Consider the following 60,948-nt stretch of genomic DNA (forward strand, 5'->3'; position numbering starts at 1 on the left):
GGTTTGCTGGGCAGTCAGGCTGGGGTGGCTGCTCCTGCTGCAGCTCCCAGGGTGCCCCGTGGGGAGCACAGGATGAGAGAGGAGCATTCCCATGGGCAGTAGCATTCCCTGCAGCCTCCACTGTGGCCCAGGAGGATGGTGATGTCAGGGGAGTCTGGGGATGATGTCAGGGGAGTTTGGGAAAGTGTGATGAGATCGTTTCCAGTCAAGATGCCCTCATCCCTGCAGGCAATTACAATTACAATTACAATTTGCTTTAAGAAGGTGGTAGCCACTGGTAGAAAACCACCTGATCCGCTTACACAGCCCTGTGGGGTAGGTAGCCCCATTACCTCCAGCTCTATGGGTAGCCCTCATTGCCTCCCATCCCTTTCCCTAATTCCATGGCATGCCAACAGCTTATGTCCCTCTCCATTATATATTTCTGTGCCCAGGCCCGTGTTCCTATACCCTATACCCGCATCACTGTCCCCTGCCCATTGTTTCTGTCCCAGCCCCAAGTCCCTCTCCCCCAACCTATGTCCGTGTCTGCAGCCCCATGTTCCTGTCCCTCAGCGCCATATCTCTGTTCCCAGCATATATCCTTGTCCCCAGCACCATGTCCCTGTCCCAAGCCCTGTGACTCCATTCCTGGCCCATATCTCAATTCCAGGGACATGTTCCTGCCCCCAGCCCTGTGACCCCATTACCAGCCCGTATCCCAGTTCCAGCACCACATTCCTGCCCTCAGCGCCTTGTTCCCGGCCTCAGACCGTGTCTTTGCCCCAGACGGTGTCTCCGTGCCCTGTGCCCCCGTTCCCGGCTCTGTTCCAGCCCCATGCCCGCGTCCCCAGCGCCGTGTCCCTGTCCCCAGCCCTGTGCCCCAGTTCCCAGCCCATATCTAGGGTTCCAGCCCGGTGTCCCTTTCCTGCAGCTTCCCATCTCCATTCCCGCCCGTGTCGCTGTCCCCCCGTGCCCCGGTCAGCGCCGGGTCCATCCCGGGGGGAACGGGGAGGGGAGAATTGTCTCTCGGGGCGGACGGGGCGTGGCGCGGCCACCGATGATTGACGTGCCAGATGCCCAATGGCTGCGCGGAAGGCGGTCCCGGTGGGCGGGGCGGGTGACGTCAGGGCCGCCGGTGCGCGGCGGGGCGGCCGGAGGCGCGCGCCCCACGGCAGCCGCGGCGGCGGCGGCGGCGATGGCCCGGCGGGGCGGCGGGGGCGGCGGGCAGCGCCTCCCGCTGCCGCTGCTGCTCCTGCCGCTCCTGCTCCTGCCGCCGCCCGCCGCCGGTGAGCGCCGCCGGGAGACCGGGGCGGGGGGCGCGGGTGTGGGGCGGCGGGGCGGGCACGGGACGGGGCGCGGGAGCGCACGCCGAGGGTGCCGGCGCGGCGGGCCTCGGCGGTACCGCGGGGGACGCGTGTGCGGCGGGTGGGAGAGGCGGCGGAGCGGAGAGCGGGGCTCCCTCAGTGCGGCGGGACGCGAGGGATGAGCTCGGGATGGGTGCGAGGCGCGGGAGCCGTGGGGTGTGGGGTGCGCGCAGTGGGGCGGGGGGCGGCTGCGGACGGAACGCGGGGCTGTGTGCGCTGGGCAGGAGCTGTGGGGCGCGGGGTGCGTGCGGCGGGACGCAGGACATGAACTTGGAATGGGTGTGAGGTACGGGAGCCGTGGGATGTGGGGTGTGCGCGCAGTGCGGGGGTGGGATTGGAGCGCCGGGATGTGCGCGGTGGGCAGGGGGATGCAGGCACGGGGCGCAGGGTCCGTGCGGCGGAGCACAGGACAGCGCGCCGTGGGGCAGCGGGATGAGCGGGTAGTGGGCGTGAGGCAGACGGGCAATGGGATGTGGGGTGTGCATGCAGACGGACAATGGGATGTGGGGTGTGCATGCAGACGGGCAATGGGATGTGGGGCGGGATCAGGTGGGAATGGAGCACGGGGGTGTGCGCGGTGGGCAGGAGGGCTGGAGGTGTGAGTCACGGGGCAGAGGGATGAGCTTGGGATGGGTGTGAAGTACACGAACAATGGGATGCGGGGTGTGCGTGCGGTGGGGCAGGGAGTGGGTGAGATGGGGTGGGCAGAAGGGCTGCAGGTGTGGGGTGCGGGGCGCCATGTGGTGGGGGTCAGGGGATGCGCTTGGAATGTGTAGCTTGGGATGAGCTACACGAGCAATGGGATGTGAGGTTTGCATGCAGTGGGGCAGGGTGTGGGTGAGAATGGAGCACAAGGGTGCAGCTGGGGGGGGATGGCGTCCTGGGATGTGGGGTGCACCTGTGATGGGACACGGTGAGTGTGGCACAAGGGATGGGGCAGCGTGCAGTGGGGTTTGGGGCAGATATGCTGCAGAGTACAGAGGTGTCCCCAGCTGGTGTGGGGTGTCATGGGACACACGGAACACCCACACTGGGTCACGAGGTGGGTGTGATGGGCAGAGATGCGTGTGCAGGGAGCTGTTTGCATAATGGGACACAGGGATGCCTGTGCACAGGGTACTGGATGTCTGTGGAATGGGATGCATGGATGTGCCTGCAGTGGGGCACAGTGTACCCATGCAGTGGGGCATGGAGACTTGCCTTGGAGATGAGCAGTGGCGTGCAGAGTTGTGCGTGCGAGGAGGACGCAGGCAGTGCACAGGCAGTGGAACGCCCTGGGACGGAGGCGTGTGCGTGGGTAGTGAGTGGGCCCGGGGGGTTGCAGATGCAGGGCAGGAGGCTGTGTGCGCGCAGGGGGCAGCGGAGATGGACAGCCTGCAGAAGCGGGGGTGTGTGTCCAGCGGGGCGTCAGGATCTGCGGGGGATACATCAGCGACAGTATGAGACCAGGAGCAGACTGTGGGGCAGGGAGCTGGCTTAGTGACCGACATGCGGAAGGATACTTGGGTGCTTCGAGGGGGCATCCCCCGGGAAGGAGGGAAGCTGGCCGGGGCTGCCGGTGCCCGGTGCCGCGGCGGGGCGGCAGCGGGGCGGCAGCGGGAGCTGCGCGCGGTGCTGACCGCCGGCGCGGAGCTGTCCGCGGTGCTGACCGCCGGCCGCGACCCGAGGCTGTAGCAGCGGGGCTGGGGTCCTGCGGCTCTGGCCGCTGGCGGCCTGAAGCAGAGGGGCTTTGGCTTTTCTCCTTCCATCCACTGCGCTTCCATGGATAGTAATCCCGGTCCATCCTCCAGCACCTTTCCCCTGCTCTGGCTGCATTGCCATGCCACCTCAGACTGACCCTTTCCGGCAACCACATCCCTCACCTTGCCCTGGGTGAGAGAGTGTAGGGGGGCTGTGCTGGCACTGGGTAGCTCGGGGTCCTTCCCCCAGTTACCCTTCTGGAGTTGTGTTCAAGACCCTCCCTGGGGTCCCCTGCCAGGTCATTGTCCCCACGTGGGGCTGTGGAGTGACCAGGTGGTTCCTGGTGGAGAAATTGGGATCGGATGCTCTTGCATTGAGGAGACAGGTGTTTCATGCCTGGCTTGTGCCGGCTGGGAGTGAAGGGGAGGGGGAGCTGCCTTTGTTCCAGACAAGGGAGCAGATGCATGTCAGTGTACAGCCTGCTGGGGCTGCACACACACAGCACAAACACACGTGCATACAAGCACATGCGCACACTCCCAGCCAAGAACATGTAGTGCAAAGCAGACCCTCTTCTCAGCTATCCCACTTCATGCTGGACAAGTCCTCCTGGGCACAGACCTGTTCCCAGCCCACCCTCTACTGGCCTCCCCCTTTCCAGTAGCTTGTGAAGAGGGGTATCTCATTCTTGCTGTGTCTCTAGAGAAAAATGGATGGGTCTCCCAGGCTGGCACTGGTGTAGCGTGGTAATGGTAGGTGAAGTTATGGCTCCTGTCTCGAGTCCTGCTCTCCCTTGTGACAAAGAAATGGCTGTCTCACTGCTGCTGGGGCTCCTGGAAATCCTTCAAAATCGACCTGTCAGGCAGCTTGTCAGGGGGCCCCCACCTGTGCCGTGGGCTTGCAGGAAGCGTCTTTCAGACATGGGGCTGTGCACAGGCACACACCCCCTTGGGCGTGGGCTTGCACGCCTCCACTCTGCCGTGCACGCAGACAGCACCCACGTGTGCATATGTGCACACATATGTGCACCGTTCCTCCTCCACAAACCATGGGAGAGCTGGGAGGCAGCGCAGGAAGTGCTCTGCCTGCTCCTTCTTGTGGCTTAAGGATGAAACTCTGCACTTTATAATGGGCTTGGTGCTGAGCCTCCCCAGCAGGCAGATGAGGGGGAAGGTGTGTTCCTGTGGGACCTAACCTGCTAGGGCATAGCTGAAGCCATGAAGAATGTCCCTTTGCTATTACAGGTAAAATGCAGGGAGCAGAGCATGAGCAGCCAGGACCGTGGGTTCCTCAGGCTACTGCATATCAGTGCCTGCAGTTCAGTGAACTGGACTTGGGGCTGTGCTTGAAGCAGGAATGATGCAGACTGTGCCAGGGCTGGGTGACACAGCTGGGGACAGCTGACATCAGCCCTGGGCATTCACTGAAATGGCACTGTCCCAGCCCCTCCTGCCTCCAGGCTGCTGGATGCTTGTGACACAATCAGAGCCTGGGTGGTGGGCCTGCTCTGGGGGGGCGCTCCACAACCCCCTCCCCAACCCTTTGCCCCACTGAGAGCTGCTTGGGTGTCCTTTGCAGACGGGCTCTTTGTGACCGACTACTTCACCCGCACACCACGCAAGCTCAGCCCCTTCCGCTCCTTTGCCAGCATCGAGCTCTTCCACTTCCACATTCCCGAGGACACAGTCATCGCCGTCTGGAACCTCATCACCTTCAAGGAGCAAGGTGGCACCTTTGGGGATCAATGCCCAGACCGCAGCATCACCGTGTGAGTAAGCAGCCTAGCCTGCCTGTATCCTTCCTGCCTGCCTCTGCTGCTCCTGCCTGGATTTGCCCCTCAGCCCCCTCAGCTTTGCCTGCTCTTGCCTGCTTCTTTGCTTGCACAAGCATGTGTACCTATAGAGTCAAAGAATCATAGAACCATAGAATCCTTTGGGTTAGAAAGGACGTTAAAGATCATCTCGTTCCAACCTGCTACCATGGGACGTGTTCCACTAGAGCAGGTTGCCAGCTGAGTACCATGAAGCTGCTCGCTCAACCCCCCCTGCTCCCCCAGTGGGGAGGAGAACATCATGGAAAAAAAGTAAAACTCGTGGGTTGAGATAAAAACAGTTAACTAATCAAAATAAATATGCCAATATCACTAATTATAAAACAGCTACAAAAATAATAATAATAACAACAGTAACAAAAAAGAGAGAGAGAAATAAAACCCGAGAAAGATGAGTGATTCATCACACAATTGCTCACCACATGCTGACTGATGCCCAACCTGCCCCCCAGCAGTGGTTGGTGGCTCCATGCCAACTCTCCCAAGTTTATACACTGGGCAGGAGCTCTCTATGGAACAGAATATGTTCTGTATGGTATGAAACATTACTTTGGTCAGTTTGGGTCAGCTCTCCAGGCCATGCTCCCTTCTAACGTCTTGTGCACCCGCTCTCTGGCAGAGCATGAGACACTGAAAAGGGCTTTAGGGTAAGAGCTGCTGAGCAACAACTGAAACGTCAGTGTGTTATCAACATTGTTCTCATACTAAATCCAAAACACAGCACTGTACCAGCCACTCAGAAGAAAATGAACCCTATCCCAGCCAAAACCCAGACAACGTGTATGCTCTCTCCCCATGATTCATCTTCCCAGGACCAATGCAGGCTCCACTCTTCTGTGCCTGTCTCAGATGAACTGTTTTGCTTGAACACCCACTCAGGAAGGCTCAGTCTCCAGAAAGGTCCCAGCTTCCCAGATGTCTTTAAGCACACAGGAAGACACCCACATGTAGGACACACTGGCCAGCCTACAGCCTGCTGACTGCCGTCTCTCCTGCAGGTATTTCCGCTCAGGGGCTCCCTCCGTCATTAACCCGCTGCACACGCACTTCCCCAGGGACACGGCTGTCCCTGGCTCCTTTGCACTGACCCTCACCTGGACCCTGCCCAACCGCACCACAGGCGTCTTCAATGTCACCAGCCCACTGCCTGGGGACTGGTTCCTGGCTGCCCACCTGCCCAAGGATGAGGGCAAGATCTCCGTTAAGGTGAAGGGCCTGGAAGGATCATGGTGGGGCAGGGCTGGGGTCTGACTGCTCTGCGCTGGCAGTGCCCAGGGCAGGTGTCCCAAGTGGGGGCAGTGCCCTGTGCCCCCTGCCCTGTGCTGACTCTGCTCTGCTGCAGGGGCTCTACGAGGAGTGCCAGTATCTCTTCCAGCCACAGCTCATCGTGCAGCGCCTGGTGAACATCGCGGTGCTGTACCCCGGTCATGTCACCGAGCAGAGCATGGCCCCCCACAACCGCTCCTGCCTCTACAAGTGAGTGTGAGAAGGTCACCTATGGAGGGGGCATTCTCAGGGTGGGGAGATGGGGGTGTCCCATCCCTCTGGCTTCCCTCCCCAGCCCTGTTAGTCCGTAGTGATGGGCACAGCCTGGCACTGCTGTCCCGCAGGGTCTTTGTGCCCAGCTACACATCACGAGTGCTCGTGGAGGTGCTGCGGTGCCGTGGGGCCGAGGGCTGCCCACTCTCTCTGCGTGTGCGGGCCAAGGCTCCTCCCCTGCACAACTCCACAACCCTGGACTGCCGGGAACACACTCCCTGCCAGCTGGCACAGGACCTGCCCTTCTGGCAGCACTGGTACTACGTGCTGGTGGAGAAACACCCTGGGGTGCTGGGCACCGTCTCCTTCCAGGTCACCGTGCAGCTCACAGGTGAGGTTGCATGTGGAGGTGTGGGTGGAGGCATGGTCTTGACTCTGCTTTGGTGTGGGGGCTAAAGGATGCCCTCAGGATCTGTTGCAGCTGGGCACAGGGTTATACCTAGCTCTGCTGGGCTGGATTGCACATGGAGATGAATGGTGGCCAAGAAGGAAAGGTGGGAACTGAGAGTGGGCTGGGGCTGTGTGGTGCCCAGGCTGATGGCTCTGTCCCTCCAGACTGTTCCCGACCCAGCCTGGCCCGGCCGCCCTTCCTGCCCTCCAGCGCCTCCATGAACATGCCCCACTCCTTCGGCTCAGCGGGCGGGCTGGCGCTGGGGGACAGCCCGCCACCCACCAGCCCCAACGACACCAAGCACCCGCTCCCCATCCCTGTCACCTTGCACACCGAGGAGCGGTGCTGGCCCGTCCGGCCCACACTGCGCAACGAGCTGGACACCTTCTCTGTCCACTTCTACATCTTCTTCGGGCCCAACGTGTCAGTGCCGCCCGACCGCCCCGCTGTCTTCGTCATCAACCTCCTGCCAGTGCTGGACAGTGGTGGGGTGCTCAACCTGGAGCTGCGGCTCAACGTGGTGAGGTGGCCACATACACCCTGGGGGGTCAGGGTGGCTTGGGATGGGGGGAAGGATGGGAGATGGATGATGTCAAGGCTGCAGCAGGGCAGAGAACAATATTTGGGGTCACAGGCAATGGTTGTGAAGTTTTTGGGTGATGGAGAATGAATTAGGGTGCTCCAAGGCCCACGTTTGGGGTGTTCTTGGGTGAAGGGCAGTGGGTTAGGGCACTGCTAGTTGGTGTGCTGTGATCCAAGTGCTGTCATAGCAGGGGACAGCACTGGCACTGGTTTAAGGCCATCTCCTTTGCCGTCAGAGCTCCTTGTGTGGTGAGAATGTGACAGTGTTTGGGTGTCTGAACCATGGAGTCCCACTGACATCTGGTGACAACACCTCGGTCACCTGTGAGACAGGTAGGCTGGGCTCTGCATGTCCATCCTGCCATGTCCATGGGGTCACAACCTCTGTGTCTGGTACGAGGCTGGCTGGGGGGAGGCTGCAGAGGCCATGGGGGCATGTGGCCCTGGAGCCTGGCACAGGGTACCCTGTCGCTGCTCCAGCTCTGTCCAGGGCAGAGGGCTGCACCTTGCTCTGCTCACCCCGAGCTCTTCTGGCCCACAGAGTCTCTGGCAGGCTTCCTGCTCTCCGTTAATGCCACAGCCAGCCTCAGCCGCCTGCGGATCCCCTACCCACAGACCGGCAGCTGGTACCTGAGCCTGCGCTCGCTCTGTGCCACGGAGCACGGGTAAGAGCCCCAGAGCAGCACATCCCCTCCCTGTGCCCGAGGGGGGTGTCCTCACTGTGACCCGTGCGTGCCGTGGGTCTGTGGGTGCGCCTGTGCCCTGCGCTGCTGTCTCTGCTCATTGCGTGCACGTGGCTTTGCGGGCCGTGTGTCACCGCGTGTCACCGCGTGTTACCGCGTGTGACCATGCGAGTGCTGCGTGGGCACGGATGGCTCCGGCTCGCGTCTGCCTGGCCATCTGCGGGTCCCCGCGGCTCTTCCCTCTGTCTCGCGGTTAGGAAGCGCCTGTCAGCCCGCGAACGCCGGGCATCTGTCAGCGCCTCTCTCTCCGCCCCCATCCGCGGCACGGCCCATCTGTACCCGTGCCTGGGAGGGGACCGGGCTGTCGCTGGGAGGACAGGGCTCTGCTCTGCCAGTGGGGGACCATCTCTGGTCAGGCTGGGGGTCTGCTCAGCATCTCCAGGGACTGCTGTGACTCTGTTCCTGGTCTCTGTGTCTGCCTGCAGCCTTGTGGAAGAGTGAGGCTGGCGTGTGTGTGTTTCTGTACGTGCAAGTATGCACAAGTGCGGATGGTGCTGCATGCATGTTTGGGTGCATATGTGCAGCCTGCTCTGTGTGCATGTTCTGGTTTGCACAAGCAGTCAGGGCTTTGCTGAAGCAGTCAGGGCTGTGTGTGTTCTGCACACACACACGTGCAGATTAGACTGTGTGAGGACGCAGTCAGTGGACAGCAGACCCACGTGCAGCTGGCACTGTGTGCATACCTGTGCTGTTGGGGTGCCTATGTGTGCCCAGCCAGCAGCTGGTACATGCTGTCAGCCTGTGGGGCTGCCTGTGCTCGGGGTGTGCTGGAGCTGAGGAGTGCTGGCAGTGCCCAGAGTCTGGTGCAGGGGCAGCCCAGGGCAGTGGGGTTGGTGTGCCTGCTCTGACTCTGCTGCGTTTCTAGTTCATGCTGAGTTGCCAGCCACAGCCAGTCCTTCCCTGATGGGCTCACACATGGCCATTGGGGGTGGGGTGTAGTGTTTGCACAGCAAAAGCCAAATGAAATAGGAACCAGCTGAGTGTGCTGCTAAAGGCAGAAGGGCTTTAAGCATGGCCACGTTCCTCCTGCTCACTCAGGCTGGCACAAACAATTGAAGCACTCAGGATCCTTGGGGACCAGTTCTCAGCTACCCACGCAGCACCAAAGAATCTCATTCTCAAGCTTGCCCAGTCCCTCGATCTACCATCACCTGCCAAGTCTGGGTGAGACAGGTGGCTCTGGTAGAGGCAGGAGCTCTTCAAGGGCACAGGGTGAGGGCTGACCCCTTTCTCCCACCCCGCAGGTTTGAGCCGTGCACCAACGTGACAGCTGAGGTGTACCTGCGTGCCTACCTCTCACCCTGCATCAACGACTGTGGCATCTACGGCCAGTGCAAGCTGCTGCGCACCAACAACTACCTGTACGCTGCCTGCGAGTGCAAGGCTGGTGAGAGCTGAGCCCGGCACCCACAGACCCTGCGTTCTTCCCTTCCCTTCCCTTCCCTTCCCTTCCCTTCCCTTCCCTTCCCTTCCCTTCCCTTCCCTTCCCTTCCCTTCCCTTCCCTTCCCTTCCCTTCCCTTCCCTTCCCTTCCCTTCCCTTCCCTTCCCTTCCCTTCCCTTCCCTTCCCTTCCCTTCCCTTCCCTTCCCTTCCCTTCCCTTCCCTTCCCCTGGGATGCCACCTGTGTCCCAGTAGTCCATTCGTGCCAGCTCTCTGCAGGGTGCTGGAAAGGGGGTTCCCTGCTCACCCCCCCGACCCTGCAAGTACTGCAGTGGTGATGGCAGCTCTCTCTCCCTGGTCACAGGCTGGAACGGCTGGGGCTGCACGGACAATGCTGAGGCTTTCTCCTACGGCTTCCAGCTCCTCTCCACGCTGCTGCTGTGCCTCAGCAATGTCATGTTTGTGCCTCCTGTGGCCATTGCTGTCCGCAGCCACTACCTCCTAGAAGCTGCTGTCTACATCTTCACCATGTTCTTCTCCACTGTGAGTGTGTGTGGGGCAGCTGAGGGGCTGGGGCTGTGCAGGGCAGCTCTCACAGCCTTTCCCTGCTACCCCAGTTTTACCATGCCTGCGACCAGCCGGGCATTGTGGTGTTCTGCATCATGGAGTATGATGTGCTGCAGTTTTGTGACTTCTTGGGCTCTCTCATGTCTGTCTGGGTCACTGTCATCGCCATGGCCCGGCTCCAGCCCATAGTCAAGCAGGCAAGTGTGGGGAGGGAGCATGCAGGGCAGGCGTGGGAGAGATTTATCCTGATGGGTGCCCCACTGCCCCACAGGTGCTGTACCTGCTGGGGGCCATGCTCCTGTCCATGGCTCTGCAGATGGACCGTCATGGGCTCTGGAACCTTCTGGGGCCCAGCCTTTTCGCTTTGGGGATAATGGCCGTCGCCTGGGTAAGATGATGTCCTTTATGTTCCCATCCTGGCTGCACTCAGCATATCCCCTCTGCTGCTCTCACCCTTCCCCATGAACCCTGGCTCCTGAGGGGTGTGTCACCATGGCACAGAGGCCGTGCTTGTCCCTGCTGTGTGTCCTGTTCCAGCCTGTCCTCTCCCCACCACAGACGGCTCGCACCATCCGTCGCCGCCACTGCTACCCTCCCACCTGGAAGCGCTGGGCTTTCTACCTGTGCCCGGGCGCACTGATCGCGGCGGCGGCTGTGCTGCTCTACGCCTTCGTGGAGACAGAGGAGAACTACTTCTACATCCACAGCATCTGGCACCTGCTCATCGCCGGCAGCGTCGGCTTCCTGCTGCCGCCCCGTGCCAAGCCCAGCCGGCGCCTGGGGCCCCTGCCCCGGCGCAAGGGCTGTGGGTACCAGCTCTGCATCAACGAGCAGGAGGAGCTGGGCCTCGTCGACCCCGCTGTGGCCTCCATCAACAGTATTTGTACCAGCTGATGGCACCAGCTCAGACTCCTCTGTCCTGGAGAGCAGCTCTGTGGGGCTCGGCACCCACTCTCTTTGCTGGCCACCCCTCTCTGGGGTGCCAGGACTCCTCTGGACAGGCACACAGCCACCTGTGCCAACCTGTTCTTCCAATTACAGCCTGATTGAACTTGTCTCCAGGGGTTGCTGTGGCTCAGTCTGGGGCAGAGCTGTGGGGTCTCAAGGCTGAGCTAGGTCACATTCCTCTCTTTGCCAGGCCATGGAGTTACTGAGGGGATATGGTTCGGTGTGGAGGGGAGGAATGGCAGCAGTCTCTGGCTCTCAGTCAGAGCTGCCACTTTGTGGTGGCTGCTCTAGAGCTGATGCAGGCTCCAACGGAGCAAAGTGGCTGGCAGCAGGTGGGGAGCAGAGACTGTAGTGTTTTGGCTCCTGCCATGACAGGTTGCAAGGCTGGGATGTCGTTGTTGGGGCACTGTCCCCTCACAGATGGCTGTAATGCCTGACCTGGGAGCAGCTGTGCTGTACCAGGGCATCCAGGATCCTCTCCAAGCCTGCAGGACTGTGGTGAGCCCATAGCTGTAGGGGGGGTAGGTGCCACTGGGTGCTGCTGCTCCCTGCCATGGAAGTGCAGAGCTCTGAGAGGCCTCTGCCTTCAAAGGCCCATCCCCAGGAGCCCACAGCCTGTTAGTGTCACCCCAATGCCTGGGACAGCCTGCCTCAGCACCCCACACATCACTGTCACCCGGACCAGTGACCCCGTGTCCCTGCTGTTGCCCCCAGCACTGCCTCTGCTGCCTCTGGGCTCCAGTGGGAGGGCTCTGCGTGGGCTGCACCCTGTGACCTGGCTGGGACAGCCCTTTCTCAGCCCCTGCTCCTTGTCTGGCTCACAGGCAGACCTGCGGGCTCAGCACCCACTGCAGCCGGTGGTGACCGTGGTGTGGTGACACACTCTTGGGCTGTGTGTGCACCCCAAGACAGGGGGATTTCACTCTGCATCAGCAGCTCAGAGGGGTCCAGGGAGGACAGGGAAAGTTTCACTGACACTTCTCAGCCCTCTGGGGACTTCCCCAATCTCCTGAGAATTTCTCAGCCCTGCAGGGGTCTTCACGGTGGAATCCTGAGGCAAAGCTTGCATCCTCCCAGCCACATCCTGGCTGAGCAGAGCCCACCCGCCAGCAGCCCCCCTCCCTGTACCCCTGGGGACAGAGCCCGGCACAGGGAGATTTACTGGATGCTTAACAGGATTAGCAACTGCAGGCAGGCAGGCAGCTATGTAATAGGATTGCAATCTAATTGAAACTGCTTCTTGGGAGCTGGGCCCCAGCTGGCCAGAGCAGGGTGGGCTTGGGGGTTTGTGGGGACTGTGGGGATGGGATTGGCAGAGCAGGAGGAGGGATGAGCTGGTGAGGACCATGGCAGTGCCGGTGAGTTCAGGGGTTTGCTGCCTCTGTCTCTGGGCCTTGGTGGGGGCTGTGCCCATGGGGAGCCAGCCTGGTGTGGAAGTAAGCTGGGCAGCCTGGGCAGGAACCCCAGTCTTTATACAAGGATTGGAGAACCTCCATCTGCCACTTTCCTTCCCCCTGAGCTCACCCTCCAGCCCTCTCTCTGCCATACAGAATGTCCTGTCTGGCCAGGTGACAGATTAAGGATTAATTTTTTAATTAAGTCCAATTGCAACCCCACTGGCAGTAGCAGCCCCCAGAGGATGAGGAGCTCAGCTTTAGCTTTCACATCAGCAAGAGGTGGAGTGGAACGCACACTGGGCACAAGCTTATCCTACACCAGTGCACCCCAGTTTCATGAGGTGTCAGGGCTGCATGGGGTGCCCTTACCCATCCCTCATCTCCTGTCTCACTGCTGCAGGGCTGAAGTGCAAACCTGCTGCTTGTCAAATTTGTGAAGACTCTACAAGAACAGAGCCAGTGGTGGGATGATCTGTCCCTGTGCAAGAAGCTGCACAGCCCCTGCCTGCCCCACAGCAGACACCACGGGGGTGGCATATATGGGACTGGACCCTTGAGGGGTCCTGGAAGAGGTGGGCAAGGGTTTTGGCCAGGAGAGCTGCCCAGGGGAGCCTGAAGGAGCCACACACCAGCTCTGCTAGACTCTGCTTTTCTGGGCAGCTGGTGCAGCTCAGAGCTCCCTCTCCTTTTAATTAAACCAGCAACTGCATTTTTCATCTCAAGGACAGGCCACGCATCTGACCGCACTGCCCAGGAGAGAGCTCAGCCAAGCAGCACTGGAGGGAATCCAGGCACTCTCTGCCAGCCCAGCTCGTCCCTGGGGGCCCGTGGGCTGCCTGCTGAGAGCTGGGAATCCCCATCCTCACTTCATCTCCCAGTCCCAGGGTGGGCAGAACCCCATTCCCCTGCCTAGCTCAGGGTGCAGCTCAGTGCAAGTGCAGAACACACAGTACTGTGGGACAGGAAGGGTTTTTCTCCCTGCTCCAAGCATGGAGAAGCAGGTCTCTCCTGTGGGACACCCAGCACAGGGGGTGTGTGGGCCTCTCCCACCTCTCCCTCCCTCCCCCACCACGGGGGACTCCAGTTCCCATCACTCACCTCCCCTTTGTGGCAAGGTCAGGAGCACCAGTGTGTCCATCCCTCTGGGTCTAATGAGCTTTCCTGTCACGGTTCCCCAAAGCCTCCAGCCCCTGCCCCTTGAGGATGCACTTGGGGTGAAGGCTGGACTCTCCCACCTTCCCCTCCTGCTCAGAGAGTTGGGGTCTCTGTGAGTCCCACCCTCTCAGTGTAAACAGCTTTCCCGATGTTCCATCCCTGCCTCTGCCAGGCACAGCAACCACATAACCATGGCAACAGTATCCCTATAACAGCCAGGTACATCTGACATCCCCATGGCAACCAACTCCCGGAACAGCCGATGAGGAGCTTTGCTTCCTCAGTGCTGGTGAGGGATGGGGGGGATTCGAGCCATTCCAGGTCAGGTGGTGGCAGGGACCTGGGGACAGACACAGCTGGGTAGAGTTTTTGACTCGAGTGTGGGGCAGCATAAGTCTCCATAGCCTCCGTCCTGACAGGTGGGATGCAGTGGGCACATGGGATGCACCAGAAGGCGGCAGCCCCGGGAGCAGTATCCCCCTGATTGCTGCATCCCTGCTCCATTCTGCCTGCGCTGTCAGTGCCATCGGGCCAGCGCTCCCTGCTCCAACTCAAGTTTCTTGGAAACGTCCATCCCAAACAGTGGCGTTGTGCTTCCTGCCACATCCTCCTCCCACGCCAGTCCCCGCTAAAGAGCTGCTCCGCCTGCTGCCCTCACCTTGCCCTCCTCGGGGGCTGCCGGACCCTCCCACGCTGCCCGCCCAGCGCCTCCTGTCCGCGCTCATCTCCCAGCAGCCCTGACGCAGTCTGTCGTTGCAGATGGCAATTGCATGCCATGCAACTTTAATGTGTCAGGCCTGAATTATTGAGCCCTGCAGCAGACTGCGCGCACGCAGGCAGCACCCGGCAGCCCTCCTCCTCCTCCTCCTCCTCCTCCTCCTCCTCCTCTCCCTGCCCCCGTGTGCCTGGCCAGGCAGCAGCGGGAGGGGGCTGGTGGGAGGTCCAAGGGTTTGGGGTCTCTCTGGGTGCACAGGGGTGCTGTGCCCCTTGCTAAGCGCCGTGGCTGGGAGGTGTGGGTGGAAGGGTGGCTGAGGCTGTCACCAGATCGGTCACCTGGGGGTTGGTGAGTCCCCAGGCAGGTGTGTGGGGAGGGACGTGTAACCCTGCTGTCCCTGCCTCAGCATTTTCTCCCTGTGTCCTCATGAAACCCCGGGTCAAGAGGCACAGATCATCCCCTGGAGCTGCGCTGGGAGTGCTCAGCCCTCCTGCTCACTGTGCTGCCAGACCCAGGGAGGCAAAGCCTTTCCGCCCCAGTCAATGTAAATCCCGCGGTGGATACAGACAGAGCTTGCTCCCTGGCCGGACACGGCTGTCACTGTGCTGCTCCGGGGATGATGAAGGGCTCAGAGAATGCCCTGGCTGCTCTCTTATTTTTGCAGTTTGCCTGAAGCACCCTGCAGCCACTCGATGATTTTCTCATCAGAGTAGCAAGGCTTGACTGCCCTCCCCACACAGCCCCATCCATCACCCTCGGCTGGCACCACTGTGCAGCTCACAGGCACTGGCCCTGCCCTGCTCGGTCCCTGGCTGTCCCTCAGCCCTGCAGGCAGTGCCTGCGCCATGGCCAGCCTGGGGGCGCAGCTCTGTGCATGCAAAGGGACCCTGTTTTCTCTGGGGGAGCCCATGCACAGCCTGCTTGCTCACCCCTCCTCCTGCCCCGTGCCCCAGCTCCGGGTCTCATCCTCCCTGCTGCCATCCCCACCCTCCGGAGAGGGGATCAGGGACCCCTCAGAGCTTCACCCCGGTCTGCTGCACACTGGGTGAGGAGCAGCTGGCAGCCAGGCACTCACTAGTGGGAGATACACTGGGAGAAAGCCCAGCTCCAGCGCCGTGGGGCAGCTCTCCAGGGCCCTGTTCCTGGGAAACACCCTGCCATGGGTACCTGTGCCACAGAACCGAGACAGAGCTGAGCATGGCAAAGTCAGCCCAGAGCTGACAAGGGGGTGTTGGGGAGCTCAGGGCACTGAGAGCCAGCATTGTCCCAGCAGCACATCATGTCACAACACCTGGAGGAGTGGGGAAACACAAAAGTGGCAGGGCACACCCAGTTTGGCATCAGGGTAGGGGTGCAGGGGCCATGTGCATGAGGGACAAAGGCTTGGCTGTACCCACAGGGACCAGAGCATTGCAGGGGGAGTGTGTCAAGGGACAAACAGCAGCTGCCATGGTCACATGGCTGGAAGGGAGCAGCAGGCAGGAAAGGGGGACACTGAGACATGGGAAATCAGGAAAAATGTGCTGGTGATGCAAAGCATCAGGATTTTTCAGCTGCTGCTAATTGAGTTTCTTGGAGAGGTTGGTGGGGAAACCTGCGGGGGGGCTGGACTCAGGACTTTATCCCTGGCAATTTAGAAGAGGGCTGTCGAAGACCTGCTCTGTCGAGCGGAAAAACCACTTGAGTCGTGCTTAACTTCATCAAGGGAACTGCATAGAAATCAGGGAGCTTGCTAAGAGAAATTAATAGAGCAGCCAGGGGGGCAGGCTGCCTGCAGACAGCATGAGAACCGCTCAGATCCGCATGCTGGAGACTTTCAGTAAATGAACATGTCCTTTAACAAGATTTGCAAGGCCAGCATGGCCAAGGAGCAGAGTGAGTAAATGGGTGGGAAAGGTCATCCCTCAAGGAAGGGAGCTGTGCCAAAATGAAGAGCACATGAAAGGGGGTAAGGTTACATGAAAAACAAGAGCAAAACAACCCGCAGAGAGCCTTTGAGGAAGATCTTGGCAACAGTTTAAAATTGCAAATAATTTTGCAGTGCTAAATTTCCTAAATTGTTGCCATAGCAATGAGAGTTTGGGGATGTCCGGGGTGCATCAGAGTGCTGCAGCTTAGATTTACCCCTTTGGATGAATCTTGGAGTAGGATCTGTGAGTCCTGACAGCTCTTTCTGTTAGGACAAGGAAGCCAAGTGTTTCTATCCCTGAAGCAGACATCTATGGCCCACAGAGGGGTGATGCTGAAGGAGCAGCCTTGGCACATCCTGGCTGGTGAGCAGAGGAAGGGCTGGGACTGCAAGGACAAAGTCTACGAGTACAAAATGCAGCTGCACTTGCTGTCAACTGGTAGGAAATTAGGGCAGTCGCTCTTGTGAGAAATCAGCCTTGCACCAACAGAAATCAAGCTGTTACACCAAATGCAATCCTGGATAAATTTATCTTAAGAAGCAAGCCTGCAGAGGAAGATAAAATCAAGTTAGCAGAGGCTGAGAACACTGTCCATAGACGAAAAGCCACTGTTCCCTTTATGGCTTGCAGATTAAAGTTTTCCCTTAAAAATCATTTCCCCCCACTCAAACACTACCACTAAAATTTCCCTTGAGCCCCAAGCACTAGGCAATATGTTGTTATGTGTGAACAGAGCTCTCAATGGAGCCTGCATTAGAGAAATCATATTGAAGCTTCCTGTTGGGCTGAGAGAGGTGTCTACAATGGGAGGAATATTACAGATTATTCTTACTTTACATAAATATGCTTCATCACCTCCACAGCTAAAACACAAGGCTCTGCATTTTGAAGAGGAATGTTTTTGGCTAAAATTAAATGGGCTTGGAATAAGTGCAATCCAGAGGCTCCTGGCTCAGCAGGAGGGAGGGAGGTAAGTCCCTGAGGGCTCCGTGTGCCAAGTCCTCCTGAGCAGCTTTGCCCCAGGGCTTGCCTGCAGTCAGCAAATCTCCTGCCAGCACAACTACAAATCCCAGGTGAGCCCATGAGGATTGTTGTTCTAATTAACTAATGAAGCCGTCTCCTGTTGGGAGGATGGATAATCTTAGCTGGAGGTTTCCTCCCCGTGGTGGGGGAGGACTTGGAGCAACACCCACCTCCTCCCATGGGACCTCATAAATGTTTGTACACCGCGGGGCTGTAGGTGCTGCAGGGAGGTGCTCCCAGGCACAGCATCTCCCTGCACCCTGCCCTCAACCTGCCTTCAAAAATCTGACTCTGTCCTCTGTCTCACCCTGCCTTCAACCTGCCTTCAAAAATCCGTCTGACCCCTTCCTCTGTCTGGCAGGTCCAAAAGCAGTTCGGCTGCTCTCATCCCTGAGTTTTAACTTTGGTCTCACAGTTTTCAGGCAAATCACAAGAGAAAAATTAACATTTGAGGAGGGTGAAGTCTGTGCAGGATCTCCCCGAGCTGCAGCCATGCACAGCACAGGAGGATCCACTTCAAAGGGAGGAGCCACTTCATTAAAAAAGAGAACTAGGGCTTTTGATATCAAGATAAACATCCTGATACACATCAAAGCAGCTTCCTCTCCTTGTCCTCAGACACCCTCTCCTGCTTCACTTAAGTTATGGATTTTGGAATTATACCTCTGCCTAATCCATGCTGTGCTGCATCTCATCTGGATGGCTGTTTGGTGGGGGAGATTCTGGGTGCTGTTTTGTGGTGTGTGAGACCTTCAGGTCATGTCCATGAACCTAAACACTTTGTCATTGCCTTCTGTTCCACACACAAAGAACTAAGAGCTGCTGGTGAAAGTGATTCCATTTCCATTGAAAAACATCATGTTTTTAAAAGAAAGTGCTGTAGGGAAGGGGCCAAAGGCCAGCTGGGTTGCCTGAGAACCCAGAGACATCCATCCCTTTGGACACCCACCTTGAATGGATGCAGGCCCATCCTTGGGCACCCAACAGCCTGGGAGAGAGGACTGAGGTGAGGATGCAGGGGTGGTGTGTGCACAGGGTGCTGGGGGAGTCACACCCTGTGGAGAGCCTGGTTCAAGCATGGCTTAAAGAAAGAGGCCATGAAGGTAGACAGCTGATGGGAAAGTAAAAGGCAGCTGTAAAGCAGCAGTTCCCAGGCTTGATTTTGTAAATAACTAGGTTCTCAGGCACCTTTTCTATAAACAGCAGGATTCTCAGACAGTCTTCCCATAACAGTCCTTGGCTGCTCTGGGAACAGATATGAAGGTTTTGAGAACTTTTCATATCACAGTGAGAACACTAATTTTGGTTTCAATAACAACCACGGGTATTGTAAACAAAAGGAAGGGTTAGAGTTTTTCTCTGTAACCTATCGTGAGCTCAGATTTTGCAATATGCATGAAGTTAATTAACACTATTATAAAGGGTGACTGATTTCATCAATAAATCGGAGTCGATGCTGATCAACAACAAGATGGGTCGTCTCCCTTCGCTTTCAACAACGCCCACCTTGCTACACCTCTCCTTCAATATTGGGGGATTACGAGAAGGATTTCATAAGGCTCAAGAGCCTTGTCCAGTTCCTAATGCCAACACCTCGTGCTTTTGCTGTGGCCAGGGCTTTATCAGGGTGGCCATTGGAGCTGGGCTGCAGGTGAGCTGTGGCCAGGAGTTCTGCGTACCCCTCATCAGGTCACCCCAGGCCTTGGGGCACTCTTTGGGACAGGAAAGAAAAGAGAAGTGGCTGATGCAGTGGGGAAGACACAGGACTGAGCATTCAACTATTGGCAGGCAACTACAGACACAGCCCAAAGCTGCTCTCAGGGCAGCCATTTGGGTCACATTGGCTGCGCTCCAGGTTTGTGAGATGGGGCTGGGCTCAAGAGGGCACAGTTCATCACCTCCAGGTTACTGTGTGCTGGCTGGAGCGAGGCACAGGGGCAAAGAGCTTGCTGTCACTGGCAGGTAACAGCTTTATTAATTCAATTCTTCTAGACATGAACATAGGCTCTGGACATGGGGCAGGCCATGCAGGAGGGAGAGGATCAGGAGGGTGGTACAGCTTTGACTTGCTCCAGAATGGGTTAAAAACAAGGAAAAATCCTCCATTAAAAACAAGGAAAAATCCTCCCCCCGTCTCCACTACCCCAGGGATCCATTCTAGCTGCCCTGGCTGTTTTGTTTCAGCTGCCCTGTCCAAGCTGCTGTGTGTGACAGAGGCAGAAGGAGTTGTATGCCCAGGCTGCCCAGCGCAGTATCCTCCAGGCCCCATGGCCTCTAAACAGCAACACTGAAATCCTGTTGAGGCACACTGGTGCTTTCACTTGTGTTTCTAGCCTGGAGAAGATCATGCATGCCCCAGAAGAAGCCCACCCTATTCCCTGTGCTCTCTTGGCTGTCACTCCAGCCCTCAAGTGCAGACACATTGCATGTGCCTGGAGAGGGGGTCTCACCAGGCAGAGCTTGTGATGGAGACCCCCAGGAAAGGCGAGGGCTTCGTCTATCCCAGACCTCTCACACCAGCATCCCCCTGTGCCAGCCCCATACGCCTGCTGGAGCCTGCACTGCGCCCCAGCACTCGGGGCTCGCTGGGGAGAGACTGGGGCGCAGCCCTGCCCCGCTGCCCCGGCGCTGCCCCGAGCCCCGGCCGGAGGGGAGCAGGGCCGCGGGAAGCGGGGGCCACGGGATGTGTGCAGGCGGAGGCTGGAGCACAGGGAGCCGTGGGGCGCCCCAGCCTAGCCCGGCAGGACAGCCCCGCTGCCCACGGCCCGCGAGTGGCGCTGGGGCAACCCCTCGGCACGGGGACACCGCGGCGGCGGCGATGCCGCAGCCCCGCCGGGCCGGGCGGGCTCCGGGCCCTCCGCGGGAGCTCCACCGGGACTGCCCCGCCCCTGACGTCATGGAGCCCCGCCCCCTCTCGGTCACGGCCTTTGCGATTGGGTGGCGTGCCCCGTTGGACCCGCCCACCCTCTCCTTTCTGAGTTTCTATTGGTGGCTGAGCTGTCACTCCAGCCAGGCCACGCCCCTCACAGGCAGGCGGGGACCTGCACCCTGGAGACCGCGATCCCTGCGCTCCCCCCGCGCCGCTGTGCGTCTTCTTGGCACCGCTCAGCACGCCCGGCAACCCTCACTGCAACCCTGCACCGCTCACTGCACCTCACTGTACCCCTGGCACGCTCCTACACCTCTCGCTGCAACCCCGGCACCCCTCACTGCACCCCCGGCACCTCCAGTGCCGCTCACTGCACTTCACTGCAGTCCCCTGGACCCCTCACTGCACCCCCGGCACCTCCAGTGCCGCTCACTGCACTTCACTGCAGTCCCCTGGACCCCTCACTGCACCCCCGGCACCTCCAGTGCCGCTCACTGCACTTCACTGCAGCCCCCTGTGCCGTTCACTGCATCCCTGCACTGTTCACTGCCATCCCCTGCACCCCACACTTGCTCCCCACTGCGCTCTTCAATGCCCCCCTCACTGCAACCTCACTGCACTCCTCAGTGTGTCCCTCTGCACCTCTCACTGCACCCCCAGCACCTCCAGTGCCACTCACTGCACCTCACTGCAGCCCTCTGAGCCTCTCACTGCCCCCCTGCACCATTCACTGCCATCTTCTGCACCCCACACTTTCCCCCCACTGCGCCCTTCAATGCCCCCCTCACTGCAACCTCACTGCACTCCTCAGTGTGTCCCTCTGCACCTCTCACTGCACCCCCAGCACCTCCAGTGCCACTCACTGCACCTCACTGCAGCCCTCTGAGCCTCTCACTGCCCCCCTGCACCATTCACTGCCATCTTCTGCACCCCACACTTTCCCCCCACTGCTCCCTTCAATGTACCCTTCACTGCACCCCTCATTGTACCTCCCTGCACCTTTCACTGCACCCCTGCACCCTCCAGCACCGCTCACTGCAACCCCCTGCGCCTCTCACTGCACCCCTGCACTGTTCGTTGTCATCCCCTGCACCCCACTGTTCCTCCCACAGCCCCCTTCAATGCACCCCTCACTGCACCGCTCATTGTGCCCCCTGCACCTCTCACTGCACCCCACCACTCCGGGGAAATCCCGGTTCCCAGTGTCCCACATCGCTGTGTCCCACTCATACCTCTGCTGCTATCCCCTGCGCCCTGACCTGCAGCTCCCAGGACACCACACATCCCCCAACACCACCCTTCTCAGCTGCCAGCCCCCTCCTGCAGCCCCATCTCAGAGCACCCCTCACACCCTTCACCTCCTGAACGCAGGGGAAGAGCCCACCCCACTGCCCCAGCACCCCAGAGCTGAAGGATTGGTGCTGTAGTGCCTCAGGGCTGGAAGGAGTGGGTGTAGACCCAAGTGAGGAGCATGGCAGAATGGCAGGGAGCAGGCCAGGGTGTTGGGGAGTGTGGTGGGATCACGGGGATCCCAGCAGGCTGACTGGGAGCACGACAGGACAACCAGTGGAATGATGGGGAGCACAGCAAGGTCAGTGTGGAGCATGGACAACCACAGCCCAGCCATCGGAGCTTCCCCAGTGCAAGCAGCAGGGCTCAGGAAGGGAGATCCCACCTTTCTCTCCTCTTTGCCCGCCCTGATAGGTCCCAGGAAGAGAAATCCGGGGCAGAGACGTTTGCAGGCCCCATCACTGTGAGGCCTGGGGCCAGAGCGGCTGGCCAGCAGCCAGGTGGTTTCTGCTCCTGCTTGGGAGCACAGAGGATGTTTTGTATGCAGTGGTGGGAGCACCGTGCCCACCAGGGCTGGCCCTGCTGCCAGCAGCCCCACAGCCCCCAGCTCTCGCCCACTGCATCACGAGGCCTCTGTGCCTCTGTGGCATGCCTTTCTCTCCCACCCAGGGTGCACAGCTGGATGGGATGAGGGACAGTGCCGGGGCGCCACAGGCCTTTCCAGCACTACCTGCCCATGTTTCTCCTCTGCTAGATGATGTCTGGGCTGTGATGTTGTTGCTCACTGCTGCTGTGACACCTGCTGTCCCCCTGCCACTTTGCTGTCGGGCCCTGTGACTGTGCCCCTGGTCCCTATCCACAGCTTGGCCACATGTGGGGTGCTCCAGCCAGCTGCCATGTGCACCTGGAGGATGTGGGGTGCCCTGGCAGGCTCCTGGAAGATGGTGGGGCAGGCAGTGGGCCAGGGTGTGGGGTGGAAAGGGCAGGAGTTCAGGGACACCTAGCTGGGAAGTTACAGGGACGTACTGCAACCTCACCCTGAAAGTCGTGCATGGCATCCAGGCAGTGATGAGCCAATCCATCATCCATACATCCTCAAATTGGAATGACAGCTGCTTCAATATGGACTGCTTGCTCACCTTCCTGCCTGGGCTTGATCTGGCATGGACTGGCCTCTGCACGGTCTCCTCCTCTTCTGGGAGAAGTCGCAGGCCACCTGCCAGCCCTCCAGCACGTGGCATCTGGCATGGCACACCATTTTCATGATGTCTACATCATGATGTACACTTCCTCTTCCTGGATGTGGCAGAGATTCTGAAGGCAGACAGCACCCTGCCCCATCCCCAGGCTGTGCACAAACTGGTGAAGGTGGGGGGTCCAGGTGTGCGTCAGAGGTCCCATCTCCAGGCACACACTATGGTATGTCTGCAGCTACTGCTACCTGATGATGATGATCCATGTGCTGAAGCAGGAGGATCCCTCCTGGAGCAGGAGGGCCTCATCAGAGCGTGTGGCAAGCCCAGGCTGTGAAAGCCCCAGGAAGAAGTCTGCCAAGAACCTGGACACTAAGAGACCGCGGCTTCTGCACACGCTGCCTCCCCAGCACAGCATCACCCACCCCAGCCTCCTTTCCTGCGGAAGGATGCAGCCTGGGCTTCCTGGCCTCCACTCCTGGAACTGGCCCTGCTCTGCTCCACAGGCAGCAGCACATCTCCCAGGAACGTCTGATGCCCACCCCAGGTACTGCTTGCTGTAAAGGGTAAATAAATTACTTCTGCCCCATGCTGTGTGGGCTGGGAGTTTCTGAGTCTGTAAATAGCTGAGTTCCCCTCATGCTCATCTCGAAAGTGAGAAGGGGAACATTCCCCAGAGAGGGGGAAAGAATTGGTCAGTTGCCATCACTGGTAGAAAAGCTATTTTTAATTTTATTAAATGTCTCTCTAGTATAAACTCCAAAAATATCTGGAACCTCTGATATAAAGATATGTGCCATGGCTCTGTAGCAAAGCTGTTGCTCCTGGGGCCAGCAATGGTGGCGCTCAGGGGGGGATGCACCAGGCATCAGGGGACAGCTGAGGCTTCTCTTTGTGATCCGGGGAAGTGTGAGGAGCACCGGGGTGGCAGGGCACTCCAGAGCCACCCTTAAAAAGGGGCACGTGGGGGACACAGTGGCCAAGTGGGCCAGGATGGGTCTGTGTCTGGAGCAGGAGCTGGTGCAGGGTCTCACCCACCTGCACGAGGCTGTAGGAGAGGTTCTCCAGAAGTGCCTGCTGCTGCTGTGATGTGTACAGGATCTGCACCAGCAGTTGCTGGACATTCTGGAGCAAGCCTGTCACGCCAGACCCTGCAGTGAGAGAGCGGTCAGCGGCACCTCACCATGGCTCCGAGAGCTCCCTGTGAGGCTGTCGTGGAGCTGCAGGGAGCACCCACCATGCAGGCTTGTGTCTGATGCATCTTTACCTGCTGCTGGCTGCTCACTTGTGGCTGCTGTCCCGTGGGAGCCCGTGGCTGCAGCAGCCAGTGGCAGCACTCGGTTTCCTCTTCCCATCCCCAGGGACGTCTCACCAGGAAAACCTGTCACGAAAGCCTGGCATGGAGCAAACAGCAAGAGTGATAGAGACACCCAAATTTAGCCTGCCTACGACACAGAGCCCTGGGAAGGCACTGCCTCTGGGAGCCCGTGCCCTTCTCATTGGCAGGACAGGATGGAGCAGTGTCCTGGAGTATGAGGATTCACTCAAAGCTGGAGACACTTACTGGCCTTTCCCTCAGCTCCTTCCTGCTTCAGGTCAGTGTGACATCATGGAAGGAGAGCAGACCCAGCCTGTGAGCTTGTGCCAGGGCACACAAGCATGGTAGCTGGGGCATGGTACTCACCCGGGAGGGAGAGGGAAGAGAGGCAGCAACCGGTGTCTGCAGTGAGAACTATACCAGACCCTGGTTGGGGCTGACCCACTGTGGGGCTGAGGGGGTTTACTGGGCTGAGCAGGGCAAGGAAAGCCTTACGTGGCATGGCAGGGGCTGTGGGTGGCACTCCAGCAATGTGTTCCCCACCAGCTGCTGGGAGAAAGCAGAGAGGAGACATACGGCTTCTGAAGGGACCTGCTGGTGGATCACCACCAGCCCGGGGTCTGCCCGCCTTGCCCCAGCCAGCCCCTCAGCCTGACGTGCCCTAGCCACAGCTCCAGAGCGCCCTGCAGGGCCCCAAAGCACTTCAGAGCGAGGTACAAAAGCAGGAGTCACTCACCCACCACTGCAATGCAGCCACCTCTGGGCTGGAAGGCAGCAGTGGCAGAGCAGTGCACAGCAACCCTAACAACACACTAGGACTGGAAGAGAAGAAGAATCCCACATCCACTTGAAACTGCAGGGGGAATTTGGGCAGACAGAAGGTAGTTACCCAGTGTGGGAAGATGGCCGGGGTGCCCACACAAACCAGACTCAGGGATGTATCCTGCATCACCTCAGGGCCAAATTCCCAGGAGTGCGAGCAGTGAGGGGCCTACAGGTTATACACATGGGTGGACTGAAGGGCAGGGGAGCTGCACAGAGCTCTGGCCCTGAAACACAGCCCAAACTCACCTGAAGCTTTATGATGTTACCAGGCCAGTGAGGAGCCAGGAACTGCTGAAGGGAAGGGAGTCACATGCCCTGCAATGCCACCAACCACGAGACCCCTGCGCAGTATCAGGGCCACTGCCCCTTCCAGACCTCTCGCCTCATGATATCCCCTAGGGAGCCAGCAGCCTTGCCATGCCCTCAGGCTGGTGCTCCCTCCTGCCCTATCCCAGCCATCCCCATCCCCACACGCTCTGGGGCTGGTCTGGAGCCAAAGCCTGCGGAGACGGAAGTCCAAACACACCCATCGTTGACCATCCCTGCTGAAGGACATTTGATGGATCCCCTGGTCATCTCAGCCTCTCATTCCCACCATGCTGGCATGGGCTTGGCTGGAGCCATGGCTGGAGCCATGCAGCTCAGCACAGCAGGGCAGCTCAGTACTTACGGCTCTCTGGTTCGTCCTTGGCACGCTGCAGCATCAGTGACAGCAGCATGCTGGGGGTGTCCCTGCCAACGCCGTGCTCTGCAGGGGTGCAGAAAAGAGCTTCAGTAACTGGAGGAACAGAGGTGTCCACCACTTCGCAGCCAGGACAAGCTGCCTGAGCCCATGGCTACCTGGTGGCTCTGGTGAGGATGGAGAGCGTGTGGCAAGGGCTGACCTGTGCCTTCTGGAGGGCAGCCTCATCACGACTAGCGGAAAAAGAAAGACCATCAACAGACCCTGGGTGTCCACATAACACCAGAGCTCTACCAGCACCCCACGTCCAGCCACGCTGCTGAGCCCACACGCCCGTCCCCGGCACCCACCTGGCATCCACAAGGCACCCACCTGGCATCCTCCGTTCGCCAAACACGGGCTGCCCCGCCGCCTTCCAGATGCTCCTCATGGCTCGGTAGTGCGGCGGCAGCAGGGCCGAGCGCAGTCCTGCCCTGCGGCGCCTCTCCCGCTCCGAGTGGAAAGCCTGCTTGAGCGCCTTCCACTTGGAGCGGCACTGGGCCACGGTGCGCTCGTAGCCGGCGGCCGCCAGCCCCTGGCAGACCTCCCGCCACAGCGCCTCGTTGGGTCGCGACGTGGAGGCCATGAGCAGCGCGGCCTCCCCCGAATCCCCCACCAGCGACAGCAGGCTGTCGACCTCCGCCTGCGTCCAGGGCGGCCCACGGGGCATGCTGCCGGCCCGGGCCGGCGTGCCGGCGATCGCTCGGCCGTGCGCTCCCGGGGGCACGCCGGGAGGATGCCGCGCCGGGGCGGCACGCCGGGAGCCGCGCCGGGCAGCGCCGCACCGGGAGCGGCACCGGGAGCCGCGCCGGGCAGCGCCGCACCGGGAGCGGCACCGGGAGCGGCACCGAGAGCGGCACCGAGAGCGGCACCGGGAGCGGCACCGAGAGCGGCACCGGGAGCGGCACCGGGAGCGGCACCGACCGCCCTTGCGCCGTACCGGGCTCCGCACCGGGAGCTGCCGGGAGCCGCATGGAGCATGTGCAGCCCCGGGAGGAGCCGCTGGGAAACGTAGTCCTGGACGGGACATCCTCCCGCAGCGAAAGGCGCAGCTCGGAGTGGGATCCTTGCGTGCCCGCTGGCTGCCCGGGGTGCGGGGGGGCTCTGCCGCTGTCCCTAACGAGGGCACGGCACGGGGGCCGTCACGGCAGCCCTGGGGGCTGAGGCGGGGGATAGAGCACCCCAACCACCCCCCATTTTCCAGGGCCGAGATGCAGCTGCAGCCACATGCAAAAAAAGGGGCTTGTAAGGAAACACCCCGTGGCCTTGCTCCTTGGAGAGGGGGGCAAGGGGATGTGTCCTGTGTCCCGAGGATACCCAGTCTTCCCTTGCAGTCCCCAGGGCAGATCAGACCGAGAGAGCCGCGCTTGTTCAACCTGGAAAAGAGAAGGTTCTGGGGAGACCTTAAGCAGCTTTCCAGTACCAGAAGGACTAAAGAGAGATGGAGGGAGACTTTTTGCAAGGGTGCGTCGTGATAGGAGAAGGAGGAACGGCTTCAGACTGTCAGAGGGCAGGTTCAGCTTAGATATTCATCACAGAATTTCCTGAGTTGGAAGGGACCCACTGCAATCATCAAAGTCCAACTCTTTGCACAGGACACCCCCAACAATCCCCCTGTGTGCCTGAGAACAGTGTCCAAATACTTCCTGAACTCTGCCAGGCTTGGTGCTGTGATCACTTCTCTGGGGAGCCTGTTCCAGCTCCCAGCCACCCTCCGGGTGAGAAACCTTTCCCTAATATTCAACCTAAACCCTTCCTGACACCTGTCACTGGTCACCGGAGAGAAGAGATCAGTGTCTGCTCCTCTGCTTCCTCTTGTAGACTGTGATGAGGTCTCCCCTCAGTCTCCTTTTCTCCAGGCTTGAAAAAACAAAGTAACCTCAGCTGCTTCCCATATAACTTTTCCTGCCTTAGGAAGAAATTATTGTGAAGATGGTGGGACACTGGCACAGGTTGTCCAGGGAAGCTGTCCATGCCCCATCCCTGGAAGTGTCCAAAGTCAGGTTGGAAGGGGCTCTGAACAACCTGGTCTAGTGGAGGGTGTCCCTGTCCTTGGCAGGAGGCTTGGAAGGACATGACTTTAAGGTCCTTTACAACTCCCTGGCGTGTCTGCCTAGCCCAGCCCGGGCTGCGTGTTTGAGCCAGCAGCCATTCCCTCTGCTGGCTGCCCCCAAGCCGGGAGCGTGCGGTTCCCTCCCGCCGGGATTCCGGGATGCTCCCCTGCACAGGGCTGCCCCTCGCCCCTGATCCCTGGCAGCCCCATGAGCCCCCCGGGTTCTGTGCCAGGTGGTGCCTCTGGGGACCCCACCAGGAAGTGACACTTTCCATTTTGCATCACAGCCGTCTGACAGGCTGGGCTGGGAAAGGGCTGTCGGTGCCCCGAGGGCTGCAGAGCAGGAGAGCGCTGAGGGGATGGACGAGGGTGTCATGTACGCCGACCTGCGCTTTCCCCCCACACCAGGTAACGGCCCCCAACTCTCTCAGTGGGTCCCCTGCCCTCCTGCAGCCCCTTGCCTTCCCCAGAAATGTCCTCCCAGTCCTGCTGCCCCCACTCCCTCTTTGTGGGTGTCCTCTCTCGGACAGCTCCTCTCCCGCCTGCTCTCGGGGTGGGGGGCACGAGGGGCTCGAAGGCAGGGCATGCCCGCTGCACCCCCGTGCCACAGCACAGACGCTTCCCCTCTGCTCTCCCCACCAAGCGTTGCGTGCAGGCAGGTAATTTCAAGGACAATCAAACTGCTGTAAACAGGTTCTTCTCCCCCACTTTTCCCAGGGCTCCCCCAGTGCCTCCTGACACCTGGGATTCACAGACATTTCCTCCCTCAAGGCTCCCCATTGCTCCCTCCAAAATATCTCTCCTCCTCCCCCACCCCGGTCTATGTTAACTCCTTTTCTCAGCCCCTCAGCAGCGAGTGCGCCTGCCCTGGTGCTGGGCAGCCCTCAGCCTGGGTCTCCTCTCCCTGACACTCCTGCTGGCACAGATCATCCTTGTCAGCCTGAGTTTCCAGTGTAAGTACCAGCCATGCAGTGCCCAGATCTCTGCAGAGGGGGCCCTGGGGTCGAGGCTGGCACCACAGCCCTTGTGTCCCAGCAGGATGAGCTGTGGCTTCCCCATGGAGCTAGGTGCTTCTGATTGGGGCTGAGGGCATCATTGTGGGCTCTGGGGCAAGCTGGAGAACTGGTGAGACAAGACACCACCTACGTGGCTGGAAAAGGAAGCTGGGGCGACAGCGTGGGCTTGGGAAAAGCCACTCCATCAGGTGGCAATGAAAGGTGGGAGGGAGGGCACTGATACTGATAGACAGCAGCACTTTCCCCAAAGGCCTGCTATGTGCAGGGCTCCCAGTCACAGCAAAATCTGCAAGGACCTTAGCTTGGTGTAGCTAAATCAGGGCACACCTCACCCACAGCCACGAGGCTGTCCTGTAGGGCAGGACACTGGGTGCTGCTGGCAGCAGCAGCCCAGAGGTGCTAGGACCCAGCTGTGCTCTTCTGCTGCAGATTTAGTGCAACAACAGACAAGCTGCACAGACGGTCTCTGGAGAATAGAGGAGCGCCCCAGCTATGGGAAACAGACACTGGGAGGTAAGAGAGCCTGGTGGGCTCCTGGGTAAGGTTTGGAGAGGGCGTTACTGCTGCTTTCAAGCAACCGAATCTGTCCCTACTCAAGGATGTTTCCCTGAGCTCTCTCCTTACATATTCCTTCACCTTTACTGCCCAATCCTCAGCTTGTGGTGTGCAGCCTGCCCCAGCACTGCTGAACAGGCTGAACTGCTGAGGCCCCTTTAGAAGAGATGACCCCAGACAGCTCAGTGTTACCTGGACACAATACCAGCACCAGCCCATGGATGCCACCAGCATCCCTGTGCCCAATGACATCAGCTTCTGGTGCAGCTGAAACCTTATCTGAGCCCCCAGCACTTTGTAAACTGTGTTTGTATCACTTCCCTAACCTGCAGCTCCCTGCTCAATTCCAGCATGATCCTGTAGCTAGCCCCTCTTCCCAGGGCTCTGGGGCTGGAAAGTTGGAGCTGGGCTCACAAACGAGGGCAAATGCAGAGTGGTGTCCGTGGGGCAGGCATATGAACAGGATGGGTTGGTTGACTGCCCCACTGTCACTCTCCTGGTCCCTGGGGCTGGCGACAGCAGCCCTGGCCAGCTGCCCCACCCCACCTGGGTGTTTCTGGTGTGCAGGGCAGTGCCAGTTTTGCCCGGTTGGCTGGCTCTGGGATGCGGGGCAGTGCTACTACTTCTCCTCTGCCAGGAAGAGCTGGGAGCAGAGCAGAGAGGACTGCTGCTCCAGAGGGGCACAGCTGGTCACCATCCAAGCCAACAGCACCCTGGTGAGTGCACACTGCTGGCTCCCTGTGAGCACTGGGCTGTCCTGGTGGCCACCTCACAGTCCCTCCACAGGCACAGCATTGTCTCAGCTTCCCAGCCTGTGTGCCCAAAGCCTGGCACAGCCTCCAGGCAGGGAGCTGGCAATGCCCACACAGCACAGCCCCATCTCTGACCTGTGGCTGGGCTGGGTGTCCCCTGGAGCTCAGGTGGGTCCTCTCCTGTGCTAGGCGTTCCTGGTGCGCACAGCTAACATGGACGCCTTCCACGTGGGGCTGAAGCAGGATGGCTTCAGGTCTGACTGGAAGTGGCTGGATGGCACCACGCTGGAATGGTGAGGCTATGAGCTTGTTCCCAGCCGGGTGTGCTGAAGGTCCATCAGCAGGGCTCGGGGTGGTGCTGGGGACAGGCATGCAGGGATGTAATCCAGATTTTGGCCACCTCTTTTCTTCCCAGGACTGCATTGGGGCATTTTAGGGAAGGGGTGTTTTTAGGAGGGGCCTGACCCTGGTGCCCACACTCTGCCTGGGTCTGCAGAGGATTCGGCAAGAGCAGGGTCCAAGTTTGGTCAGTGCTCAGCCCTGCTAGGACTGACCTGGGGGTACTTTGTGAGAGATGGGGCTGGGGGCATCAGGGCATGTGGCCTAATTGGGAAGAGGCTGGTGGGAGACTGTGCCCCTTGGCGAGGGTGAACTTTGTTCCCACAGCATCCCTGTGCTGTGTCTGGTCCCTGGCTGTGGGAGCTGCTGATGGGACAGCCTTGGTTCCTCCTGCCCATCCTATCTCAGCCCACTCTCTCCCTTGCAGGATCTTCCCAGTCCAGCGCTACACCAGGTCCTTCCAGGCTTGTGGCAGGGTGTCAGGCTTGGGACTTTTAGGTGGTGCCTGCACAGACGCCCTCAGATGGGTCTGCAAGCAGAGTGCAGCCACCGTGCAGTGGCTCCAGTCCTCGCCTCCTGCCTTCCTCTGGGGAAACACCACCTACAGCTGTGTGAGGCCCTGATGGCCAGGGTGACCCCCAGCCTGTGCCACCACCCCATTCCCTGCCTGACCCCAGGGCGTGGGCATTCCCAGACTCTGCTGCCTCCTGGCACAAACCTCTTTACCCTCCAGAACTCTGCACTTTGCCAATAAACTCTGCCGATAACTGCAGCTGGCTTTGGGGTGTGGGGGTGGGAGGATGGAGGTGCATCCTCCAGCTCCCAGACTCGGTGGCATCACTCACAAGTGAGAAATTGCATCCTGTGGCCAGGAGCCAGCATTGAGCCAGCAGGAATCCAAGCATGCCCATGCCCAAAGGCAGCGTTCAGCAGCAGCTCCCGTTCAGGCTGGCACAGGTCCCATGAAGGCTCTGGCCTTTCTGATCCTGCTGGTTTTCTGGGGCTTTTGCTTCCTGGGTCATGCTGCTGAGAGGTGACCCTCTGCCTCTGCATCCCAAGGAGGACTTGGGCTGGGCAGCACTTGTTTGCTGGTGCCTGCCCAGTCTGAAGAGGTTCCAGCAAACATCCTCACTTTGGGTGATGTGTGAGGGCCTAAAAGGCCTGCTAGGGCTTGATTTGGAGTTGTTTGGTCCTAGAGGCTGTTCTGGTTTTGGTGTAGACCACTGGGTTTTTCCAGCAGCCTGCAGTTCTGGGACAGACCTTGCTGGGACTCTCTCCCAGCACATGCAAAATACCAAACCCCACAGCCAGGGCAGCCTGTCAGCCTGAGCAGCACTGGGAGGTGCATGGGGAAGGGTAGCCCTGTACCCAGGGGCTTGGGCCCTTCACAACACAGAGCATGCTGAGCAGGAGGGAAGTCATTCACTCCCCACCCCCTAAAATGAGAATATATGGAGGAAAAAAAAAGACTTTTTTGCAAATAAAGCAACTACTTCTGCTTTTGTGGATATGAAGATGTGTCTCCACTTAGTATGGTCTTAGCCACACTCTGTCCCTGACCACAGTGAAGAAGGACAGAGGTGGGTTCCTTCCTGGGCTGCTGCTGCTGAGCTGCCTGCATGGCCCAGAGTGGGGCCCACAGTGACCTGCAGTGTGCTGAGGCTCTGCTCCTGTCCCCCTGTGCCCTGCACACACCCCAGTGAGGGTGACATTCACTGCAAGATCCTGCTGCTGGGCTGGTGCTGACCGTGGCCGGGCTGGGTGGAACCCAGCTGTGCTCACTGCCACAGGCATGCCCCAGCACAGGGTGGGCACTGGGTGATGACAGTGGGACTGTGGGGGGTGCCCATTGCCCACGGGCACTCAGCTTGTCACAGGCTTCCCATGGAAGAGTCTCAGATGTCTCATTCCACAAAGCCATTTATTCACAGCGCAGTAACACAGAAACAGCTCAGAATGGTTCCTCTGAGGATGGGTACCCAACAAAGAACACCTGAGCTTTTATCCCCTCAATGTCTGCTTGTGCTCAAGCCTTGCTCCTCTTCCTCTCTTCTCCTGCCCCCTTCTGTGTCCATCCACCTTGCTTTCATCATCCCTCTCCTTCATTATGCAAAAGGTCAGCAGTTCCTGCCTCCTGCAGTGTCTCTCAGTATCCGTGTATCTCTCTGGCACCTCTCATCCTCCTGCCCTTTGCTATCCCCAGGCTGGCAGCTCACAGCCTCTTGCCTCGGGCTCCCACCTGAGCTCAATCTCTGCTTTTCCATCTGCATCTCTGCCTGTGCCTTGCAGGCCCAGCTGCCTGGAGCAGAGGTGTTCCTCAACAAGGGACGTCTGTACCAGCCTTCCACTGGGGGAGGCTTGGTGAAGGTGGGTAAGATGCTGCCACTGAGTCCCTTTGAGGACTCTGTTAGTTTTCCTGGCTGCCCCTTGCCTCTGCCACTATTTGCTGCTGGCTCCTGCCTTGCCCTTTCTTATCCCTACATCTCCTGTCCTGGGCTGAGCTTTGTTGTCCTGCCTCAATGCCAGGAAGGAGATGCAGCACAGCTCCTGGGCATGCGACCATCCAGTGTGGATGGGAAATCCAGGCAGGATTTACCAAGGGCAGGCAATGCCTGGCCTGCCTCCTGCTGTAGCAGCAATGGGCTGTGCATAAGGGGAGAGCGATGGGGAATGTTTATCATGAACCTTTCAGGTCTGGGACTTGGTTTCCATGGTCTCCTCACTGGCAAAGTGGGGATATATAAGGGCAGGAGTAGAGGAGGAGAGCTTGGGTGGAAAACCTGAATGGTGTGAGGGCTGCAGAGGGTGTCAGAAACACCCCTGTTCTCCTGAATGCAGTTGCTGAAGGGTTGATTCTGGGGTTTGTGCTCATTGGATCTTTCATCAGTGCACTGGATGGAGGGTAGGGGGTGGCTCAGGCAGCTGGGGAGCAATACCACACCAGTAATGTGTAACTGGAGGGCAGGACTGGGTACAGAGAGGCCTGGAGAAATGGTTTTATGGGAGCCTGCTGATACTGGGGTGGGTAAAAGTGCAAATCCTGCAGCTGGGAAGAAAGGTGAAGCCACATATCAAGATGGGCAAGTAAGCAGCCATGCTGAACCAGGCCAGGGAAAGCATGGACCCGAGGCTGGATGGGGGCTGCAGTGTGTCCTTGCAGTGGTAACTGCAACACTGTGGGCAGTGGGGGCTGGAACTCAGGTCTTTGGGAGCAGGGAGGACATTTGGACTCTGCAGGACAAGCCACACACAACAATCTTTGTTTTGCATGATAGCTGAGACTGTAGGGGACCTGCAGTCCTGTCCCAGCCTTGCCATGCCGTTGGGCTGGCTCCACCAGCCTCCTTCTGTGGAAGCTCTCCTAGGAGCTGCCCTCTCAGTCTGAAGCCATTTCCCCTTGTGCTCTTGCTACAAGCCCTTGTGTAAAGTCTCTCTCCAGATTTCTTGTAGCCATTTTTGGTAGTGGAAGGCCACAGTAAGTTTTCCCTGAAGCCTCCTCTTCTCCAGGCTGAACAATCCCAATTCTCCTCATGGCAGAGCTGCTCCATCCTTCTGATCACCTTGGTGGCTCCTCTGTGCTGGCTCCAGCAGGTCCCTGTGGTTCCTGTGCTGGGAGCCCAGGGCTGGATGCAGGGCTCCAGGTGGGTCTCAGCAGAGCAGAGCAGAGGGGCAGAATCCCCTCCCTGCCCTGCTGCCCACGGGGCTCTGGGTGCAGCCCAGGACACGTTTGGCTCTCTGGGCTGGGAGTGCCATGGCTGGGCCATGTGCAGCCTCTCACCCACAGCACCCCCAAGCCCTTCTGGGCACAGCTGCTCTGGGGCTGCTCATGCCCAGCCTGGGCTGGCACCAGGGGCTGCCCTGACCCAGGGGCAGCACCAGCACTTGGCCTTGTTAAACCCCATGATGCTCCCATGGGTCACTCCTCGAGCTTTTCCAGGTCCCTCTGGATGGCATCCTTTCCTTCAGGTGTGTCAAACACCTCAGCTTGGTGTCACCTCCAAACTTGCTGAGGGTGCAGTTGATCCCACTGTTCACTTTGTTGACAAAAGTACTGAATAACATTGGTCCCAAGTTGAATCCCTGAGGACTAACATCATCACCAGTGTCCAGTGAGGATACGGAGCCATTGAGCACTATCTTCTGGATGGAGCTGTTCCACTGAACAGTTCACCCATTGAATCAATTTATCTCAAATTTAGAGGAGGACTGTGTTGGAGGCTTTACAGAAGTCAGACAGATGACACGTGCAGCCCTTCCCTCGTTCACTGGTGCAATCACTCCATTGTAGAAGGGCACTGGGTTGGTTGGGCAGGACTTGTGGTGAAGCTGTGCTGGCTGTCCCAGGTCCAGCTTACAAAATTGTTGCCAACACATTCCCCTCTCTGCAGAAACCCTGGCTGAGGCAGGGAGGGCCACCCTGAGTCCTGGACTAGGGTCTCTCATCACCCTCCTTTGGCAGATAAGGTCCAGCCACATTCTTAGGGATCTTTCCCCCTTGGTGGGAGGGCTCTTCCTTTTTCCCCATGTTCCCAAGTCTCCCTAGTGCTCCTTCCTCTCTCCCACCATCTTATCAGTGCACCTCCATTTTTCAGAACCATCTTCATTTGCAGCTCCACTGTGCTCCCTTTCTTTCCATGGTTTCAGGATTCACACATTCACCTCCCATGGTCTTAGGGCTCTTCATTGCCCTTGTTTTCCTCCCGTGGTTTCAGAGTTTCCTCATTCATCCACCACATTCTCAAAGCTCCCCAGCACTTCCCCACTCCCTAAATGGTCTCTGGCTTTCCAGCATTTTCTCATGCTGATGGCTCCACTGCCAGCATCCTTTCCAGGCAGGACCCAGCCATGGGCAGGTGATGAAGGCAGAAGAAAGGGCAGGATGAGAGGTGTCAATGCTGAGAGAAGGGACAGGCTGTAAATCCACAGGTCTCCCCAAAATGGACAGGTTGAGGACATCAGTGTGTCAAAAATATGCAAAAGGCAGATCCTGCACTCTGGCAGCCTTGGGGTAACAAAGAAGGTGAGAGCCGGGCTCTGCACTGGAGCTGCATTGGCCAGGGCACACAGGGACATGCAGTGGCACAGTACAAAGCAGTATAACATGTGTTTGCTTGAGTGTGGGAGAGGGGAATAAGGACTGTTTTCCATAATCCTTGCTTTGAAATAGAGACACTTTTCCCCAGCAGTTTTGCAATGCAATTGCGGCAAAGCATGCCCTGGGGGCAGGATCCCAGGGTGCACACCCAGCTCCTGGTCCTGACTCCAGGGATGGAGCCGGGGTGGCAGCAGTCAGTCCTCGGCCAGAAAAAGAGGACGAAGCTCAGGTACACGGCTCAGATTTGGGGATTTCTCGCAGATCCACGGGTAGGGTTTGTTACATGGCTGATTCCACATTTCCCCGAGGACTAGTGACCAGCAGTCCGGAGAATGGCGTTTCCTAGGAAAGAAGGCACGTCTCAGGCCAGCCGTGACAACCTCCTCACCATGGACACCGCTTCCCATAGATCCCAGTGCTGCTGGGGCAGGCAAGGCACCTGGCACAGAGAGCAGCCTGAGGAAGTGTCACATTCCTCCTCCTGCTCTTCTTCTCTGCCACTTGGATATGTGGCACTGCACCCCAGAGCTTGGCTCTACCCTCACCCCCCTCCCTTGGGCCACTGCTCAGGGGACCCTGTCAACCCTTTTGGGGTGTCACAGGGGCAAAACAGCACCTTTCTATCATGGCCAAAGGGCAGGGGCTTGTGCCAAGGATTCTTGCACTTACGAGGGATGTTTGCTCTCCATCCACATAGCTCTCCTTGCCACATAAGGAGGTTTTTCTCCAATCCAGTAGTACGCCTTAGATGCATGCACGAAATACTAGGGGGGAGAGAAGCTATCAGCCACCTGCTTCATGACCAGCACTTGCCAGGTGCCCAGGAGCCCCAAGGCTGGCTGTGCTTCTCCCATCAGACTGCCAGGATGGCAACCTGGGGCTCATGGTGCCACCCTGGGGCTTATGGTGCCACCCTGGCACCTCCGCAGATAGTGCTGCAGCTGGGGGTCTGCCCAGCACACCCTCCTGGGATACCGCAGCCCCCCTGCTCCATACCGGCACTGTCAGTGGTGACCACTCATCCTGGACCAGCAGCTGAGCAGATCTCCCTTCACAGTCATCACTGCTCTGCTGCCAGGTCTTGTTTGTCACCGAGATGTAGAGGCACTTGCCCTTGAAGAGTACCCAGCCCCAGGGGCAGCAATCTGGAGGCAGGGGCACAGCTCAGATGCTCATCCTTCCATGGATGCTTGGGGAGCTCAGCCTGGCTGAGTTCAGCCCCTGCATCTTTGCAGCAGCATCAACTGTGCCCCAGCCCCGTCACGCTCTACCTGTGTTCACGCAGGCACGCAGGCTGCTCACGGCCCTCTCGCTGCTGTTGAGCCTCCCCTGCACCTCCTGCATCTCCCTCTCTGTCCTGCCCAGCACCCCCGTGACGCGGCGCAGCTCCAGGCTCAGCCTGTCCAGCTCCAGCTGGCTGATGTTGCCCTCGTGCCACGCGCGCTGCAGCTCCTCTCTGGCCCACGCCAGCTCCAGCTGGGTCTGCTCCAGGCTCTGCTCCTGCGCCCTCAGCTCCTGCGCCAGGCGGCCCTGCTCGGCCTTGTGCTCACGGGAGGAGTCCTGCAGGCTGCGGGTGACCTGCCAGTCTGGGGACAGGGTGGGGTGAGCTGGGACACGAGCATGGGGCCCTGCCTGGGGCATGCCTCTGGCAAGGGAGAGTGGGATAAGAGTATCTGGCTGTGGGTGGAGATTGTCCTGGGAGTGCCAGTGGGAAGGAAATGGAAGCCCCAGGGGTGGCAGGTGGAGGGGAGACGTTGGAAGGCAGCAAGACACAGTGGGAAGACAAGGAGAGTCAATGAGAAGGCTGTGGAAGGCAGTGGGATGCAATGGGAAGGCAGAGGAAGGGAGTGGGAGGCAATGGGAAGGCAGTGGAAGGGAGTGGGATGCAGTGGGAGGCAATTGGAAGCAGTAGGAGGGTTTGGAGGGCAGTGGGAGGGAGTGAGAGGCAGTGGGAACACAGTGGAAGGGAGTGGCAGGCAATGGGAAGCAGTAGGAGGGTTTGGAGGGCAGTGGGAGGCAAAGGGAAGCAGTGGGAAGAAAATGGGAAGGAAAAGGGAGGCAGTGGGAAGCAAAGGGAAGTCAGCAGGAGGTGGTGGGAATAAAATGGGGAGGCAACGTGAGGCAGTGGGAGGAAGTGGAAGGAAGTGGGAGGCAATGTAAGACAGTGGGAAGTCAGTGAGAGGGAATGGGAGGTAGTGATGGAAGGGCGGTCAGAGGGATTAGGAGGCAATGGGAGGGAGTAGGAGGCAGTGGGAAGAAATGGGAGGCAATGGTTGGCAATGGGAGGCAGTGGGAAGACAGTGGGAGGAAATGGGAAGCAGATAGAGGGTGGGAGGCAGTGGGAAAGATTGGGAAGCAGCAGATGGCAGTGAGATGGCAGTGTCTTGGCAGTGAGAGGACCGTGGGAGGAAGTGACAGGGAGTGGGAGGCAGTGGGAGGCAGTGGGAGGGATTGGCAGGCAGTGGGAAGACAGGGGCAAGACTGTGGGAAGGGGTGGGAGGTGGTGGGAAGTCAATGGAAAGGCAATGGAAGGGAATGGAAGAGACTAGGGGAGCCAAGGGGAGATAGTGGTAGGCAGTGAGAAAGGCTAAGGCAGTGTGGGGCAGCTCGTGGAGGCCATGCAGGAGCCCCGGAGCCCAGGCCAGGCCTCCTCCCTGGCAGCCCCCGCAGCCAGTCCCTCTCCCGGACCAATGCCCTCCCGGCTGCCCCCACCCCCGGCAGCCACCGACTCACGGCAAACGCCCAGGGCCACCACGGCCACCAGCAGCAGCAGCAACAGGAACAGGCTGGCTACCAGCAGCGCTGTGGGGACGCGCCACGGCCGGCTCCAGCGCCCTGCAAGAGAGGAGCACCGGCAGCATCACCCCGTGGGCATCACCCTGGGCATCCCCCTGGTGCCCTGCATCCCCGCGGCTGCTCCCTGTGTCCCCACCTGGGCTGGGCTCTGCTGTCACCGGCCCCAGCGGTGACACGTTCTCGTAGGGACTGTCGTCGTCGTCGGGCGCGGTGGACGGTGGCCGCGCCGCGAACTTCAAGTCGGCATAGACCACACTCTGGGCCATGCCCCGGGCGGCCCTGCGGGCTCTGCTCTGCTTCAAATGAAAATGCAGCTGGTTTCTGCAGAAGCAGAAGTGTGGCGAGGAGTGACGGAAGGGAAAGTACGGCAGTGGCATCCTGCCATTGGCCAGGCACCACTGTTGGGCTCCCCCTCGGCTCCCCGAAACAGCTCAGGGTCCCCTGGGACAGCACTGGGGTGGTGCAGCTTGGGGCTGGAGCATGGGGCACAGCTGCAGGGCTCAGCCTACAGAGAATTCACCAGATTTCCTAGGGCAGGGCAGAGCAGGTGTGGCTTCCAGCTGGGAACAGGTCGCTCTGCTGCTGACTCCATCCAGGATGGAAGTTCTCTCTTCTTGGTGCTCTGCTGCAGGATCTGAGCATCACTGCCCTACTGCCTAAAAGAGACTCCCACACTGCAGCATGAGCTTTCACTTCTCCTCTCGTCAAGGCCACATCTCTCCACTCTGCCACCAAATACACTATGGAAAACCACATCCCAGACACCAAAGGGTCATGATAAATGGCCCTGTTCTCTCCCCTCATCCCCATGCCGGTGCTTCCAAGCAGTAGAAGGCACACCAAGCAGTCACACAGTAAATCCCACTGGCCTTTCCCTGCATGACCTCCCTGGATCTGGGCCCCTGCACGCCCAGGTGGACATGCTCCTTTTTGTTCCAGGAGGTTGACTAGAGGCTGCCCAACTTTGAGTTTTCTAAACCTCCTTCCCGTCCCCTTTAAATCTGGCTTTGATTTTTTGATTTCTCCACTGAGGAAGAATTTCCCTTGCTCCTGCAGAGATAATGGACAGTGGCTATGTAACACTGTGCTCCCCCAGCACCACTGTGCACCTCCAGTGCTGTCCCAGGGACTGGCTGTGTTCAGATGTGCCCATCTGGCCATCTGAGAGACAGTGGGAGGCAATGGCAAGGCAGTGGAATGGAGTGGGAGGCAGTGGGAGGCAATGGGAAGCAGTGGGAGAGTTTGGGGGCATCCCTTCTGAAACCTGCCCTTCTCTGGATGCAGTTCAGTAGAGACCTCTGAGACACTGAGGGCCTGGAGGGACCAAGACGGTGTTTGGAGGGACGAAGAAGGTGTTGTGAATGCTGGGATTGTGGTCTTGGGAAGGGAAGGCAAAGGGGACATCACTGGTTTTTGTAACTCTCCAGGGCTGTTTTGGAGCAACGCCAAAGCTGGGGTCTTCTTTGGAAGGGACCAGGGAGAACATGAGAGGTAGTGGAACAAAATACATCATGGGGAAATTCCCACTCTCAGAGGCTGGGAGGGGAAATCTCAGTCTGTGAAGATCTCCAGCCCTCCACAGAGCTGTCCATGCAGGCAATTTTCTCCTGTTTTCAGGATTGCCCTGCTCTGCCCCGCAGTCCCCAGATTTGGGTCCATCCTTTGCTGTGCCCCTGCTGTGACACCTGGCTGTGCTGCCCTCACCCTGCCCCTGCCTAGGGGGACCATGAGAACTTTTAGGGCGTGGGAGGGGACGGGCTGGTGTTTCTGGGACCAATGGGAGGGTGCTGGTCCCCGCAGCCGTGCCTTACTAGTCCCATCTGCTAGAGTGCAGAGCAAACTTCTGCTTCTGCAGATGCTGGCTGCACTTCTCCTTTGCACCTCTGAGGGACGGCGCAGTCACCGGGAGCAAAGGGGACATCGCAGAGAGGCATCCCCAGGGCAGAGTGGGCTCAGGGCTTGCCCAGCGCTCCCCACATGGCCCAGCTTTATGCTGACCTGAGGTTTGCCAAGGTGATGGGGGGCCGGAGCACGGCCAGCCAGGCACTGGAGGCAGGTGAGAGCCCACAGGCCCCGCCACGCTGTCCCTGCTGTGCCCAGTCCCTCGGCCTCAGCTGCCCTCCCCTGCCTTCCTCCCACAGCCTTCAGCATGAATGAGGCAGAGAGCCCCTACGAGAGCAGCCAGCCAGCACTGGCAGGGCAGGATGGGGATGGAGATGGAGAGCCCAGCCCAGGTGAGCATCCAGCTGCATTCCAGCAGACCTAGGGTGGTTCTGGGCTGGGTTGTGGGTGGTGTTTTGGGGTCCTCCCACTCCCATTTTGGGGTCCATCCCACCAACACCTGTGCTGTCATGCCACCACACTCCTGCTTGTATCCAGGAGGGAGGTCTGGGGGCTGCCAGGGGTTTTCCAGCTCTTCAGGCGATGTCTGTTGTGTCCTGCAGGGTGCTGGTCCCGTCGGGGGTGCATCCCTGTGGGGCTGCTGATAACTTGCCTGCTGCTGGTGGCCACCGTGGCCCTGGGGACTTGCTGTGAGTTGGGGGACTGTGAGCATCTAGGGCTGGGAATGTGAGCATCACACTCCCTGGGTTGGGTTGGGCTGGGCTGGGGGGCATCTGTCTGGGGTGGGCACTGTGGGTGAATGGAGGCATGCTCATGCCCACTCACTGCTGAGTCCCTGTGCTGTCTGCCACAAACTGGCCTATATCCCTCGCACGTCCCTCACACCGCCTTTGCCTCCCATCATCCCTCTTCTTCACCTTACTTTCCATTTCTGCCCCTTTTCTTTCCCATCCTGGCACTGTCCAGCCTCATATTGCTGTACCCTCCCTGCCCTTCACCTGCTGTGTCTGCTCCTATGCCCATCCTGCCTTGTCCTGCTCTCCCTTGCCAGATCCTACCCAACCCTTAGCCGTGCACTTCCCTGCTGCATCCTTCCCTGCCACCTTTCCCATTCATCATGGATAATCCCCTGCCTTACCCTGCCCACCCCACTTGCCTCAAGCAGGGTCAGTCCCACATCCGAGCTGTCCCATGCTCGTGTCCCAGCTCACCCCACCCTGTCCCCAGACTGGCAGGTCACCCGCAGCCTGCAGGACTCCTCCCGTGAGCACAAGGCCGAGCAGGGCCGCCTGGCGCAGGAGCTGAGGGCGCAGGAGCAGAGCCTGGAGCAGACCCAGCTGGAGCTGGCGTGGGCCAGAGAGGAGCTGCAGCGCGCGTGGCACGAGGGCAACATCAGCCAGCTGGAGCTGGACAGGCTGAGCCTGGAGCTGCGCCGCGTCACGGGGGTGCTGGGCAGGACAGAGAGGGAGATGCAGGAGGTGCAGGGGAGGCTCAACAGCAGTGAGAGCACCGTGGCCCTCCTGCGCTCCTGCACAGCCATAGGTAGGGTGGTGATGGCGCAGGGAGGGGGTGCTCCAGCACTGGCACTGCTCAGCAGGTGCCAAGGGCCAAGTGCTGGCTTTTTTGACCCCATGGCGGGGACAGAGTGGTCCAAGAGCTGAAGCAGTGCTGGAGCAGACAATGGGCTTGTGATGCCTGCTGGGAAGGTGTGGGGCTGTTCCTTGTCACCCCCCAGGGCATCTGTGGCTGAGCAAGCCTCTCAGCTGTGCCCCTACCCACAGATTGCTGCCCTTCGGGCTGGCTGCTGTACAGGGGCAAGTGCCTCTTCATCTCCTCGGAGAAGAAGACGTGGGAAGACAGTAGAGATGAGTGTGAGAAGACATATTCTCAGCTCCTGGTCACCAAATCCTGGAGTCGTTGGACTGTGCCGGTAGGGTGCTGGGGGAGCTGAGGGCAGGGGATGGTGTGTCCAGCCATGAGGTCCCCAGGTGGGCTAGCACGGTTCTGGGGGCCCCCTGTCCTGCCAAAACATTGCAGAGTGCAAGGCTCTTTTCTGGAGCACATGGCTGGTGGTTGACATGGGATAGAAGGTCTCTGGCACCCCTGGATGCTTCCCAAGCTGGACCAGAGCACCAGGGCTCGAGAACTTCCAGCCCCAGGGACTCCTTGGGAAGATGATCACCCTGCTGTGAAGTAAATAGTACTGCAGTACATGGATGCCATGGAATAAAACATGGAAAAGCACTTTTTCTTCTTCTCCAGACCTTTCTGAAGAATGCAGATGTCCCATACTGGATTGGATTGCAGAAGGGCAGTTTTCCCTGGTACGACTATGGCTGGCTGGAGGAAGAGGACCCAGACAGTGAGGGAGGCTCAGAGGCCTGGTTCTGGGTGGATGGCTCCCTTTATGAAAGGTACATGGCAGCACTGCCTCTTCCCAAAACTCCCCTCCTCTGACATGGCTCTAGGAAGGGTTTTAAACCCCACCAGTACCCAGCTTGAGGCACAGGCCCTGGGAACAAAGAGCATCAGAGCAGCAGGGACTGAGGGAAGGTGGGTGCAGTGGTGTGATGAGGTGCTCAGAGGACACGCATATGGAAAGCCAAGACACATGGGTGGGTAAAATGCAGGGCAAGAGAAGCAGGAGCCAGCAAGAATGGACAGAAGAACCCCCAAATTTTATCTGGGGCCTAAGCACGGTGTTAGAGCGCCACACCTATCTCCCACATACCTTCTTAATTCCTCTCCAAAGGGAGATCACAGCCTTCTGTGGAGAATCCTGGGCTCCTCCCTGCCACGTGCACCATCTCCTCAGCTCGCTGCCGCTTCCTCTTGCAGTGTCTGAGAGCACTGGGGAGGAACAAGCCTGTCTGGCCAGGTTCTGGGGCGCTGGCCCTCCATCCTGAGCCCTGCCACGGGAGCTGTGCCCAGAGCGGAGCCAGGCTCAGGCCAGCTCCTCTGGTTGTCCTTGTGTCCTCAGGGAGAACCTGGCTCTCCCCACTGCAGGCATGAACAACCCCCAGCAGTGAAAGCTGAGAGGGCGCCGGCTAAAGGGGTGTCACAGGCACTGCAAACCTTTTACAGTGTTTCTCAGCCTGTCCAGGGAAATGCAGGAATGCATCAGCTGAGCCTTCAGCCTGTGAAATCAGTAGGGGAGGACTGGGAAATCCCCCTTTGACTGCAGCATCCAACCCCTCCTCTGCCAGTGTACAAAAGGCAGTTGTCAGCAGCGGCAGCTGCCTCAGCAGGGTTTGTAGAAAGAACATGTCAGTGCCTGATGTGTTGTTTGTTTCCCCATTCAGGCCGTGGCAGTCAAAATCGAACGGAACCTGTGCCATAATAAGCCGTGGGAGCATCAAACCCGCGCAGTGCACTGGTCCCAGTGACCTGCACCTCTGGATCTGTGAGAAGGCAGCAGGGCCAAGCCTCCCTTTCAAGTGAGGATGGCTGCTGGCCCCAGCACTGCTGTGGTGAGTCCTGCTGAGTCAGGGACACACGGGCCCTGTGGGGTGTGCCTGGAGGAAGGCAGGGAGCCTGCAGCTCTGCCTCTGGGATATCGACTCTCTCTCCCATGGAAAGGGAGAGGAATGCAGTCACCTCCCTGTGCTGGATGGACCCTGCCTCCATCCCTTTGCTGCCATGGGCGTTCTGGGTCTGAGGTAGCTCAAGAGCTGAAGCTCTGGCTCAGCTAAGGAGAGAGATGGGGGGAAAACTCTTGGCAAGGTGCTTTCCCAGCCCCGTTGCATGTGTTGGAGGCTGGGCAGCATCTCACCTTCACCTCCACCCTCACCCTCCTCTGCTTCCCCCTGCAGCACCTGCACCCCGCACCGCCTCTGCTCCAGCCTCACTGTGCCCCTGCCCAGGATGTCCCATCCATTCCAGCCAACCCCTTCCCTCCCACACCCCGCTGCCCCTGGGCCACCCAGGGCCTTCCCCGCGATGCCCAGCAGCATGGATGCCTCCAGCTGGTGTGCTCTGACTGAGTGGTACAGGCTCCACAGCCAACCCACACCTGCACGGGACACTTTGGGTCCTTCTGAGCACAACAGCTGTGGGCAGTGGGGAGCTCAGAACCAGCTGCGGAATGGATCAAGCTCTGGAACTCAGCGCTGGAACCGTGCCACACAGCCAGCATGGAGAGAGCTGTGGTGCTGTGGCATGTCACGAGCAGGAGCTGGGGACAGGCCAGCCCCATCCCCACAGCAGGAGTTTTCTGCTTCACCCCGTCGCAGGAGCAGCTCGGCCATGGCTTTCAGACAACCCAGCACTCGGCGGCCTCGGCAAAGCTCAGCACCCAAGGAAGGAAGCTGAGCCCGAACTGGCCCCTGCCTGTGCTGACATTTGGGGATTTTTTGCGCTAATTAGAGAGTAGAGCAACGACCCTTAGGGTCCCATGGTGTGATTGTGCTTTTCAAAAGCAAAAGTTAAGTCAGGCACTTGTAGCAGGCTGACGCTTTGCAAGACAACTCATCAGGACTTAAAATAGCTGCTAGAAACGTGCACATGTGAAGATTAAGCAAAGCAGCCCTGATGTAACACTGTGGCCAGGTGAGAGCAGAGGAAGTGATGTTCAACCAGGCGAAAATGCTCTCGGTCTATGATCAGGTTGTGTGTGCCATATATAGCTGATGAACTGCTGTGTGAGTAAGCTTGCATGAAGAGCAAAAGGGTGTTAAAGGCAGGCTTTCTGGAGGGGGCACGTGTCACTCGTCTGTCTTGTCTGCTGGCTAAACTCACTTTATACCAATAAAGAGACCCAGTTTTTCTGCTCTTTGTTTTCTTGTACACCACAGCAAACACTGTGGATTCAAGGGCGTGAACCCAAAGAACCTAAATAATGAAAAAGAATTTGTCTCAAGGCATCTCAATCGCGATGGGTGCTTTAGGGGAGTTGAGATCTTGGGTTGAGCCAGGCTGGTTTGCAGTCCTGGAGGAGTTCCCCAGAGTGCCCAGGCAAGACCATGCAACCTTCTGGGCCCACATCTGATGTGCATCCAAGAGACAGAGCCAGCAGTCGGAGTTGCTGGGACATTCAGTTTTTATTGAACACTTTAAATAAGCTGGGTATATATTACTAGCAATTATTATTAATAATAATAAAAAAACACAAAGAGTTCTGCATTCACCAGTGCATTGTGCAGGAGGGAGGAAAGCCGGCTCCCACCCTTGCCGGGGGCCAGGCAGCCTAGCTGTGCTGCCCACTGGCCCCATCCCCATGATGCCAGGATGGCATCCTGGCCCCTCTGCCAGCATCCTGCTTCCAAACCTGCGTGCCAGGGAGATGTGAGGCGCTGTGCTGACTCAGCACCCAACCCTCAGCATCAGTCAGGCAGGGACAACCCTAGTGCTGGCTATCCTCCCTGTGCACTGCCCACAGGCATTGCCCCTCTACGGTCCCCTGCCCTCTTCTCCCCATGTCAGGGACTGGCTGTGCTCCCCACGCTTGTGGACACACATGGGTTCACCCACCAGCCCCCCAGGATCCCCAAAAACACACATACACACGCTGACCTCTCTACCCCAGCCCAGTCCCTCTCACCCGCCTGGGTGCGGGGAACTCCCAGTTCTCCCAAGGTAGCAGGCTCATTGTAAACCCCTCTGCGAGAGCCTGCAGGAAGGTGAGCCCTTGGGGAAAGGGGGTCCTGGATCCAGGGCTTGAGCCCCGTGGCCCCCGCGGGGGACCAGCCCTGCCGCTCGGGGCAGTGCTCAGGGCAGCAGTGTTATTGCACTTTGGTCCCCAGCAGAGACCCAGCCCACCTCCAGGGTTCCCTGCAGATCCCCAAGGCTGATCCTGGTGGGGTGGGTGCCTGAGTGCCTGGGCAGCGCCGCGGCAGCCACAGCACTTGGCACCACGGCCACTGGTGGCCACCACGCATCGAGTGATGACAGACCGTGGGGGTGTGCCAGGCTCCTGCACTGCCCAGTGCTGCGGCTGCAGAGGGGTGCAAGGGGCAGCTGGACTCAGCCCCACTCCCCAGGGTCCCCATCACTAGGACTGTGCCTCCGGCAGCTTCAGGCTGGGCTCAGCCAGCACTGGCCCCGGGGCTTTCTGGTGTTGGCCCCGGTCATGGCAGATGAGGCTTCTGGCCTCGCAGTTGAGGTTCTGGTAGCGGGGCGGGCTGGGCGCTGGCCGGTGGCAGATGGAAGCAAAGCTGAAGGGACTGAGGCAGCAGCCAGGGCAGGGTAGCACTTCATCCTGCTCCAGCATGGCACCGGAGCTGTGCCCAGGCAGCATAGCCGAGCGCTCCGTCCGCTCCAGCGCTGCTGCGCAGGAGATGCTGAACTCAGAGAAGCCGTGCTCCAGCCCGCTGCCCCAGGCTAGAGGTTTGCTGACCATCATGTGGTTGTTGTTGATGAGGAGCCCGTTGGGGGCCCGCACGTCTGGCTGCCAGGCCCGCGTGCCCGAGGATGAGGTGCGGATGAAGTTGCTGTTGAGGGGCAGCGGGCCGGGCTGCGGCGGCTTGGAGCTGTCTGGGCCGCGGTCCATCTGCTCCTCTGCCTTGGAGCTGGGGCTGGGGGCTCCTCCCCACGCTGGGGGAGGAAGGAGGGCGGGGGGCTGGGGGTCGTCAGTGGGATGAGAGGACCCCATAGCCAGCTCCAGGCCCCCCCGGTGGGTCAGCTCGGGAGAAGAGGGCAGAGAGTGGCACTTGCGGGGGCTGCTGGCGGGCGCTGAGAAGTCGCACTGCGCCTCCACGGCGGGCTCGGGCGTCACGGGGTTGCTGAGCTGCAGTGGGGCAGGGGGCGGCAGGTCGAAGGTGAGCGAGATAACCGACTTGCTCGGCGTGTCAAAGAGCTTGATCTTTCCCCCCTTCAGGTCCTCACGATGGGAGAAGGGGTTGACACGGGTGGATGTCTCCTTGGACCTGGCCCCGCTGTAAGGCTCCAGCGGCCGCAGCAGGGTGCGTGACTTAGAAGGGAACATGTCAGACTGGCTGCGGGACAGGCGCTGGTCTGGCTGCAGGTGCTGTGTCCCCAGCTCACGCAGGGGCGACTGCTCGGTGTGGCTGGCTGACCTCCTGGCCACCCCTGGGCATGGGCACAGGAGAGTGTCACCAGCAGCCAGCAGCCGCCCCTGTGGGGTGCTATGGGGTGTCGGGCCCAACAAGGTAGGGGTGCACCCCAAGGGAGGAACAGGGACCAGCTCTATCCCAGAGACCTCACACACCCCTGTCTCCTCCCCGACAGCTGATGGGGTGGGATGGGAAACCCCACACTCCCCCACCTTTCCACCCTGCTACGGCCTGTCCCCGAGGCGCCCACGTACCAGTGAGTGTGGCTAGTGTAGCTGCAGCTCCAGATGCAGGCAGACTCTCCCCGATGCCAAACAGGGTGGTCCTGGCACCCTCGGCGCCCAGCTGGTGCTGCAGGATGCTCTCCAGGCACTGCGTGATTTCCAGGAATGAGGGGCGGGAGGTGGGCTCCATCTGTGGGCAGCAGGGATTCCCCATCAGGGCTGTGCCTCCTCAAGCACCCCAGGGAGCCCTGCAGAGCAGAGGCAGCTCCCTGCTCGCCCTGTGAGCAGGCCAGGCAGCCTGTCCTGCCCGCCTGCCCTAGCTGGGAAGGGCAGCCAGCGGAGGTGGGAGTCTCACACTGCAGCAGTGAAAAGCCAGCTGGAGGAAGGCCGCTGGGCAGTCAATTCCCACCATGGTGCGGAAAGTGGTGACGTCCAGACCAAAATCCTGCACCAGGGAAAGGAAGAAGAGTAAGGCTGGGTCTCCTAGGGCACCACAAGGCCCAGGGGATCCAACATGGGCTGGTCCCCTACCCCCTGCACTGTCACACAGGACTGTGGATCTGGAAGCACCCCAGCAGGGACACAGCAGGGGAGAACTCTGATGTCACCCCAAATTGGGCTAAGGTTGGGGGATATTATGACACAGGTACCACTTCTGCCCTCTGCCTTAATTTAACTGCCCTGTTCTCCTTTCCAGGCTCACTATGGGTTCTGAAGTCACCAGCAGAGACCATCCCTCCCTCCCTGGGCAGCAAGTGGAACACAGCACCCTAGCCCTGAGATGTGGGACCAGTCCTGCACATGGGTCTCTGCCCCATACAGAATGGCCCCCCCTTGTTTGATGAAATGGCCCCAGCCCCAGTGCTGCTGCCCACAACTCCCCGTTCCCATCCCAGTCACCTCAGTGCGGGGCAGGTAGTCGGGGTCAGCTGGCACACGAGCAATGGTCTCACACAGGATGATGCCATATGCAAACACATCGGCCTGCAGAGAGCAGGGACTCGTCAGTGCACCCTGCAGCCCTCAGCTGATGTGCCCACCACGCTGCAAGGCCACAGTCCTTCTCCTCCCTGCAGCACCACACTGGGGCTCTGGCACCTTGTCACCAGAGGGATGCCCAATTCCTTCCCTCCGGATGCACCCCAGGACTGCAAACCACTGGCAGCGCAAGCCTGAGTAAAGCCCCACACAGGGCAGCCTCACCTTCTCGTTGTAGATCTCCCCACGCAGCACCTCGGGTGCCATCCAGTACGGGGAGCCCACCACGGCCAGCGGCTCCTTCTCGCTGCCCTCACTGGGAGATAAGGGGAATATCAGCTGCCCAGTCCCCCACATGCCCAACCTCCCATCCCCCTGCTGCAGCAGACTAGATCACCATCTCCATCTCCCCTCCTGGGCTAAGCCTCTTCCATGCACTCTGCAAACTTATCTCTTCCCAGTCACACCCCCCTCTTCTCCACCTCCTCCTAGCCATTCCCAAACTGCTCCTGGAGTCTGCCCTGCCAGGGACTATCTCACCACTCCCACTCCTGTGGCAGCACCTCTCTGGCTACTGACAACATTATCGTGGGAGAGGCTGTGAGAAGGTCAGAGAAAAGAATGCTAAGCAATTCTTATCTTCACTTGCTGCACCTGTTGTTGAGAACACGTGGAATGTGTTATGGAGAGTTGTTTACCAAAGGGTGATTTCTTAACTGGCCGCTGGTGGCGGTGTTTGGATTGAAAGAACGATTGGGTTCACCTGTATCGTGACCACCTCTTGAGGGTGATGGGTTTCTTAATAAGTGCAGTATAATAAAGTGATTGATCAGCCTTCTGAGAGTCACGGAGTCAATGCTAATTACTGCCCCTTAGGGGATGCCCTGCGGTCATTCCCACCCTTTTAGCTGCATCCCCAAGGTCCATCCCTCTCCAGCTTCTGCTCTGAGTGGGCTCCAGGGATGGGGATGGACAGGTGGATGCTGCCCACGTACCTGTAGGTGGGGATCTTTTCTGCCAAGCCAAAGTCACCCACTACAGCTGTGTAGCCACTGGCCTCGCAGCGCACCAGGCAGTTCTGTGGGCACAGGAGGACCTGTCACACCAAGTGCACCAGCCCTACCTCCCTGGCCAGTGTTTTCAGGATGTCCCAGCACAGCCTCCTGCTCCCCAGCCTGCCACACCTCGGGCAGCAAGGAAGCAACACGGGTACGGGACAACATGGGAATGCGGTGCCCGGGGACATCCTGTACCTTGGAGGTGAGGTCACGGTGGAAAATGCCCTTGGAGTGCAGGTAGCGTAGGCCATGGGCGATGTCGAGGGCCAGCTTGACACGCATGGACCAGGAGAGGGGCACAGGGCTGTCCAGCAGCTGCTCCAGGTTCCCACCGTTGATGTACTGATGGGGAGAGCCAGGCCATTGCACCACAGCATGCCTCCCCCCCATAACACTGGATGCCCATCTCTCCTCCTAATGCATATTCCAACCAACCCACACCACAGCCTCCCAGCAGGCCTTGTCTGCACATGTCACAGGCCAAGAATGTGTCCCCATAGGCATCACTGTCCCTTCCCCAGGCTTGCAGGAACCCCGAGACTCATGGCTGTTGCCACACTCTTACCTCTGTCAGTGCATGCAGCTGTCCCTGGTGCACACATACCCCCATGAACCTGTGAGACAGAGGAGATCTGAGGGTGGCTGTGGCAGGGACCAGACCCAACAGCTTATCCAGCAGCAGCAGTAGCAGCTCCAAACCCCCAGGCCAGGGAAAAGTGGGGGCCGGCAGTGGGGGAGCAGGTCCTACCTGAGGATGTTGGGGTGCGAGAGGCGGTTCATGAGCTGCACCTCCCGCAGCATGTTGCCCCGGTTGCTGGTCAGCTTGTTCATCTTCAGCACCATGATCTGCCCTGACTGGCGGTGCCGCACCTGGAGGGGATGCAGGGAAGGCTGAGCCTCACCTCTGCAGCCCCCATGGACACGAGGCTTCACCTGGCTCCCACCCCAGCCCAGAGAGGGGAGCTAAGCATCCCACGGCACCCCAGGGACCACCAGGGCTAGGGGGGCACTTTACCCACATCTCCAAGCACTCCCAGGACTGATGACACACAGCCCCATCCCTCCTGGGGCACCCTGCTTGTTATGCTCCCTCCACCAAGCTACACTGCCCTGAACTCTGAGAGGCAACAACAGCTCCAGAAGCTGTGAGCCCAGCTCCACTGTAAGAACAGGCAGGTACAGGATTGGGAAGCATCGGGGAGGACTGGTTTTGGGTCAGCACCACCCAGCCAGACCCTACCAGCACGGGGTGGAGCAAAGAGGGGGCCCCTCGGAACCAGCTCTAGGTGTGGCCAGCTGTAGCGCTTGACCCGAGTCTGGCAGGGCATGGAGCCTGGATGAGCTGTATATTTAGCCAGCCCCAGCCCAACACTGTCATGCGATCTGGGGGCCTGGTCCCCCGCCAAGAACAGCAGCTGGAGCATGGCCAAGCACGGACACCCCATCTATCTGCAGCTCCCTGGCATGTGCAGGGCAAGGGAAGAGCACGGGATGCCCTGACCTGACACTGTTGTGGGGGGACCAAACCAGTGTTGAGGGTCCCCTCCTGAGCAGGTGCTGGGGGTGGGATGCCAGCCCCGCCTCGGAGCAGCAGCTGCCCGGGGGGACAACCCAGTGGATCCCAGCTGCCCCCCAGCACACACGGAGCTGTGCACTGAGGCACAGGCATTCCTCAGTGCTGCCGTCAGCTCCCTGCTCTTCTCCTTTTTAGTCAATGCTGGTTGAGGCTGCTGAGCTGGTGCCAGCCCTGGCCAGCCCCACAACACCCCCACAACACCCCTCACGTCAGGGATTGCCTTCCCAGGAAAAACACAGGGGGTTGGCAGGAGGCAGGATGTCCAGCACCCCTGTCCTGCTCCGAGCTTGGCCCTTGTCCCCACCACAACGGAGGGAGGCTGCCATGCTAGCCCCTCCAGGGCTCTCCTCTCACCCCATGGCCAGCACTGCTCCTGGGGTGCATGCCACGATGGGGATCTATCCAGCAGAAAACACCCAGGGGATGGAGCAGCAGCACATCCCTTCAAGAGGCCCTGGGGAAAATGAGTGCTCTATGAAAGTTCTTCTACATGTCTGTGTGCACTGATGCCAAACCAGTCCCAGTCAGAGTGGAAGTGAAAGGCAATAATTGTGCCGTGCCACCATCAGCTCCCTGAGCTCATGCAGAGGCTTTGAATAATTCAGCAGACACCTGCCTGTGGGCACCCTGCTCCAGTTACACCTGTGCCACCTCCAGCCAGCCCCAGAGAGCCAGCTGGCACTCCTGACCCACTGACAGGGGCCACGTGACAGCAGAGCTCGGAGTGGACCCTGACGAGTGGCAAGGGGACACCTGGACACCTGCCACCACAGGCCCCTATCCTGGCACCCACCATGCTGCAGGGAGAAGGGAGGGTGGATTTCCCCACGCCTCCTCCTTGCTGAGCACTGGACACACTGAGCTCCTGGGTTCAGGGAGAGCCTGTCCCAGGGTGAAACTGCAGAGCCTGCTGTGGGGAGCACCCAGAGCGCTCCCTCTAATGGGGCTCCAATCCTCCCTGTGCTCACTGCCCTGCTCATCACACCACTGCCCAGCAGCACCTGGAACTGCTGACAATGCCATCCTGACACCCCAGGACTCCTTGGTCACACCTGGACCAAGGGCAAGGGGAAACCCCACTCCATCTCACCCATCGCTGTCCTTCCTCCACCCATCCCTGTCGGTGGAGCAGCTGAGGGCAGCACCAGAAACAGAAACCAGAAACTGGGCTCTCAGCCAGGCTTCAGTGCAGGCTTTAAGGAGGTGGCCTGTGTGACCAAAGCAGGGTGGGCACAGTCTCCCTTGGTCCCTCCAGCTCCCCATGGAGCCGGGGGTTGAGGAAGGCAGAGCCTGGACAAGGCCAGCAGGATCCACAGCCTTGCCCAGCCTCTGGCACTGGGTGCTGCCCAGCAAAAGCTATCATTCCTGACCCAGCTCTCCTGGTGGCAGTGCTTCCTTCCCTTCCCACGCCACGTGGGGCTGGCAGGACTGGCTGGGTCAGTTTGGCTGGCACCAGCAGCTGCCAGACAGCAGGACCGGGCTCAGTGTCGCAGGCAGGCTCATGCCCGCCGGGATGGCTGGAGGCGGCAAGGCTCCGGCGCCACGCGCCCACGCCAGGAATGCCCAGGAATGCCATGTGGCATGCACAGTGCTGGCACTCGGTGGCCATGGCCGCAGGGCTGGCCAGCTCCCTGCCAGCAGTGGCAGCCCTGCATCAGGGAGCAGCATCTGGTGGGCGCCAGCTCAGCCCCACACGGTTGGTCGGGAGGTGCCGTGGCTGAATTCCTCATTAAAAAGCCACCTGCCATTGGAATGGGCTGAGTGAGGGCTGAGCGCAGTCACATGGGGTTGGACACCTTTACACTGGAGGAGAGGCAGCCTGGGGGCTTGCGAAAGCCGCTTCTTCAGGAATTATCCCAGGGATCCCAGGAGCTCCTGCCCAGTACAGCCCTGCCCCAATGTCTTTTTCCGTGATTCCACCCCCATGGGGCATGATGTCCTTGAGGCTGTCCAATGAACTCACTTGTGAGGCCCTGTTTTGCCATCTCCCCTGCAAGGCGAGCCCATACCTGGGACAGCTCAAGGCCAGCCCAGACCTGGGACAGCAGGGAAGGAGTTATGCTCCCTTTCCATGACTCCCACAGGCACTGCCCAGTTTACCCAGTCTGTCCAAGTGCTAGCACCAGCCCAGCACCCTGGCACCCCCTGACACAGAACCCGCAGCAAAGGGCATCAGCCATGGCTGCAGGGGGCTCGAAGCCCCCCACTAAGGAGGCTTCCTGCCTCACTGCCGTTCAGAGAAGGCAGCAGGCAGCACAACCTCCTCGGGCAGGAAGGTGTCCCCTCTCGCCTCTCTCATGCACCCTGGCATGGTGCCCAGGAATCCCAGCGCATTCCCCGGAGCTGAGCTCAGCCGGGCAGCCGTGTGGGGCTGCAGGGGGAGCACATACCACTTGTCCCCCACCCAGGAAACAGGCAAGCCCTCACCCCTCTCCGATGCTCCCCGGCATCCCACATGGCTGGTGCATTCAGGGGTTCCGCGGGTGAGCCAGGGTGCCGTGGCATGTTGGTCCCCATCACATCTGCCGCCAGCACACAGGGCTGGGGGATGGGCCGGGCTGGCGGCAGCCCCAGCCTGGGCACAAGGGATCTGAGCTCTTTTAACAGCGGAAATTAGAGTCTTATTTAAAGAGCATGCTAATCAGAGCAAGCAGACGGCCTGCTCCCTCCCCACAGCCGGCGCTCCCGTCTAGACATGGGGCAAAGCTCCCTGACATCTTCCCATCCGGAGGTCTCAGCAGCCACCCCCCGGCAGCCTGCACTGGGGACAGCCTGGCACACAGCCCCACTCTCTGCTCATTGCCCTGCCCCACACAAGCAGGGCACAGTCATACAGGGACACCAACCTGCGCCCGTCACCCCTGAGAGTTCTGTGGGGGATACAGGAGGGGACAAGGGAGCTTGCAATGGCACTGGTAACCCACAGCCACCCACAACAACTGCATCTGAGCTCACAGGAATCACAGTAACACAACAGGCTGGGACTGGAAAGCGTGCTCATCAAATGGAAAAGGCAGAATCAGTCAAGACAGACTTTGAGGATGAGACAAAGCACCTGTTCTTGGAGGGTGCTTGAGCACCAGCAACCCCCACCTCCTGTTCTCCTAGGGCACAGCAGGGGCCGGGGCAGTGCCAGTGCTACACTGTGGTGGCAGATCACTGCCTGGCCTGGCTGGCAAGGCTGGAGCCTGCCCTGTGACAGAGCAGGAGAGGGGCTGGCAGGTCTCCAGCTGGTCAGCACAACACGTTTCCTGTGCCCAGGACTCCCAAGCGGCAGCTGCGGGGCCAGGGCTGCTCCCAGCCTTGCCATGGCTGGCTGACCTTGGCTAATTCACTTCCTCCCTGCCTGCCTTAGTTTCCCCATCAGTGTCACGCTGCTTCATTCTGCTCTGTAAAACGAGGCAATGTCCCTGATGAAGGGCAGCAGATAAGAGGAAGGGACTTGCTCCATTAGTTGCACCGGAAAATTGGAAGTAAATAGAAAACTCCAAAGGTTGGTGGGGAAGCGAGCAGAGATGGGCAAGTGACAGTGATGCCAAAACTCTCTCCTGAGCTATGCCCATGCTGGGAGCTGCTAAACCACACACACACACACAACATGGAAATGGGGTGCTGGACAGAGCACATCATAGAGCTGCACCCTGGGAGATGGCATTTCCAAGAGGATGTGCAACATCAGGGCATGAGGCTGAGATTCAGATGAGTGAAGGCCTCTGGATAGAGCCCCAAGGATGCTGCCCACAGCCCCTGGGTCTGCTGCAGCCAGAACATGGGAAAGTAAGACAGGGATTTGAGGAAGAGCTGCAACAATGGTTTAAGGGTTGGAGAAAATGCCTGGCACAAAGAGACCTGGCTCAATCTGCTCAGTCAATTGGAAATAGAGAGGTGGCTTCCTGCAATGTCTGTGTATCTGAGAAAATGGGGGGCCTAGTGCCTCTGAAATTGCACAGGGAAAGGCATGAGAACCAGCTGCTCCAGAGGGAAAACAGCCCTGCTCTGCAGCACAGTGGGTAATCAGCTACGAACAAGCGCCATGAAAAAGAGCAGCTTCTTGTCACTGGTGTCTCCTCTTTGCTCTGGACAGCCTTTCTGAGAGAGGTGCTTGACTGGAGGGGCTAGCTTGGGACACCAGGGCTAGGACACACTGAGTCCTTTGGTTTTAATGCTGAGAAGACAGTGAGATGCTGACAGTGTCAGCACCCTGCCTGGCCCTGGCTCAGCTCCACGCCAGGACCGAGCTACCTGCGCAGGGGCAGAGATGTCAAGGTCCCCTCCCTGTCCCCCTCACCCACCAAGGCTGGAATCACATATGGCTCAGGAGCCACACAGAGCAGGCAAATTAAAGTGCCCACAGCCTTGGAAAGCTACAGAAGGAGGAAGGGAGGTGGGAGGAAAATGGGTCCTGGGCTGCCCTGCCAAGCTCTGTCCTCCTCACGAGCTCTGGCGGCCAAACCCCAGCTCAGATCCCAGGCTTACCCCACCATCCTGCTGAGCTCTTGGACTCAATCCACCACACAAGCACAAAGCCCCATCTGGCCCCCTCCCATCCCTGCTTCCTTGCCACCATGCACACATGTCGATTACTGATCCTGATCCCTTCCCACCCCTCAACCTTCGCCAATGCCCCAAATCCTACGTGCCAGTGGCCCTACAAGAACCTGAACAGTGTATGGGAGAAGGAGCATTTTGTGGCTCCTGCAGAGAGTGGGAAAACAAACAGCGAGGCAAGAAGAGACTGTGGCCTCGCTGAGACACGGGAACATCCATTATTAAAGAGCCATATCCACGCCTGACATTATTAAATGCCTCCCTCTGCTCCAAGGTGCTGTTGTGCACTCCAAGCCAGAGATCAATAGCAGAAACCCAGCCAGCAGGGAGGTCATGGCTCCACTGGGAGCTCCAGGAAGGAGCATGGAGGAAAGGGACCTCTCTGCACATTCTCCATGGCCCCTCACAGGACACCTCTTTGGTGGCTGAGGAGGAAACAGGTCAGGGGGTCCCACTGCTGAGTGGGGAATGGTGTCAGGGTTGGAGAGGGACCCCAGGGTACCGCCAGGATGTGAATGCCCTGACGGTTGTGCTGCCTGTGACCTCAGTGACTGTGGTGGCAGGTAGTGGGGGTTGTGCCCAGCCCTAAGCCGCTCTTTGAGGGATATGAAGCCACTATATCATCACTTAAGGGCAGTCCTGGCCCGTGGCTTACAGTACCTTAAGTGATGCCGACGCTGAAAACAACACATGCACACACCTCCCCTCTGCCGGGAGAGGTAGTGGTGACACCGAGGCACAGCCCTTCATCCCCAGCAGCAGAGCACTGGCCTGGCAGGATACTGCCAGCATGCACCTCTGCCTCATTGCTGGAGACCCCGAGCTCCCCACCAGCACTCACACTCCGGTATCGTGGGCACGGGCCACACACAGGCATCCCCACCCTGACAGTCCCTGAGAGCATGGAGGACAAAGGCAGCTCTGGGGGCTCCGCCAGGAGCCAGCCCCCTGCTCTTCTACGGCATCACACCCCTGTCCCACAGCCAAACACCTTCGTAGGGGTCCCGCGGGGAATCCTGCACATCACCTGCTCGGCAGGCCCGGCAACGCCGGACATCACCTTGCAGTGCCTAGGAGCGCTACCTGGATTGCCGGCCACCGGCACACCCCGGGCGGGCTCGGCTGTCCAGCCCTGAGACGGGGGTCCCCGGGGCTCGGCTGCCGCCACCCGACCCCCCGCGCACCCCACGGCGCGGCGCTCGGAGCGCTCAGCCTCCCCGGCTGTAAACAGAGCCGGCGCTCCCCTCCCCCTGCCCGGGGCGATGGAGGCACAACGCCCCGGCCGGGACGGGGCGAGCGCGGCGTCCCCAGCTCCGCTCCGCTCGGCACCGCCCGGAGCAGCCCCGGCCTCGCCCGGCTGCCGGGGGATCGCGCTCCCCAGCCGAGGGCGCGGCCGGGGCTGCGCTGTTGCCGCGGTCCCGGGGGACGCCCGATCGCGGCGGGATGCCCCGCGGCCCGCCATCCCCGCTCCCGCCCCGCACACCTTGAAGACCTCGGAGAAGAAGCCGGCCCCGATCTTCTCGCAGTAGAAGTCGTCGATGCGCGCCAGGGTGGAGACGGCGCTGCGCAGCGCCCGGTACGAGGAGGGCCGCAGCCGCCCGCAGCCCGGCCACGGCCCCGCCGCCTCCCCCTCGCCCTCGCTGGGCCGCCGCGGCAGCTTCTCCCACTCCATGTCGGTCCCGCCGAGCACCCCCAGCGCCATTCACATCCCCGCCGGGGCAGCCGCGCGGCCGGGGCGCCGCCGCTCTCCCGGCCCCCGGGGCGATGCTAGCGGCAGCGGCGGCGGCGGCGGCGGCGGCGCGGGGCGGGCGGCGCTCCGGGGCGCTCCGCGCTCATGGCCCGGCGCCGGCTCCCCCCCGACCCCTGCTGCGGCCCGGCGCTGTGCCTCCGCCGCCCCGAGCGCTGGCACCGGCGGGGCGGGGCTGGGGCGGGGACAGCCCTTAACTCCTTGGGACCCGCCGGCGTCGCCGCCGAGCGCGGCGGGAGAGCCCCCCCACCACCGCCCTGCCCCGCCCCGCGCTGCCCGCCCGGTCCCGGACGCCCCGGGGTCCGCGTCCACCGGCACCGGGCACCGGTGGGTGCCGAGAGGGCGTCTCCCTGCGCGCCAGAGTGTGCTGTGAGGCCCTGAGATCCCGGGGCAGAGCTTGGGCACACCCCACGGACACAGGGCTGTGACTGTCCTCAACCCCTGGATGCGCCTTAGAGGCGTGGGAGTCTTGCTCCCCTGGGTCCCACCTGGATGCACATTGTAGGTGCGGGACTTCCTTCCTTCCCCGGGCCCTGCCGGGATTTCTCGTTTAGCTACGGGACTCTCTTTGTCTTTGTAGCACCCAGTTCCTGATGGACGGACAAAAGGCACGGAGATCTGATCGGATCTCCCCATATATCCAGCCCCACCCTATACAGTGTCGTGGGACCAGTTCCCCCATACAGTAGCTGTCGGCAGTTTGAGCCCCCTTGGTACAGGCTTGGATCTCTGCCCTTGGATCAGGGGCTCGGAGTCTGCCCATGCACCTAGCCTGGGTGGTGTTCCAGGGGCAGTGCATCTGTCCTCCGGAGGAGCAGGCAGGAGCAGCCTCTCAGTGACAGCATGCCCGGTGCCTCTGGCACCCTTTTGCCTTCCTTGTTTTCCTGAGCTCTTCCACTTCTCCCTGGTTTCCTTCTGCTTGCTGCTCCCCCACCTCAGGCCTTTTGCCTGCTCTGAGGCTGATCTGTCCTGTCCTTCCTGCCCAGGGACTTTCTGCAGCTGGATCTGCCCTTGCTCAGTCCCACACATTTTGCTGACGCTCTCCTTGGCATCCACCTGCCTGTGCTGGCCCAGCCCTGCCCCAGCCTCCTCTCTGGGCGCTGCCACAGCCCAGACTGTGCAGCTCCCCTCAAACAGCTTTTTCCCTGTGTGGTAGGACTGGCTGCACATGCCCTGCACCACTCCAGCTGATTTTCCTGCTGGGAAAAGCAGCCACATGGAGTGTCTCTTGGTGTGGCATTTTTTTTTGCCACGGCTCGGCTCCAGGTGCCATCAAGCACAACATAAACACCTTGGGCCATGAGCTGAGTTTTCTTCCTTGTCTTAGAAGGGAGAATAACCCTGTGGGCTAGAGCAGAGAACTGAGCCTCCCATTTATTTATAGTGGGAACAGTGCCCTGCCCTCGCCCTAGGAATTCATGGTATTCCTGCTCTTCCAGGCCTGCAGAGGGAGTGGGTTTGTGCAGGGCAAGTTTCCTACATGTGGAGGGGCAGAGACTTGGGACAGGGCTCAGCCAGTCCCTGTCTCAGGGGTCTGAGCCATCCTTTCCCTCACCAGTACCACTCCAGCCTGCCAGGCTGTTGGATAGCATGTGCCAGCGAGGCTTTGCAGCCATGGGGTGGAGTGCTGTGCAACAGGCCACATTCTTACATTTCCTCAGCCTCACATGTCAGTCCTGCTGACAGCAGCCTGACAAAATGACAGGAGCAGCTCCACGGATGGGAGGAGAGAACAGCATCTGGCAGTGGGGTCAGGAGGCTTCAGTCTGTGCCCTCCTGCCTTGGTGTCCAGCTGTGGCTGCTCAGATGGGTGGCAGTGGGTGCCCACCTGGGCTCAGCCCTGGGTATCTGAGCATGCTGATGCACACACATGAGCCCCATGAGCAGCTCCTCAGTGATGTGGGACACTGCTCAGAGGAGCACAGCACACCTGGGGCTACAATGAGAGCCTCTCCCTTCCATGTGAGTGCAGCAGATTCCTGATGGTCAAGGCACCACAGCAGGGATGGGGAGGCCTGGTGAGGCTTCTTGGAGACAGAAACTCAGGACCACTGCCTGATCAGAGCTCCTGCTGCGCACAAGTGACTGGGTTTACATCCAATTAAGTTGTAATGGATAAATTAAAGCCCTGGAGATGGCTCTGACTGTGGAAATTGCTGCTGCAGGATTTGCAGTCCCTTCTCTCATCAGCACTGGTAACTCTACTGTGCTATTTCCATCACGCTCTGCTCCTGCCTGGCACAGCAGGGCTGAACTGAGACGTGGCTAAAAGTCTCCAGTGCCCCAAATCCCTCCCATGGTGCAGGCAAGTACACTAAGCAGCTGGGTGCAAAGTCAGGCTGGGCTGAGCCTGCAGCAAACCCTGAATTAAGCTCCTCGATCCCTGGTGAGGAAAAGCAGGAAGGAGGTCTCCCTGGCTGTACTCTGCTCACGTGGATCTGCAGGGGAGAGAGGAGGGGGACTTTGTCCTCCTTGCCCTTCTCTTTCTGGGCTCTACACCCCTCCTCTCCTGCAGAGAAAAGGCTCAGGGATTAGTAAACATCTTCACCCTGCCTGCTGGGAATTGTGCATCACCCAGGCAGAGCAGGGGTGGGAGCTTTCAACCAGCCTATGGAGGCTGGAGCTGTAGAAGCGCAGAGTTCTCCTGTAAGGATCAGGGCACACCACAGGTATGGGCTGGCCAGGCTCTGTGCAGGGCAGTGAGGGATGCAGGGGCTCTCCACACAGGAAACCTGGTCCTTGCTGTACTCCCACCTCTATTCCACAACAGCACTGGGGGCACTGGGGTGGCACTGGGGTCCTTGCAATGCTCTGATTGGGATGAGCCACCAGTAATCCACCCTGACCAAAGCCTTGCCCTGCTCAGAGCTCCAGAGCCAGAACGTGAGCAGTCCCCTCCTCTGTACCCATGTGCAAGAGCCCATCCCTACCCGAGACTCCTTCTCTGCAAATGCTCTGGAAAATCAATGGCTGCTGCTGCCAGGGGTGTGCTGCCAGAGCAGGCACAAGGCTAAAGTGCATGAGGGTTTTCCAGCCTGGAGAGGCTGTGCAGACACAGGGGTGAGCAGGACAAAGAGCGCTGGCTGACTCAAATTACTCCCTTTGGTCCTTGTCTCCAGAATGTGGGTGCAGCCTCTTGGTCCCAAATTTCCTCTTTCCTTCTGTGCCAGGAGATCTCTGCTCTTTTCCCACACTACCACACATCACCCTGCAGATCTCCACCCCCAAGTCCTCTATGTTCCCCAGCTCCCTGTTTATGAGACAGCTGTTCCCTGAAAAACATCTCATCCTTTCTGTCCTGTAGGAAATGGGAGCTGAGGGCCCAGCAGGGGCCATTACAGGGTGATAGGAGCCTGGTTAGTTTGAGGACCCCAGGGTACTCAGGAGAAGGTCTCAGCCTCAGCCTGCTGGTGTCCAGTGGCACCCAGTCCAGTGATGCAGCTGGACTACATTTCCCAGTGCCCTGTGTGCTGCTGAGCCCATCAGGGCCATGCATGTTCCACACCCAGAACCATGGCTGCAGGCTGCAGCAGCCCTCATCCAGATGCCAGCAGGGACTGCAAGGTCCCTGCTGTGCAGGCACATTGCTGTGCCCCCTTTGCCTCCCTGTCACTCCAGCTGCAAAGCCATTGAGGGGCTGTGTGCAGCACGAAGGCTGCAAATATTTGTTGTGTCATTAATATTCTCCCAGCATAGTCAGCACAGCACCTGGCAGCATTTGCTCGCTGCCTCCTGTTATCTCGTCGATGCTTCTCATGCCTGGGTGCCAGAGCTGTGACATCCATGGAGACAGAATCCACTTCCATCCCTGTCTCCTAGTGCTGGACAGTGATTTCAGCTCCCGGCTCTGCTTCTCCTCAAGCAAACACTGGTGGCTGTGCCTGGGAGGCACTGATGCCTGAGCCCAGCTGAGTGTGTGCCTCCTGGGAGCCCCAT

General features: G+C 59.7%; 6 protein-coding genes across 6 annotated transcripts; 3 read left to right on the plus strand and 3 right to left on the minus strand.

Annotated features, from left to right (window-relative positions):
* The first annotated feature begins 6,858 nt into the window (after positions 1 to 6,858).
* On the plus strand, positions 6,859 to 11,027 carry TMEM8B (transmembrane protein 8B). Its single transcript, XM_059492571.1, has 8 exons — positions 6,859 to 7,307; positions 7,606 to 7,702; positions 7,911 to 8,034; positions 9,357 to 9,499; positions 9,857 to 10,035; positions 10,110 to 10,256; positions 10,331 to 10,447; positions 10,618 to 11,027. Exons 1-8 carry the CDS (start codon positions 6,861 to 6,863, stop codon positions 10,951 to 10,953), a joined length of 1,590 nt encoding a protein of 529 aa, XP_059348554.1. The 5' UTR covers positions 6,859 to 6,860; the 3' UTR covers positions 10,954 to 11,027.
* Positions 11,028 to 23,309: 12,282 nt separating this feature from the next.
* Positions 23,310 to 26,093, minus strand: LOC132087085 (uncharacterized). The gene is made up of 6 exons (XM_059493113.1): positions 25,757 to 26,093; positions 25,543 to 25,617; positions 25,373 to 25,450; positions 23,827 to 23,940; positions 23,598 to 23,710; positions 23,310 to 23,507 (listed from the first exon to the last, which is right to left on the minus strand). The coding sequence occupies exons 1-6, from the start codon at positions 26,091 to 26,093 to the stop codon at positions 23,406 to 23,408; spliced, it is 819 nt and encodes a 272-aa protein (XP_059349096.1). The 3' UTR covers positions 23,310 to 23,405.
* Positions 26,094 to 27,835: 1,742 nt separating this feature from the next.
* Positions 27,836 to 30,761, plus strand: LOC132086232 (killer cell lectin-like receptor subfamily G member 1). Its single transcript, XM_059491717.1, has 6 exons — positions 27,836 to 27,884; positions 28,319 to 28,429; positions 28,922 to 29,005; positions 29,615 to 29,763; positions 29,989 to 30,092; positions 30,566 to 30,761. The coding sequence occupies exons 1-6, from the start codon at positions 27,836 to 27,838 to the stop codon at positions 30,759 to 30,761; spliced, it is 693 nt and encodes a 230-aa protein (XP_059347700.1).
* Positions 30,762 to 32,074: 1,313 nt separating this feature from the next.
* LOC132086667 (B-cell differentiation antigen CD72-like) lies at positions 32,075 to 38,414 on the minus strand. Its single transcript, XM_059492517.1, is given in 7 exon segments — positions 32,075 to 35,575; positions 35,903 to 35,997; positions 36,230 to 36,378; positions 36,505 to 36,819; positions 37,967 to 38,068; positions 38,166 to 38,336; positions 38,339 to 38,414. Coding segments are annotated over 7 exon segments (1,056 nt in total). The 3' UTR covers positions 32,075 to 35,427.
* A 1,482-nt stretch (positions 38,415 to 39,896) lies between these two features.
* On the plus strand, positions 39,897 to 43,889 carry LOC132086866 (B-cell differentiation antigen CD72-like). The gene is made up of 8 exons (XM_059492807.1): positions 39,897 to 40,085; positions 40,171 to 40,263; positions 40,474 to 40,560; positions 41,099 to 41,413; positions 41,653 to 41,801; positions 42,134 to 42,285; positions 43,174 to 43,341; positions 43,684 to 43,889. The coding sequence occupies exons 1-7, from the start codon at positions 40,007 to 40,009 to the stop codon at positions 43,310 to 43,312; spliced, it is 1,014 nt and encodes a 337-aa protein (XP_059348790.1). The 5' UTR covers positions 39,897 to 40,006; the 3' UTR covers positions 43,313 to 43,341; positions 43,684 to 43,889.
* A 1,002-nt stretch (positions 43,890 to 44,891) lies between these two features.
* Positions 44,892 to 57,004, minus strand: TESK1 (testis associated actin remodelling kinase 1). The gene is made up of 10 exons (XM_059493156.1): positions 56,749 to 57,004; positions 49,890 to 50,011; positions 49,707 to 49,755; positions 49,337 to 49,483; positions 49,079 to 49,161; positions 48,309 to 48,399; positions 48,006 to 48,089; positions 47,461 to 47,550; positions 47,136 to 47,295; positions 44,892 to 46,897 (listed from the first exon to the last, which is right to left on the minus strand). Exons 1-10 carry the CDS (start codon positions 56,965 to 56,967, stop codon positions 45,861 to 45,863), a joined length of 2,082 nt encoding a protein of 693 aa, XP_059349139.1. The 5' UTR covers positions 56,968 to 57,004; the 3' UTR covers positions 44,892 to 45,860.
* Positions 57,005 to 60,948: the final 3,944 nt, after the last annotated feature.

Source organism: Ammospiza nelsoni, chromosome Z, assembly GCF_027579445.1.
Source record: "Ammospiza nelsoni isolate bAmmNel1 chromosome Z, bAmmNel1.pri, whole genome shotgun sequence".
Lineage (NCBI taxonomy): Eukaryota > Metazoa > Chordata > Aves > Passeriformes > Passerellidae > Ammospiza > Ammospiza nelsoni.

Excerpts from the sequence above, each read along its gene's own strand:
- LOC132087085 (XM_059493113.1), bottom strand. The coding sequence starts at position 26,093 with ATGCCCCGTGGGCCGCCCTGGACGCAGGCGGAGGTCGACAGCCTGCTG. Across the intron at positions 23,711-23,826 it reads AAGTGAGCAGCCAGCAGCAG|GGTCTGGCGTGACAGGCTTG; the intron begins GTAAAGATGCAT and ends CTCTCACTGCAG. Across the intron at positions 23,508-23,597 it reads TCTCCTACAGCCTCGTGCAG|GGTGGCTCTGGAGTGCCCTG; the intron begins GTGGGTGAGACC and ends CCCCTTTTTAAG.
- LOC132086866 (XM_059492807.1), top strand. The coding sequence starts at position 40,007 with ATGGCCCAGCTTTATGCTGACCTGAGGTTTGCCAAGGTGATGGGGGGC. Across the intron at positions 40,561-41,098 it reads CGTGGCCCTGGGGACTTGCT|ACTGGCAGGTCACCCGCAGC; the intron begins GTGAGTTGGGGG and ends CCCTGTCCCCAG. Across the intron at positions 42,286-43,173 it reads GATGGCTCCCTTTATGAAAG|GCCGTGGCAGTCAAAATCGA; the intron begins GTACATGGCAGC and ends TTCCCCATTCAG.
- TESK1 (XM_059493156.1), bottom strand. The coding sequence starts at position 56,967 with ATGGCGCTGGGGGTGCTCGGCGGGACCGACATGGAGTGGGAGAAGCTG. Across the intron at positions 49,756-49,889 it reads TCGCACCCCAACATCCTCAG|GTTCATGGGGGTATGTGTGC; the intron begins GTAGGACCTGCT and ends TCTGTCTCACAG. Across the intron at positions 49,162-49,336 it reads ACCGTGACCTCACCTCCAAG|AACTGCCTGGTGCGCTGCGA; the intron begins GTACAGGATGTC and ends CTGTGCCCACAG.
- LOC132086232 (XM_059491717.1), top strand. The coding sequence starts at position 27,836 with ATGGACGAGGGTGTCATGTACGCCGACCTGCGCTTTCCCCCCACACCA. Across the intron at positions 29,006-29,614 it reads TGGGAAACAGACACTGGGAG|GGCAGTGCCAGTTTTGCCCG; the intron begins GTAAGAGAGCCT and ends TCTGGTGTGCAG. Across the intron at positions 30,093-30,565 it reads GATGGCACCACGCTGGAATG|GATCTTCCCAGTCCAGCGCT; the intron begins GTGAGGCTATGA and ends TCTCCCTTGCAG.
- TMEM8B (XM_059492571.1), top strand. The coding sequence starts at position 6,861 with ATGGAGATGAATGGTGGCCAAGAAGGAAAGGTGGGAACTGAGAGTGGG. Across the intron at positions 8,035-9,356 it reads CTCTGTGCCACGGAGCACGG|GTTTGAGCCGTGCACCAACG; the intron begins GTAAGAGCCCCA and ends CCCACCCCGCAG. Across the intron at positions 9,500-9,856 it reads TGCCTGCGAGTGCAAGGCTG|GCTGGAACGGCTGGGGCTGC; the intron begins GTGAGAGCTGAG and ends CCCTGGTCACAG.